Here is a 72,089-nt window from a genome sequence, read left to right on the forward strand (position 1 = left end):
GAATGTGTTCAAAACAGACTGATTCTGAAAAGTGCCTGGATCATAGGAAAGGCTCAGTAAATAGCTGAGTGAAGGAATACCTGAAGGATAAATCTGTAAATTCCCCACTGTCTTCACACCACTCTGTGGCCAGTTTCCAGATTTAGGGAAAGAAGGAGAAGAAACCCTTGCACAATAGGGGCAGCCTAGCTCTCAAGAGGACAGTGAGCCCCGATTATGGGGCTCTCTCCCCTCCGCTCCAAACCAGGATCAGTTCAGTCTTTCAAAGACCCTGAAACACCCACATTTGGTAAAAGAGAAGTCTATTAGGCAACTACTTAATTTTACTAAACCACATTAAACCTAAGGCATCTCAAGCTGTAGCAAGTTTTAAAATCTGTAGCAGTCACATTGAAAATGAATACAAAAACAGAATACTTTTCTCCAACATTTTGGCTAATTTCTCCAAGTGAACCCAACTCCTACAATTAATATATGGTGGGAGGGGCATGTATGCCTTCATGTCTTGACAACAGCATTGAAAAGTCAACAGTTAAGATGATAAGAGGAATATGCTGTACTTAAGTGAAGGGGTAAGATTAAAGGAAAACTATACTTTTTATTTGCCTTCAATAGGGCTTCATTTTATTCACATACTGAGAAAAATAAAATAAAAACAAAGGTTCCAGCTTCCAAGGCAAAACAATATTCTACCTAAGTAATTAAAAAATGGTTTCTGCATTCTACCAACTGAATCTGAATCTGACATCTTGTGCCTCCCTAAACCACTTAATGCCTGCAGGACAGACTACAGAAGCTCTCATTCATTCTTGGCATACAGATGCTCGGCCATTCTCTGCCTAAATGTAAAATAAAACTGTAAACTGTGATGGACTATTCCCTCAGTCCTAGAAGGGAAACAGTACCTCTAAGAGGTTTGACCTGATAATAATGACATGTTATTATTATGACATATACTCTATCTTATAATATAAGCCATACCAAACCCATTAGCAGTCCAATCAGTGTAAAACTGACTCCTTTACCAGTTACTATGGTAAGATTTTGTTCTCAGGTAGTAACTCTTTGAGAATCTCAAATAACTTCACAAAACCAAATGCTATTACCAGCTTATTTTCAATAGGTTGAATGCCACCAAAGGCTTAGTACAGTGGTTATAAGGAATATAGTATTCTCTCCTCCTTCAACACGTGGGCTAACCCTCCACCTTTTCTTGATGCTGATGATGTCATTGAATCATATAGGCTGCACTATGCCCTCCCTATGAGCACTGTGTTTTCCAAAGCTTTGCAGTTTGTTGTATCTGATTGCATTGGCAGCATGACTCAAGCAGAAATTAAAGTCAGCTTGCTCCTTGGTAGAATAAAGTTTTATTTCTTTTCTTTTTTTTTTATTAAAAAAATACTTTTATAGTATTAGATCTGATTTCACACTTTTCCCTTCTAACATCTATATTACACTGATATGAAAGAGACCAAGGGAGATTACCAGGTCTATCAGACCGCATTAAAGTAATAATTTCTAAAAATAAAGCATCAAAGTTGTAAACAGACTCCATTGATGAGTTTCATTAATTCATGTCACTTGATATTTCTATTTTTCAAATACAGATATTCAAATTTCATTTCAAAGAAAGTTTCATGTCTTTATAATTAGAATTACCAATTTTTATGGATCTGACTTTTTTTTCATAGATCATAAGAAGAGAAAAGTTATAGGGAACACTGTTTAAGCTTAACATAAAAACAGAACTGCTATATTTTAGTTGTGTTTTTTTGTTTGCTTTTGTTTTGTTTTACTGCCAGTAGGATAAGTCTGTATATTGATAGACTAGTGCAGGAAAATGCTGACTCAGTTTAATGCAGTTAAGTTTAATTTGAATTGGTTGATTCAATTAAGTTCAATAATGTTTATTGGGGGCTATTATATGAGGCTGTTGTATGAAAGGTCCTGTGCCTGGTGGGTGCTGAAGACATACAAATAGGAGCAAGATGCAGCACTGGCTGCTTCAGGCAGCATGTAATGTACTCTGGAACACTGAAATGTACACACAGAACATAATACAGGGAAGCATGACCTAGGTACTGCTCCCACCCTCCTCATTTTAGGTCCTAGAAGTTGAGTGATGAAAGGAAGAGGAGAAGAGAGGAAGATGAATCTCTCCTTTGGTTCTGTAAACTTTAAATAAACAAGAAAGTACATAGTTTGCTGTTAAGAATAAATTGCATAATAATGAATTTATTCATTTAACTGTTAATCATACCACTGAAGAAGGGAACTGTTTGAAAAATAAAAATGAAAAAAGTGTTTGGATTTTATCATTGTATTAAATGATATATAGTTTGTTTGCTTTGTTGGAAACAAACAAATTTACCATGCAGTTAAACACTCCTTTTTCTTTAATTAAAATTTTTACTTTTAGATCTGTAGAATTATTTGTACTTGTAAGAGTGCAATACAGAGAGATCCTGGGTGCCCTTCACTGATCTTTCCCCAAAGGTAACATTTTGCAAAACTACAATGCAGTGCAATATCACAACCAGGATACTGACACTGATACATCTACTAATGCTACTCAGATTTCTCCAGTCTCATATGTACTCATTTGTGTGTATATGCATGTGCGTGTGTGTGTGTGTGTGTGTGTGTGTACAAGAGAGAGAGAGAGATTTAGTTCTGTGGTATTTTATCACGTTTATGTTCATATATCCACCACCACAGCCAAGACACAGAATAGTTCCATCACCACAGATGTCTCTTGAATTGCCCTTTTATAACCACACACACCTACCCTATTCTATCCCTAAGCCCTGCTGCTGCTGCTGCTAAGTTGCTTCAGTCGTGTCCGACTCTGCATACACGGCAGCCCACCATACTCCCCCGTCCCTGGGATTCTCCAGGCAAGAATACTGGAGTGGGTTGCCATTTCCTTCTCCAATGCATGAAAGTGAAAAGCCAAAGTGAAGTCACTCAGTCGTGTCCGACTCTTTAGCGACCTCATGGACTGCAGCCCACCAGGCTCCTCTGTCCATGGGATTTTCCAGGCAAGAGTACTGGAGTGGGGTGCCATTGCCTTCTCCTCCCTAAGCCCTAGCAACTAATAAAATGTTCTTAATCTATAATCTTGTCATCTCAAGAAGCTTATATAAATGGAATCATACAGGTAAGTAACCAGTTGAGATTGGCTATTTTTACTCATCATAACTCCTCTGAGATTCATCCAAGTTGCTGTGTCTATCAATAATTTTTATTAAATTATTATTGAGTAGAAATGCATGGTGTAGATGTACCTCAATGCATTTAACTTTGAGCTGTTGAAGACATCTGGGTTGTTTCCACTTGTTTTCCAGTTTTTGCCGATTATTAATAAAGCTGCTAGGAACATACTTATACAGGTTTTTGTGTGAACATAAGTTTTCATTTCCCTGAGATGAATGTCCAGTAGTGCAATTGCTGGGTTGTATGGGAATTAACTGTATACTACTCAGATTTATAAGAAACTGCCAAACTGTTTTCCAACGTGACTGTACCATTTTATATCCCCCAGCAAAGTTTGGGTGATCCAGTTTTTCCACCTTCTTTGTTTTGTTTTGGTATGGTTTTTAGATTACATTAGGCTGTGTGGATGGTAAAATTAGTAGATAAATACATGGCCCATATAAGAACAGCCTGTAAAAAGTCAGTCCAAAGAGTCCAAAGGGTAAAAAGGCAGGAGTCGTATTAAAAAAGTCATCTCAAATCAAGCAACAGGCTCTCAGACTGAGGTCATAGGGCTTCCAGGTATGCAGGAAATGCTTCATATTCTTGGAAAGTAACCAGTATGCCCTAAAGCTCTGTTCAGTCTAAATTAAAATAAATAAATCTTTTGTTTCCAAAACAGGATCATGGCCTGTAAAATGCTTCAAGCTGCCCTGTGTTCAACATTGCTTATAGGTAAGAACCTATTTCTTTTTTTTCTTTATCATGTCTTTTACAACTGTTAGATTGATAGATAACCTCTTTTGACTTTTTAAAGAAATGGACAAGCATGTTTTATTCATAGGCCGACTTAAAGCATTAGGGAAGCTAAGCTATTGTGTTATGCTGTGGTTTTGAACATGTCAGTGTTAATTGTATGTGTGATCATTTTATTCCTAATTATGTATTAACATGTTACTATTGCCAGTCTATTTAACTGCTGCCTCTAAAGAAGTGCTCTGGTGTCCTTGAACAAAGAAAAATTTTAAATGTCTTTTAGAAAATGTAATATGTACATGATACAGTTATGTGGAAACCTCAAGGTACTTTGAGAGTGTGAATTCATTAACCTTTTAGGAAAACTGTAGCTCAGAGAGGTGCTGAAGGCACCAAAGGCCAGACGATTTGCTGCCAGATTGACCCAGTAACTCAGTGGCTTATATCTGAATTGAACTGGGAGGTCATTTCATATACAAAACTGAAAATACTTAGAAAGGTATAAATTATTTTCATGCTTAAATCTTTATAATTTATAAACACTTCTGATGAAGATGTTTAAATCAGAATTTCTATGTTTATAAACTTGAGACCTAACCAAAAGAAATGTGTATTTCTCTTGAGATACACAGAGATGAATAGTTATAGATACATATCTATATCTAGAGTATGAATCTAGATATGTGTGTTTACATATATATGTGTGCATAATTAACCCTTTATTCCTAAGTATATAAATAATTTTGACGAAGAGTTTTAATAATCTATATTGAACTTTGCATTTAGGACATGTTTAAACAAATGATTAAGCAAATTTTAGTGAAGTTCTTATTAAACCATTGTCCGCAAGGCATATACAGCCATACCCAGTTACAGCCCCCACCTCCAGATGAAGAAAGTGAGGTTGGTTCCATTTAAGAGGTTGATTATAATCCAGTGGTACAATGCTTTTCCTGGGCTGCTCACGCACACAGTTGACTTCATCGTGGGTGACAGTGGATGACTGCAAGGCTGAAAGAACTACTATTGGTCCACATCCCCTCTGTGAACACAGCAGGGTCAAAAATACCAGCCAAGAAGGGAAATGGTCTGTAAATGGACTTTTATAGACTTTCTTTAAAAACAAGTTGGAATTAACTTTAAGTCCAGCTGAAAAGAAAGTATGTTTACCTATAAAGACAATTGGTTTGACTAACTGTACTTGATAGATAAATAAGTAAAATTAAGTAGTCAAAGTTCATGAAAGAACAAATTGAGGATCAGAATCCAAGGATGAAGGGATGCTGACACTGCTGGATTAACCCTTCAGATCTCAGGAAAGAAGCCTTTACTGCTTGCAAGTGGAGGAGACTGCAGTCATTAGAACCAGATTCATTTGTTCCACTAAAAACTAGTTCAACTGACATTTTTTAAATCATATAGCTCTAAAGTAGGAAATAATAGCTTGATTCAACTTTCTTTATTTTTTCCCCACCCACCCATGCCCCCTTTTTCATTTAAGAATATAGCCTATTCATCTGCACTTCCCTGGAGCCCTTTTTCTTGCCGTAAGAAAACAACGATTTTTTAAAGTTTGTTTTTATTATTTAAAAAAGTTTTCTCTGTTACAGATTAGTTGTCTAATAAATTACTTTTGTCTAGAACTTAATTTGAAGTAAGTAGGGAAGAGATCTCATTATCTTTTTCCCTAGTGGGAATGCTGAAGAGCCTACTAAGTAATTAAATTTATGAGCAGAGTCCCCAAATTGTTTTACTGATTTTCTCAAAATAGTAACTTATACACCTTGGGGCTGATTCCCTGGTCAGAGAATTAGAAGTCCAACTGTCACAATTTCATTAAAAAACAAAACAAAATCGTCTCTTTAGCATTTAGGTCAAGAATTGCTTTCTTCTATAATAAGACAGCAAGTATTAACACTACTATTTAAAATATTTATTGTGTGTCAGGGGCTTTCCATATGTTGCTGCTGCTGCTAAGTCGCTTCAGTTGTGTCGGACTCTGTGGGACCCCATATGTTACCTTAGTTCAACTCTCATAATCACTCTGAAAATAGATGTTATGAGTCTTGTCGTACAAAGAGGAAACTGAGGCTTAGAGAAGTTAAATGACCAAGATACACAGTCAGTCAATGGTCAATGCCAGATTCATAGGGGCATCATGTAGGCAGCACAGCACAACTCCTCCCAAAAACGTGATAGAGCCAAGATCATAGCCACTGGTTCCACAAGAAAAGGTCAGAAGTTAGGGAGCTGGGGGATTTTATCTGAGAAAATAGAGCCAAACAAGGACACAACTAAGAACTGTTCCTAGTTGTACCGATTTAAAGAAAAATCCCAAAGTCAACATGTTCCTCCTCAACAGGGCACACTACAATGTGAATCAGCCATAAGTATACATATATTCCTCCCTCTTCAGATTCCACAAAGAAAGTGATGTCATATGATATTTATCTTTCTCTATCTTATTTACTTAGTATGATAATCTGTAAGTCCAACCATGTTGTTCCAAATGGCATTATTTCATTCTGTTATGGCTGAGTAATACTCCATTACATACGTGTATATGTATGTACCACCTCTTCTTTGTTCATTCGTTTATTGATGGAAACAGGCTGCTTCCATGTCTCAGCTATCGTAAATAGTGCTGCTATAACACTGGGGTGTATGTATCTTTTCGAATTAGAGTTTTCCTGGAAGTCCAGGAGTGGAATTGCTGAATCACATGGTAATTCTATTGTTTTTTAAGAGACTGTTCTCCATAGTGGCTACACCAAGTTACACTCCTGCCAATGGTCTAGGAGGGTTCCCTTTCTCCACACCTTCTCTGCTGCTGCTGCTGCTGCTAAGTCACTTCAGTCGTGTCCGACTCTGTGCGACCCCATAGATGGCAGCCCAAAAGGCTCCCCTGTCCCTGGGATTCTCCAGGCAAGAACACTGGAGTGGGTTGCCATTTCCTTCTCCAATGCGTGAAAGTGAAAAGTGAAAGTGAAGTCGCTCAGTCATGTCCAACTCTTAGCGACCCCATGGACTGCAGCCTACCAGGCTCCTCCGCCCATGGGCTTTTCCAGGCAAGAGGACTGGAGTGGGGTGCCATTGCCTTCTCCGACACCTTCTCTAGTGTTGGTTATTTGTAGACTTCCTGATCACGGCTCTTCTAACTGGTGTGAGGTGATTTGGATTTGCATTTCTCTAATAATTAGCAATGCTGAACACCTTTCCATGTGCCTATTGGCCATCTGTATATCTTCTTCAGAGAAATATCTAAGTAGGTCTTCTGCCCATTTTTTGACTGTTTATTTTTTTTTTTTTTTTATTGAGTTGTATGAATTTGTATATTTGGGAAATTAAGCCCTTGTTAGTCACACTGTTTGCAAATGTTTTTCTCCCAATCCATAGCTTGACTTTTCTTCTGGTTTATGGCTTCCTTTGCTGTGCAAAAGTTTTCAAGTTTCATTAGGTCTCTTTTGTTTGTTTCTGCTTTTATTTCCTTTGCCTTGGGAGACTGACCAAGAAATCGCTGCTACAATTTATGTCAGAATGTTTTGCCTAGGTTCCCTTCTAGGAGTTTATGGTGTCATGTCTTATATTTAAGTCTTTAAAACATTTTGGGTTTTATTTTTGTATATGGTGTGAGGGAGTGTTCTCACTTCACCGATTTACACGTGGCAGTCCAGCTCTCCCGACACCACTTGCTAAAGAGACTGTACTGTTTTCCCACTGTATGCGCTTACCTCTTTTGTCAAAGATTAATTGACTGTAAGTGGGTGGGTTTATTTCTGGGTTCTTTATTCTGTTCCATTGATCCATATGTCTGTTTTTGTGCTAATAATACGCTGTTTTGATTATTATAGCTTTGCAGTATTGTAACAGGGCACTTTAAAAACTGAAACAGAAAAAAAAAACAAAAAACTGAAACAGCCCCACTCACATTAAGAGGAAATATGGAAAGAGCACATATTTGGAAAGTGCTTCACTAAGTAAACCAATCCTTGGGGCCGACCCATCCATTAAAGAATTTGGGGGTTCATGCCCATATTGTTGGCTATGGTCAAATCTATCCATAAAATGCAAGCATGCCTTCTGGTTTTAGACAGTGTAAAAAATAAATGGCCTATGATCTGTTTCTCTAGCATAGTTCCAGCTCTTGTTTTTCAATCCAGAGTTAGTAACCAAGGGCAATTTGTCTTGAAAGGTTTTTTGTTTGCTTTTGTTTTGACAGGAGCCTTTAAGCTCACAGTTCTTCCTCCTAACCCTGTCAGTATCTCCAATCCTCACCTTTGCCTTCTCGGCGTAGAAGGAATGGACCTTCTCCGTCATCACTGCAAGTGCTCCACTTCCTCGGAGAGCCTATATTCCCTGATATAGTTTTAGTTTATTATATAAGATTTTGTTCTTAATTTTACCTACTCACTTTGGCTTAAGATTGACTGGTGCTCTCAAGAAAGTGAGCAGTGAGAATAAACTCACCGCCTATGACTAGATTCAATCAGCACTCTGTGTGTTGTAGAAATTTGTTAACCTGCCCACACGCCAACATCAGTTATGGCTCTAGGATTGGGAATCCCATCCACGTATGTAGGCAGTGACCGTGGAGTCGTCACTGATTGAATCACATAAAAAGGTGCCTTTCGTGAGTCACAGATGTCTCTGTCCACAAGATTAAAAACTAATAAAAGACCTGCCAGCTTCAGAAATACTCCCCAGGAAATTACATAGTCATGCGTGGGAACACGTATATGGGTATATGTTACTGTGTTGAGAGCGGGTTAAAACAGATTGAAGTTAAACTCAAGTAATACCAGTTTCTGTTTGCTTTTCAAAGTACTCGATACATCAGCAACGGTAATGTCAATAAAGCCAAAGTTCCCGAGTTAAAAGTTCAGTTTCGAAAGCGTTTTATTAACAGACAGGTTAATCATGAGGACCTGTAAGCTGGTCCTAGAGTTTAGCACCTCTTTCTTTTCTCCAGTTCACTCCCATTGGCCCTCTTTGCTTTCCTGCCTTTACTTCCCCTATTTGCCTTGCCCCTTGCCCCATGACTTTTCACCTTTTGTAACCTTTGTAACTCCCCTTCTTCTGTCTCTCCTTCCTTTGACTTCCTTTCTTGATTTCTCTCTTCTCCTTCTTCCTTCTTTTCTCTCCTTCACCATTTTCCCCTCACAATCCAAATTTCTCATCTCTTTCTCTCTTCCCCTTCCCTTCTCTTTCTCAATTTTATGTGAACTGCAGCAAAGTGAGAGAATACATTATACTAAAATACAACTCTTCAATCTTCTATCATGAAGTTTTGGGTTAGTGACCAAAGTTTAGAGTGGGAAATAAAAAATAAGAATTTCACTATTTGTAAAGAAAATTCTTTACTTACAGAATTTTCAAATCCAAAAATATGAATGTAAACTTGGGTATTTTAATCTCTCACAAAATTATAAAGTTTGTCCTACAGTTAGAGAGCTCTTTGAAAATTTTATCATATTGCCAAGACATCTGTGTATTCTTTTCTCCTCATCTTCTTTGGTACTTAATTCTTAATGATCATTTATACTTTATTTTAGTACTTTATTTACAAGTGCACATAATGGCCTGGGCACCTATTTCATCTTTTTTTTTTTTTTGAAGACATAAACATTTAAAGGACAAGAGTTGAGACTCAGTCTAAGAAAATAGTAAATAATAAATATTCTTAATACTGGGGTCAGTTGCCATTCCCTTTTCCAGGGAATCTTTGCAACCCAGGGATCAAACCCAGGTCTCCCACACTGCAGGCAGATTCTTTACCATCTAAGCCACCAGGGAAACCCTTAATTCCTCATACTGAGTTCTAAGTGCTCTACTTCCAGAATCCCGTTCCTAAGTATTTTTGAGCTTGTGGAAGGACTGTAGTGCTTATCTCCATGTTCAGCATGAACATCAGTATCCCCTACACCTGAGGGAAATAGCTCACTGAGGGCTTATCCTATGAAACTGGCAGTCTTTCTGTCCCCACTGAATCCCTTCACGTTTACTTAATAGACAGTGAATCAGGAATGATAAGCTACCACTGGTTGGAGTGCCCTTGTCTGTGCTCCTTTTTTTGTTTCCTGTTTCTTAGTGAGGCTCTGAGACAACTCACCTGTTGGGTTCTCTGACACCTTCTAACACATAGCATTCCACTTCTTGGTCCTGGTTTTGATCAAGTTGAGAAATAAATCAGAGTTGATTATGGAAGGCAGCCCATTTATTACTGAGAAAGGCTAATGAGGCAAATGGAATATAGTTGGATCACAGAGTTTGGAAAATTTAATATACAGTTTCAGCTTGTAGAACCAGAACAAAAAGTGTGCCCTCTGAGGGTGGCTCACTCTCAAGAGGAAAAAGGATGAATGAGCTGGACATGCCAACTTATGCCTCTTGGATGTACCAAGAGGGAGCTCTCAGTGAGCCCCCTCTGCACAAAAAGAAAGGGAGTCTGCCATCAGACTCTGCCCTTCCATTCTGCATCTTACATTTCACATCAGGCTTTCTGATCTTTTTAGTGTATGTGCTGTGCTTAGTTGTTCAGTCATGTCCGAGTCTTTGTGACCCCATGGACTGTAGCCTGCCAGCCTCCTCTGTCCATGGGGATTCTCCAGGCAAGAATACTGGAGTGGGTTGCCATGCCCTCCTTCAGCGGATCTTCCCAACCCAGAGATTGAACCCAGGTCTCCCGCATTGCAGGCAGATTCTTTACCATCTGAGCCACCAAGGAAACCCTTCTTATTACAAGTACCATTTTTCATAATCATAAGCATATTATATAGACTATTTAGTAATTTCCCCATTATCAAATTTAAAGACTCTTTTTCAACCTCTCCTGGGTAATAGCAATATGGGCAGTCTTTCCACTTCTGACTATACAGCTTCCCTGTTTAATATTTATTTTATTTATTATTTATTTATTTGGATGCACCACATCTTAGTTGCAACTCATGGGATCTTTAGTTGAGACATGCGAACTGTTGGCTGCAGTACATAGAATCTATTTCCCTGATCAGGGATGGAACCTGGGCCCCAAGCATTGGGAGCAGGGAATCCTAGTCACTGGACCACCAGGGAGGTACTATATTAGTTCAGTTCAGTTCAGTTCAATCGCTCAGTTGTGTCCGACTCTTTGCAACCCCATGAATTGCAGCATGCCAGGCCTCCCTGTCCATCACCAACTCCCGGAGTTCACTCAAACTCACGTCCTTCGAGTTGGTGATGACATCCAGCTATCTCATCCTCTGCCATCCCCTTCTCCTCCTGCCCTCAATCCCTCCCAGCATCAGAGTCTTTTCCAATGAGTCAACTCTTCGCATCAGGTGGCCAAAGTACTGGAGTTTCAGCTTTAGCATCATTCCGTCCAAAGAAATCCCAGGGCTGATCTCCTTCAGAATGGACTAGTTGGATCTCCTTGCAGTCCAAGGGACTCTCAAGAGTCTTCTCCAACACCATAGTTCAAAAGCATCAATTCTTTGGCGCTCAGCTTTCTTCATAGTCCAACTCTCACATCCATACAAGACTACTGAAAAACCATAGCCTTGACTAGACGGACCTTTGTTGGTGAAGTAATTTCTCTGCTTTCGAATATGCTATCTAGGTTGGACATAACTGTCCTTCCAAGGAATAAGTGTCTTTCAATTTCATGGCTGCAGTCACCATCTGCAGTGATTTTGGAGCCCAAAAAAATAACGTTTGACACTGTTTCCACTGTTTCCCCATCTATTTCACATGAAGTGATGGGACCAGATGCCATGATCTTCGTTTTCTGAATGTTGAGCTTTAAGCCAACTTTTTCCCTCTCCTCTTTCACTTTCATCAAGAGGCTTTTTAGTTCCTCTTCACTTTCTGCCATAAGGGTGGTGTCATCTGCATAACTGAGGTTGTTGATATTTCTCCCGGCAATCTTGATTCCAGCTTGTGCTTCTTCCAGCCCAGCGTTTCTCATGATGTACTCTGCATAGAAGATAAATTAGCAGGGTGACAATATACAGCCTTGATGTACCCCTTTTCCTATTTGGAACCAGTCTGTTGTTCCACGTCCAGTTGTAACTGTTGCTTCCTGACCTGCATATAGGTTTCTCAAGAGGCAGGTCAGGTGGTCTGGTATTCCCATCTCTTTCAGAATTTTCCACAGTTTATTGTGATCCACACAGTCAAAGGCTTTGGCATAGTCAATAAAGCAGAAATAGATGTTTTTCTGGAACTCTCTTGCTTTTTCAATGATCCAGCAGATGTTGGCAATTTTCCCTTACTTCCACACTGCCTATCAAGCCATGATGGGCACTCATCTGTTGTGTGCATAATGTGAATATATTTTTATTTGTATTGCTTTAACTGGCCAGGTCTATTTTGATTTCCCTTTCACTTATTTCCATCTGTCTCAGTTTGAACAGAACTAAGTCTCAGTAAATTCCTTGACAATAGTAGGGGCTGTGCCCACTTAGTATATTCTATACACTTTCAATATAATACCATAGAGAGGAAGTAATTTTCAGTTAATGACCTATTTGTTATGAATGTATTCCAGTTCAGAATGTTAGAACTGAAAAAGACCTTAGAGACCATATGACTCAGGCTTGTTTTGCAGAGCAGAAAATGGAGACACAGGAGAAAGAAGTGGCTTAGCGATCTAAGTTATTGCAGGGCCAGAGTAAGATTCCAGGTCTCTGACCCTTCTTGGCCTGCGTGGGGAAAGCTGTGATCTCAAATATCTCCACATTCTGTAGTGTCTGCCTTATTTCTACCATACAGGCTTTTCTGCATAAGATATTCCACAAATGTTTAGATGATAGGTTGAGCTTGACAGGTCCTATTAAAACTGACTATAATACAGGATGAAAGCAAGGAGGGTATGTCGGGAGTCGGAAAGAAAGAGAGGAAGATTTTTTTTCATAGCTTATGATTATAAAGTTTAAAACCAACCTGGTTGATACTGCCTACATTAAAACACACACACACACACACACATATTTTAAAACCAAAAGAGTAATAGAACTCAGGGTTCAGTTTTCAATCCCCAGCAGTATTCTATAGGTTTGCAAACACAAAAGTCTGATCTTGCTCTCACTAACTTTCAAGGTTGATCAGACAGAATGAAAAAGGGAGGGGAAACTTCTCAAGCAGAGAAGATAATAGCATGCCCTTCTACATTACTTGCATTTTATTTCCAGCCCTGCCACTGACTTACTATGTGACCTTGAGTGAGTCATTTCATCTCCAGATGTCAATTTTCTCATTTGTAAAGTAGGATAATAAATACTGCTTTCTGTCTTTCTCATGGGTGATGTTATTATCACCACCAATTAATATTTATTGGGTGCCTGTTGGGTGCATACTACTGAGGTAGGAGTTTTGTTCTGGAAGGTGGGAAGAAGAGGAGATGAAACATTTTCCATAAGCATAGAGATTTACAAAAGACAGAATTATTAGAGCTTAAAATAGTTATGGCTTATATTTTAAAGCATGCCTCTCTGCCAAGGTTTATGTAACAGCATTTTTTCTTATTGTACAATACACCAGGATAATTATGGTACAGAATATTGGTTTTACTTTTGGATGTTATGTTCCATATAACATTATTTTAAACAATTACTATACTTTCTTATGTAGCTGTAATTTTATTCTAAACATAATTTATTTCAAAATATTTATTAGTATGGATGTCATTAGATCTATTTGCCTAGCCACTACTTCTGTTTCTCTTTTTTTTTTTTTAAGAAAAAATCTACATTAAACATGTAACACTATAATTACCACCTTTTCAAAGAGAATGAAGAGAAATCTGAAAAGTCACTTGTTAACACATCCCAGCTAAAACCAAAGTTTTAATGCTGGTTCATCCACAGAAATCATTCCGAATGACTGATTGTCCTGTTCTCTACAAATCAATCCTGTCTTTTCATTCCTGCTGTCACTTACCTGAATCAAGTCCTACTAATCTCTCATCTGGACTGTTTGATGAGCTGCCTACTTTGTGCCTCTCACTCTGCTCTCTTCCTTTTACCACCTGTTCTCCACACCCCCAACAAAGGAATTTTCCAAGGTTAATCTGTGAATAAACAAAATGTTGGCATATACATATACAGTATTATTCAGCCTTAAAAAGGAATGAAATGCTGACATATGCTACAACATGGATAAAGCCTGAACACTAAGTGAAGTCCGTCAGATACAAAAGGACAAATTTTGCATGGCTCCTCTTAAGGTACCCAGAATAAGCAAATTCATAAAGACAGAAGGTAAATGGTGGTTACCAGGGGTTGGGGGAGAGGGTAATGGGAGTTATTGCTCAAAGAGTAAAGAATCTATTGGGAATGATGAAAAAGTCTGGAGATGGGGTGGTTGCATGACATTGCAAATATATTTGATGCCACTGTATCATACAATAAAAGATGATTCAAATGATATCACAATAAAAAGATTTCAAAAGTACATCTAGTCTTATCGTTTTCCCTGTTCAGAAAAGATAATTATTTACAGAGTAAAGTCCAAATTCCTTGGTATGATGGTAGGATCTTCCTGATTGTAGCTCCAGCTTATCTTTCCAACATTAACTCTGACACATCTATACCACAAACAACCCTACCTTTCAATCACGTTGGCAAAGTGAGGGTCACTGAGTCACATAACATCAAGCAGAGCAGTTCCCTGTGCCTTACTCTGCTCCTCTGATCCTGGGCTCTCCAAGTTTCTTCAGCCTGGAATGTGTGTTCTTTTCTTCCCCTCCCTTCCTCCTAACTGTGGAAACCTCATCCTTTGAAGCTTAATTCAGAATCAACTTCTCTGTGAGACCTTCCTTCCAGTATCGGAATTAATCACTGCCCCTTCAGATAATCTAGTCAAAATATGCTGCTGTTGCTGCTAAGTCGCTTCAGTCGTGTCCAACTCTGTGCAACCCCAGAGACGGCAGCCCACCAGGCTCCCCCGTCCCTGGGATTCTCCAGGCAAGAACACTGGAGTGGGTTGCCATTTCCTTCTCCAATGCATGAAAGTGAAAAGGGAAAGTGAAGTTGTGTCCGACTCCTAGCGACCCCATGGACTGCAGCCTACCAGGCTCCTCTGTCCATGGGATTTTCCAGGCAAGAGTCCAGAGTGGGGTGCCATTGCCTTCTCCAGTCAAAATATATCTTCTTATAATTATTTTTCAATTCTGAATATAATATGTGTTTCCTAGTGGCAAGACTTATTTACTGATTATCTTCCATGCAGTAGGAATTAGGGTGAGGCAAGTAGAGGTCTTATGGCACAAAATTTGTATAACCCTAAGAGAGAATTCCTTCTTTTTTTGTACTTTTTAAATTGAGGTATAGTTCATTTACAATGCTGTATTAGTTTCAAATGGGGCTTCCTTGGTGGCTCAGATGATAAAGAATCTGCCTGCAATATGGGAGACCCAGGTCCAATCCCTGGGTCTAGAAGATCCCCTGGAGAAGAGAACGGCAACCCACTTCAGTATTCTTGCCTGGAGAATTCCATGGACAGAGGAGCCTGGTGGGTTCCCATCCACTGGGTTGCAACTTATCAAATAACACAAAAATGGATTCATTTTGATATTTGGCAAAAGTAATACAATTATGTAAAGTTTAAAAATAAAATAAAATTAAAAAAAATGAATTCTTTACTTTTTTGAATATTTTAAATTGAGATATAGTTCATTTACAAGGTTGTGTTAGTTTCAAGCATACAACAAAGTGATTCATTTACACATATATATCGGAGAAGGCAATGGCACCCCACTCCAGTACTCTTGCCTGGAAAATCCCATGGGCGGAGGAGCCTGGTAGGCTGCAGTCCATGGGGTCGCTAAGAGTCGGACACGACTGAGCGACTTCACTTTCACTTTTCACTTGCATTTTCATGCACTGGAGAAGGAAATGGCAACCCACTCCAGTGTTCTTGCCTTGAAAATCCCTGGGACAGAGGAGCCTGGTTGACTGCCGTCTATGTGGTCGCACAGAGTCAGACAGGACGGAAGCGACTTAGCAGCAGCAGCATACATTCATATGTATATATATACACATTTTTTCAGATTCTTTCCCATTATATGTTTTTATAAAATATTGAATATAGTTCCCTGGGCTATACAGTCGGTCCTTGTTTTATCTCTCTGCCCCTCACTCTCGCACTATCCTCTTTGGTAATGGTAAGTTTGTTTTCTATGTCAGTTAATTCCTTCTTATATTTTATGCCCTACTGACTTCACTTGCCTCATCTAATCTCAACTCTGGTATTAAGCAGTTTATATTGATAATAGTTAGTGCTTATCATGCATTGTTTTAGTTATCTACTACAGCATAACTAATTTCCCCAAACTTTAGCAGCTTAAAACATTAAATACTTATTATTTCATGATTTCTAAGTGTCAGCAATTTGGGGGTGTCTCGGGTTCTGACTGAGGATCTCTCGTGAGGTTGCAGTAAAGATACTAATGGGAGCTGTGGTCCTCTTAAGGTTTGACTGGAGCAAAGGCATCAGGTTCACAGGTGGTTCACTTACATGACTGTTGGTGGAACACTTCAGTTTCTTGATGTGCTGGCCTCTCCTTTAGGGCTGCTTGAGTGTCCTTCCAACACGGCAGGTGACTGGCCTTAGTGTAAGCCATCCGAGAGCAGGGCACAGCAGGACCTGTAATGTCTTTTATGTCATAGCCACAGGAATCACACACTGTCATTGCCTCAGGAGTCTGTGATTACACAGGTCAGCCCTACTAAGAGAAAGAGGGGACCACATGAATACTAGCAGCTAGGGAATCTTTGGGGATCATCTTAGAGGATGGCTTCCATAGACATGTTACTTTGATTGTACTGATTAGATTACCTAGCAGCAGGTTAGTAACTATTATCTTCTGAAGTCAACATTTGCTTTTTACTTTTAAATCATTGAATAAATAAAACTGCTAATTTTTTATAAATAGAGAATATGTCTGAGTCATTTTTCGATCCTCTGTTAGTAGTACTGAGTTTTGCACCCAGAGGCATCTTGACTGATGTTTAATATCCAGAGAGGCTGTTGTTTTCTTTTTTTAAAACTATTATATTGAAGTATTGCTGACTAGCAATGTTGTGATAGTTTCAGGTGGACAGCAAATGGACTCAACCATATATATACATGTATCCATTCTCCCCTAAACATCCCTCCCATTCAGGCTGTACATAACATCAAGCAGAGTTTCCTGTGCTATACAGTAGGCCCTTGCTGGTTATCCATTTCAAACAAAGCAGTGTGTGCATGTTGATCCCAAACTCCCTAACTATACCATCCTCCCACTCTTCCCCACTGGTAACCATAGTTTGTTCTCTAAGTCTCTCAGTCTTTTTGTTTTCTAAATAAGTTCATTTGTATCATTTCTTTTTAGTTTCCTCACATAAGGGATATCATATAATGCTTAAGGGATATTATATGATACTTGAGGGATATCATATGATACTTCTCTTTCTTTTTGACTTACTTCACTCCCTATGACAATCTCTAGTTCCATCCATGTTGCTGCACATGGCATTATTTCACTCTTTTTAATGACTGAGTAGTATTCTATTGTGTATATGTACCACATCCTCCTTATCCATTCAACAGACTATCATTTTCAATATCTGTTTGGAACTAGAGCTTACTAGATTGACAAACTAAACTAGAAATAATAGAGCTGATAACTAGAATCCTGCTTAGAACTCAAGGCCAATCTTGGGAAAGCATGAGATCATAAGGAATATGTAAATAATGGTTATTTCCTTTTTTTTTCATAAACATAAAATATTTTTATAATCTGACCCCTAGCAACCCTCCCTCTTAGTAATAATATAGTGCAATGGCTCTGAAGGGAGAATTCTATTTCCCTCTCCCACTAGCTCTGTGGCCTTAGACCTATTATTTAACTTTTTTTGTGCTTTAGTTCCCTTGTATACAAAATAAAGTGATTAACAGTACCATTTCTTAGGTTTGTTGTGAGTATTAAATAAGGGATTCCCTGATAGCTCAGTTGGTAAAGAATCTGCTTAGACCCCAGTTCAATTCCTGGGTCAGGAAGATCTGCTGGAGAAGGGAAAGGCTCAGTAAATAAGGTAATTCAGGTATAATATTTAGCACAATGCTCAATAATTGTTAACTAAATTTATATAAAACTCTAATCCAGCCACCTCTAACCACTGTTTTCAGACATTGGTCTTGTAGATTTCCTAATGTCATACCTTTGTTCACATCACTTTTTAAGTTTCAGATTAAAAGACTTTTCCCTTCTTTCATTATGCTAGACATAATCTTTCCTTATGCTAGACAAATCTTCCCTTCACAGAATAGGTTAAGCAGTTTCCCTGACCATGAAAATATCTGCTTGTGCTCTGATACTCCAATCTTTCCCAAGCTACCTTGAAAGTAAGTGAAAGTAGTGAAAGTTTTAGTTGCTCAGTCGTGTCCGACTCTTTGCAACCTAATAGACCATAGCCTGCCAGGTTCCTCTGTTCATGGGATTCTGCAGGAAAGAATACTGGAGTGGGTTGCCAGGGGATCTTCCCAACCCAGGGAATCTTCCCAACCCAGGGATCAAACCTGGGTCTCCTGCATTACAGGCAGATTCTTTACCATCTGAGTCACCAGGGAAGCTCCCTTAGCACAGTCAAATCCTGTGTATCCTTATTTTGTTTTGTATCTTGACCCTTTATCCCCTCTCCTATAGAAGGGAGGTTTCATATTTATAGATCACTATAACCCTAACCTATACAGATTATTGGACAATGAAGGCTTGTTAATGATGAAGATATAAAGTGTCTAATGTAACATTACTTACAGTTTGATTCATAATAAATGCTTCTTTATCACAAGCAATGAACAGATTTATATTGTTACCATGAATAAGTCAGGAGTATGTTCTTCCTTTATAACATGGTTGTGTTTTATTCAAGAATGAAAGCATAATATAGACTGTTAAAATTTCAAGATCCTAAAGAAGTATGGGTTTTTTAAATTACTTTTTTCTTAATTTTAGAGTGAGAAGAAGATAGAAAATGCAAGCCTGCTTGCATTTAAAGAAGGCTCTCTCAATGTTAACAATGTTAACTACAGTTTCAGATTTGGGATCAGTCTACTTCAAAATGAAAGATATGTTCTATTTTAACAGGATGAGAAAGCAAAAATAAGATTGTAGACTTACAGGTTTGAACCAAGTGATTTACATCTGTTAATTTATCCAATCTTTATAGTAAGCCTGTTATTGTCTGTGTTATTATTGTTTTTATTATTGTTATATCTCTTTACAGACAGGAAAACTAGAGCTCAGAGAAACTAAGCAACTTGCCTAAAAAAGGGATAGAGCTGAAATTTGAATTTCAGTCTGCAGTCTCCCATACATGAACAGAAACTCTGAAACTCTTCTCCATCCACCACACAGCGTTGGCTGCATGCTGTGTGATACGCAGGTCACATAGGGTGATGAGAGGACAAAGATGCCAAAGGACTGAGGAGCAGCCATTGGCCCCAGGGCATAGATTTTCCAGAGTATCCTTCTTAGGTGCCCTTCCTCTCAAACACCATGGATGCTTTAAGAGGACACAATTTCTTTAAGAGGAAACACTCAGATGTAAACTATTGCCTTAAAAGATGCTGTGCTGTTGGACTCAATTACAGGAGTACTGGGAGCACCATTTTTATTGGAGGACCCAGCAAACCAGTTCCTACGTCTCAAAAGACACATATATTTGCAGGATTACTGGAACCCAGATCACAGCCCGAATACGTGGGGAAACACACTGGTTGATCAGGTATTTGCATTACAAACAAAAGGCCCTTCACTATCTCCCTTTTTAATAAAAATGAAATTTTTATTTTATATTGGCATACAGTTGATTAACAATGTTGTGTTCGTTTCAGGTGTACAACAAAGTGATTCAGTTATACATATGCACAATCTCTATTTTTAAATAAGCATGGTAGCAACTGGCATTACACACCACCAGCCCAATTCCTATTTTCCTCTCTCTAGCTGTCCTGAGCTATACCTGCTCTTTCCTCCCCATGAAGAGGCTTTCATCTAGTAAATCCACCTCCTCCTTCAACACTAAGATCTAATGTTCCCTTCTTTCTGAAGCCTTTTCTTTCTTTCCAGGAAGGCATCTGTCCTTCCTTCTTCTCTCATCTTTGCAAGCTGTTCACATGTGAATAGTTCTCAAATGTCACCCTGGAATTATTTGTTGCATGCACCTGATCTCCCTACCTAGACTAAAAATGTAAGGTGCTTGTCTTATCCATCAAGGTCATTATTCTCAAGTTTCAGTGAATTAATTATTATATGGTTGGGCAGATGGATGGAGGTATCATGGTCATATTTTAGTTCCCTCTTAGCAGTTGACTAGCTAGTTTTTCTCTGTGATAATTATCCAAGCCTTTACTGTCATTCCTTCATTTGCTTGCTTTTTGTTCATTATCCTATTTATTTGTATTCTTACCCCAAGAGAAATGAAGAAATTTTCATTACCCAGTTTTATTTCATTCTTACTTTTTTGATGGAAGACAACATTGAAACTCCAGGCCAAATGAAATTGCTGGCTTATTTGAGGATCTCAATTATTCATGACTTTCCACTATAATTTTGCAATTTAGGGAAAAATGTACAATTAATTGATTAATTAATTAATTCCTTCAATTATTTATTCTTTCTTTTCACTGTATCAGGCTCTGATTAGCACCAGTCATAAGGGTATATAAATAATATATTTATATAACATAAAGTCAGAAAGAAATGAATGTCCTTGTTTTGCTGGGGCCTGGGTCTCATCCTTACTCTGCTTGGCTGGATTTTAACTTGTCAACTAGGACCAGCTTGTTTTTGCTTAGCATTTGTTCCTGAAAAACACCAGCTTGAATAATGCATTTCATTTTATGCCTGTTTTTATCCAACAGGCATCATTTAGAAGTATTAAAACAAGACATTTGTTTATATGGCAAATGAAATAATTACATAAGCTGGTAGACTGGGTCTTCATTATGGAATATTGAAATTTTCAAGCACATTCTTGCCTATAATTGTATAATGAACTGACAGTTACCATAATGTAACAAGACTCTACTGCATTGGTTCACCCTATGGCCCCATATGTACTGCAAAATATTTGAGCATTTAAGTAAACAGATCACTGAGAGTGTGAATACCAAACCTTACTCTTCCATAGTATTTCTCTCAGTCTTTCAGGAATATCTGCATGATAATCAGAATAATTGACGAGACATGTTCTAAATACTGAGAGATCATGACTTAAGTTTATTTTGTTGCAGGCTCATGAAACATGGACTGCTTTGAAAACGACAGCACAGTATTATCTGAATCTGAATACTTTCACCCTTGACACGTATACTGCCCAGTAAATGTACCTTGCTGGTTAAACCAGGATAACAAGAATAGTGGGACCCAAAAAGTGGCGATGTACCCCAACCACCAGCTTTGGGGACCTGAGGGCAAATCCGCACCACTTACTATATTATTTATGTCTGCCTCATGGAGCCATTGAAAGGAGTAAATATGGAAATCCACACTGATACCTCGAATTAGAAGTTCTCAATAAATGGTAGCTCTTAAAATGATAACTGAAATAAAGACTGCAGTAATAACATTTACCAAAAAGGAGCTTTTATGGGAACAGAAAATATAAAGCAAAACGTAGTGTCATTAAAACTCTCTGTCCAGGGACTTCCTCAGTGGTCCAGTGGTTAAGAATCTGCCTTCCAATGCAGGGGAGGAGAGGTCAGTCCCTGGTCGGAGAACTAATATCTCACATGCCGCGGGGAAGTCTGGGCACCACAACTACAGAGCCTGAGTGCTATAGAGCCCAAGAGCTGCAACTGGAGAAAAGCCTGTGCACCTTAACGAAAGATGCCACATTCCACAGTAAAGATCCTGCGTGCTGCAACTAAGTCTAGATGCAGCCAAATTTTTAAAAAATAATTAAAATTAAAAAAAAAAAACTGTCCAAAAAGGAAACAAAACAAAACAAACCTCCTGTTGGTAACTCCTGCTTTCTACTGCCTTTTCTTTGAAAGAGTTAGTTCACTTTCCATTCAAGGAAGGAAATGGAATCTCTCAAGTGGAGCTGGTCCTCACCTCTTTTCTTCAATATTTGTCACTTCCTGAACAACAACAAAGCCAGTCTATTCCAAGACCATACTTCTGTTAAATCACAGCTGTACTGCTGTGGGCAATAGAGAACAAAATCTTAACTCATTTTGGGAAATAGATGATGACTAGGAGTCCAGTGGAACCCATAAATCTGTAAGCTTTCCTTAGAAATTTTGTAAAATTTGTGCAATTTTTGTATTCTGGTTTATAATATATTTATGATTGTTTCAATATGAAACAACAATTTTAAAGAAGCCTCACATCCATTATCAGTCACTCCCCATCCCCACCACACCCCAGCCCCTAATAACCACTAATAAATTTTCTGAAGCTATTTTTTTAAAAAAAGGAAGAAATAATATTTTAAACTTACCAGTCATGTGCTTTTATTCATCTTTCCAATAAAGCTTTAAAATTGACTCTACAGAAAAGTGGGCTACATTTATCCTATAGTTTTCCATATATCCATGGAATACTTCAGTAGTCTAGTTTAAGAAGTACTGAGAAATGATATAACCAATCATCAAGACACTCCCCCAAATCACAGATAAGTGGATTTGCCTTCGAAAGTCCATTTCTTTGTACACCTGCATCAATTGTTCTCTGCAGGGATTTCTTTTGGTAAATAAAAGCATCCCCTGCAGACCATAGTTGATCTAATGGTCTTAAAACAGTCTTGAACACTTTTTCAGCAGCAAAAATCAGATGCCAAGAGCTGCACTGTAAAGACGCTGCCCAGCACTTTATTCTCCAAAAGGGCACTGGTGGCTACTCAGTATTCCATATTTCTTATCCCATCCCTTACAGATATTTTCAGTGAGAAATTTGAAGCTAATGCATAATTTATTATGTTAACTGTTACCCTTTTCTAATACAGATAAACAGATTTTTTAATCAAAGCACAACCAAATGAAAGAAAAGAAATCATTTAGTTTTATACTAAGAAATAAATTTGACAACAATAACATACATTTTGATACCACAAAGTTCTACACTTTCATTGTTTAATAAAAAAAAGTAGGGAATGTCTATGTATTGCTCAGGGATCCTCTGAGTCAGAATCAATAGAATGTGTATATAAACAGAAAGAGATTAAGGAATCCACTCATGTTTACAAATGCTGCAGAGTCTAAAACTACAGGATAGGTTGGCAGACTGGGGACCAGACAAGAATCAATGTTACAATTCAAATCTAAAGAACACTGGGCTAGAAAACCAGGGAAGAGCTAATCTTAAAGTCCTAGTCCTAAGGCCATCTGCTGGCAGAATTCCCTCTTGCTCAGGAGAGGTCGGCCTGTTGTCAGGCCTTTAACTGATTGGATGAGTTACAGAGGGCAATCTGCTTTACTCAAAGTCAGCTAATTTAAGTGTTAATCTCATCCAAAAGCACCCTCACTGAAACACGCAGAATAGTTTGAAGACATATCTGAGCAGAGTGACCCAGTCAAGTTGACACATAAAATTAACCATTACAACCTATTTTAAGTGATTAAATTGTCTACACACACACACATACACACTCAGTTGTGACTGGAGCAATATATGGTAGGGAAAAAAGAAAAGACTTTGATTCATTTTATTCAGTATACTATCAGAGAGAATCTTGGTGGATTGTGAGGCACTAATAATGGGAAGTTATAAGTTAGCTACCATGTTGATTTTGAAGTAGGTTAACATTAAGAAGGCCATGGCAACCCACTCCAGTACTCTTGCCTGGCGAATCCCATTGATGGAGGAGCCTGGTAGGCTGCAGTCCACGGGGTCACTAGGAGTCCGACACGACTGAGCGACTTCACTTTCACTTTCCACTTTCATGCATTGGAGAAGGAAATGGCAACCCACTCCAGTGCTCTTGCCTGGAGAATCCCAGGGACGGGGGACCCTGGTGGGCTGCCGTCTCTAGGGTTGCACAGAGTTGGACACGATTGAAGCGACTTAGCAGCAGCAGCAGCAACATTAAGAAACAATTCTACAATTAGATTGCTATCTGATCAAACAAGCATGGAAAGAAGGTTTCTTATTTAAAGATAACTTTACGAAAATCATTGCAAATTAATATATCAGAAAATGAACAACAAAGAAAACCTAGGTCTACCTAAAATAATTCATCTAGAAATCTAGTGGTTAACTTCCACATAACTGAACAGGAAGTGAGTAGTCAGTTGTATAGACAGGTTTTAAGAAAACCCAGATACCACATATTTAGCATCAACATACAAAATTGGCTTGGAATACAACTATGAATTCAGTGTTTAAAGAAATTGCTTATATTGAGATACCAATTATCTGGTTGACTCCATTTAACTGATTATTTTCCCAATGGTATGTGAATTGACATAGTGATTTTTTTTTTTTTTTTGGTGGGGGAAAGGGGATATTTTTTAAGTCTGTATCTAATTTATAAACCTTAAGTAAAAGTCTGCCTATTTAAAGACTGAAGATTCTATAAAAATTTTTAAGAATCCAGAACAACCTAAAGCAATCTGGACAATATTAGGAAAAATAGAGAGGATCAGAGACTACCCTTCTGCTCCCTTACTTCCTGAGACTCTACACTCTTCCTGAGACCTCTGTGGCTGGGGTGTTCACATGTTCTATTGCAGCATAAAGAACTGACTTCCCTTAATAAAAGATGTTCCACAAAGTTAAAAAAAAAGAAAGAAAAAAAAAGAACATACATGCTGTGGTGACTCTGAATTCTTCTAACTAGAAAATTTTCATTTTAGGGCTTAAAGGGAACCATGTTGATTTACTCTCTTTGTCTAATTGATTAAAAAGGCCAGTATTTAAGTGGAAGTGATTGGTAATTATATTACCACTAAATTCAGACTCCACTGAGAGTTTGGTGCAAATTTGAGGCTCACCAACTTCACTCTCATTACATAAACATTATCTGCTAGGTTTTCAGCATTTTTTAAATAGAACCAGTTAACCAATATGCTCAAAATCAGATTGATCCTTTTGGTGGTCTCTTGGATACTCGGCCCTCTAGAATTCCTAAAATACTGTTTCATATGGTTTCCCATTAGATGTTCCAGTGCTAAACTAGTCCATGGAAACAATTCTAAGTCTTCCTCAATGCAATTAAGAAGCATGGCTCTAATATTGTTATATATCAAAAAAACCTGCCATTGTTTTAAAACTTTTGGCTGATTAAGAGGGGAGAAAATAATTTTTTTACTGACATAGTCTTTCTTGTGTACTATACTGGACAGTTTATATACTTTATTGTATTAAATTAAGATAGCATTCTGGTAAGGAAGGTCCTGCAGATCTTACCTTAAAGAAAAAATTTAAGGCTTAGATATATTCTGCTGATACAGCTAACTTAGAGGTAGCTCTAAAATGGTAGAATGTCTACACTTAAATACTGGCTTCACCATTGCTAGCTATGCCATCTTGTGCAAGTAACTTACTTCTCTGGGCCTCAGTTTTCTCTTCTGTAATGTGGGAATAACTGAACATACTTAATGTGAGGAATACTTAAAATGGTATGCATAAAGCTCTTAGAACTCTGCCTGGCATGTATACAAACACTCAATAAAAACTAGCTATTACCCTTAAGAAAAAAAGTGAGCTATTCTTACCTTGCCAAAGGTTACATAAAAGTTCATGCTCTTTTCACTTACCACAGTTTTGCTCTAGAATTCTGTTGCCCAGAACTCAAAATTCCCCATGGTCTGTCTGGCCTCTCTCCTATTTATTTCTACTCTCCTGAAATACTCTTGCTACTTTGCATCATTTATTGATTCATTTATTTACTTATCTAACAAACACTATGACCATCTGTCTCTGGCCTAGTCAAGGCAGAAATACAAAGAGGACTGAGACGTAGTCCCTTCTCCATAGAGCGTTACATTCAGGAAAAGTGATAAATATCCACTGTATTTATTCAAATGAATTGTGCTGTGCTCAGTCATTCAGTCATGGCGACCCCATGGACTGCAGTCTGCCAGGCTGTCTGTCCATGGAATTCTCCAGGCAAGAATACTAGAGTGGGTTGCCATTTCCTCCTCTAGGGGATCTTCCTGACCCAGAGATCAAACCCGAGTCTCCTGTGTCTCCTGCATTGGCAGGCAGATTCTTTACCACGGAGCCACCTGGGAAGCCTCATACAGAAGCCCCATGAGGCTAAGTCACTTCAGTCGTGTCCGACTCTGTGCAACCCCATAGCCGGCAGCCCACCAGGCTTCCCCATCCCTGGGATTCTCCAGACAAGAACACTGGAGTGGGTTGCTATTTCCTTCGCATGAAAGTGAAAAGTGAAAGTGAAGTCACTCAGTCATGTCTGACTCTTAGTGACCCCATGGACTGAAGCCTTCCAGGCTCCTCTGTCCATGGGATTTTCCAGGCAAGAGTACTGGAGTGGGGTGCCATTGCCTTCTCCTACAGAAGCCCCAACGTAAGCTCAAATGAAAAACCATATGTACACAAAGGACAGAGAGCTTACTCAGCCTAGGGGAATCAAGCAAATGTTCACTGAGGAGATAGCATTAGATTCAGGTTTTAAAGCATGTATAAAAATAGTATGTTTATGCCATCTCTATAAGAACAGCTTTTCTATGATACTGTATTTTATACTTACAGTATATACTTATACTATTATAGTATAAATTTATACTATTACACTATTGTAGTATAAGCTTTTTAAGATCAAGATTTACAAGAGATTTATATTTGTAATTCCACCAATATCCAGGATGGTGATGTCCATGCAGTGAGAATTTGATGAGTAAATTGGTACTATCTAGGAAGATGCTTATCAAGGAGGTAAGTGGTATACACAAGATTTTCCTGCTACCCTTTACTATAGACAAAATGTTTGTAACTCCCCCAAAATACATATATTGCACTCTAATCTCCAGTGTAATGGGTTTGGAAGGAGGAACTTTGGGGTGATTAGGTCAGAGAGTGGAACTTTCATGAATGGGATTAGTGCCTTTATAAAAAAGACCCTAGAGAGCTCCTTTGCCCTTTCTGCCATGTGAGGACATAGCAAGAAGATATTCCTAGAGGACACATCTAGGAACCAGGAGGCAGGCCCTCACCAGACACCAAAGCTACTGGCATCTTGATTTTGAACTTCCCAGCCTCCAGAATTACGGGAAATAAATCTCTGTTCTTTATGATATTCTGTTATAGCAGCACAAACGGATTAAGGCACATTCTTATATCAGTGGTCAGACAAACTAATAAGATGCAGTATAATTTATCCACATGCTGTCCAGTGAATCAATAAAAGAACTAAGAACTCAATAATATTTTTTTTTCATTTCTGGCCTTTAGTTTCATCTACACAGCAGATCCAATCTCAAAAGACATCCATCCTCCTGTGCCAATTCATTACAATTTAAATAGACTAACTAATGGATGGGAGTACTGTACATATAGAACAAATTAAAAATGAAGTTATTTATTTTCATGTGTTGATTTTACTTATTCCATTTATTTTCTTCAAATCGATCTAAAACATCTTAAGCAACAGAACCAGCAGAAAATATATATATATATATATATATATATATATATATATATATATCACACTATTATCTTCAATGATAGAGGCAGCCTGAATGAATTTTATTTAAAGTAATTTAACATTGACTGGTTAAACATATACACTACCCATCTGAAGCAAAGATACTGCCAGACTCCTTCAAATTAGAGACAAAAAATAAATGTCTGGAGATTACATCACAAATTGGAACTGTCTTAGATGGCAGTTCATATGTAAAAATAAAATAAATTCAAAATATTTTATATCATCCATCACAGTGACAAAAGCAGCTGCATTTTCTCCTTCTGATCATAATGTTTTTTTAACAGACAATTTCAGGAAAGGTGTGTCTTCTTAGCTCTACCCTCTTTTACTCCATCAAAAGTACATTTTTAAAAGAAATTCCTTGATGATCTTTAATCCAGGCAATAACTACAGAGAAAAAAAATGACTTGTGTTATCACTGAAATTTTAAAAATCTTTAAGTTTACCATACACAGACTCTCTGACATTTTTCTTGAGAGGCCTAAAGTTTAAATCCTGGTTCTGCCCCTTTGTTGGAGGATGAGGAGGATGCAGTCTGGTATTGAAGAATGTGGGCTTCCCTGGTGGCTCAGATAGTAAAGAAATTTCCTGCAATGCAGGAGACCTGGGTTCAATCCCTGGGTCGGGAAGATCCCTTGGAGAAGTGAATGACTTCCCACTCCAATATTCTTGCGTAGAGAATTCCATGGACAGAGGAGCCTGGTGGGCTACAGTCCATGAGGTTGCAAAGGGTCAGACACAAGTGAGCGACTAACACACACACACACACACACACACACACACACACACACACTGAAGAATGCAGTTTCTGGAGCCAGAGGCCTAGGCCGTAGTTCCCTTCCTAGCATTTTCTCCTTGGTTGCATTACTTGGCCCCACTGTGGCTAAGTTTGCCATTGTGAAACAGCAATGATAAGTGCCCGGACTTCAGTGGGGTGGAGTGGGGCTTGCAGGAGATAAGCTTCTGGCACATAATAGGCTCTACAAATACATGCTTGCAATATTCGAATGCACATATCTCCACTTTGGTTTCCAAAACAGGTTTAACTATAAGGAAAATTCTTCATCTTATAAGCACACAAGGGTACCTTTTTTAAGATAGAAATATACCTGATTATGATAACAGTGTTGAAGAAACGTCCCCTAGGGGCCCCAGTCAACAATTTTGTTTTATTACCTGAATTTCTGCTTTTTAGTTCACATACCAGCACAAATCATTTTCCCTTAATGTACCATAAAATGGTTACCCAAATGATGACTAGCAGGAAGAAATTAAACTTAGGGAGCTCCCAAGTGTGGATATTTCCAAAACAACAGAGATGAATCTTACTAATGCTCTGTTTTTCTGAAGAATCTCAAACACTGACCCCACAGTCATAAATTTGTGACTTGTTATGTTTGAGCCCACTCCAGGACTCCTGCCTGGAAAATTCCAAGGACAGATAAGCCTGGTGGGCTACAGTCCATGGGGTTGCAAAGAGTTGGACATGACTGAGCAACTTCACTTCATGTTTGAGCCACCACGATACTTTGTGCTGAGGGTCAAAGATGAATGGGAGCAGTCCCCGCTCTAAAGGATCTTGAGGGCCTCAAGTGTAGTGAGGGGGTTTCCTTGTGTGTCCATTATGCTAATGAAAGTACCACATTGGAAGTTACAGCGGCAAAAGGCATCTGTTGGCCTGCACCTGCCTTTAGCTCAGACCTCATCCTGGGCTCCCTCCCATGACATGTTCCAGTCACATTGGCTTTCACCATGACTTAAAACATGCCAAGTCTGCCCCATCCTCAGGGACTTACATTTCCCCCTACCTGAACTCTTCTTCCCAGGAGGTTCACAATGTTGATTTCTTCTTCCCACTTAGATCTCAGTTCAAGTGTTCCTCCTCAGTGAAAGCATCCCAGGCCAATGGGTGTTAAGTAGCTTACTGCATTATTTTACTCCTGCCATTGTCACAAATTACCATAAACAGAGAGGATTCAACAATATGAATTTATAACCTTACAGCTCAGCAGGTCAGAAGTCCAACACCCATCTCACAGGAATCAAATGTCAGCAGGGTTGTGTTTCTTTCACAATCACAGAGAATCTGTTGCCTTGTCTTTCCCAGATTCAGGAAATCTTTGGTTCATAGTCTCTTTCCTCCATCGTCAAAACCAGCAATGTTGCATCTTTTGCCCCTTTAGCTATCACCATTCATTCTCTTTCCCTCTTTCTCTTTCTCTCTCTCTTCCTGTCCCCCATCACTTCTCTCTCTTTCCTACCCACCCCCCCCCGCCCCCGCCATCACTTCTCTCTCTCCCTCTGTCTGACCAGAGCTAGGAAAGGTTCTCCTTTTGTAAGGACTTGTGATTAGATTCAACCCACCTGACTAACCCAGCATTGTCGTTGATGCTGTTCAGTTACTCAGTCATGTCTGACTCTTTGTGACCCCATGGACTGCAGCATGCCAGACTTCCCTGTCCTTCACCATCTCCTGGAGCTTGCTCAAACTCAAATCCATTGAGTCAGTGATGCCATCCAACCAACTCATTCCCTATCGTCCCCTTCTCCTCCTGCCTTCAATCTTTCCTAGCATCAGAGTCTTTTCTAAGGAGTCAGTTCTTTGCATCAGGTGGCCAAAGTATTGGAGCTTCAGCATCAGTCCTTCCAATGAATACTCAGGACTGATTTCCTTTAGGATTGACTGGTTTGATCTTGCAGTCCAAGGGACTCTCAAGAGTCTTCTCCAACACCACAGTTCAGAAGCATCAATTCTTCAGCATTCAGCTTTCTTTATGTTCCAAATCTCACATGCATACATGACCACTGGAAAAACCACAGCTTTGACTAGATGAACCTTTGTTGGCAAAGTAATGTTTCTGCTTTTTAATATGCTGTCTAGGTTGGTCATACCTTTTCTTCCAAGGAGGAAGCATCTTTTAATTTCATGGCTGCAGTCACTATCTGCAGTGATTTTGGAGCCCAAGAAAATAAAGTCTGTCACTGTTTCCATTGTTTTCCCATCTATTTGCCATGAAGTGATGGGACCAAATGCCATAATCTTAGTTTTTTGAATGATGAGTTTTAAGCCAGCCAGTATAATCTCCCCATATCAAGGTTCTTAATCTTAACACACCTGCAACATCCCTTTTGCCATGGAAGATAATATACTCACAGATCTCAAGGATTACCATGGGAACATCTTAGTGTCTCATAGTTCTGCCTACCACAGTACTACACTTTACTTTCTCTTAATCCCTTGCCTTTTTAAAATATTTTTTGTAGCACCATATGAAATCCTCTTAATTATTTATTTACTTAAATTTATTCATTTTTATATGTTTCTTTATCATATGAAAATCCTTCCACCCATTTCCCTGACACTATTCTGTAATACTGAGAAAAGAATTTGATCTACCTGGTGACAGCACCAACCCCAACCCCAAAGCAGCATAACAGAGGCACTGAATGAATTATTTTTAAATGAATAAATTCAGCTTTGGTAATTGAGGTAAGTTTTAGAGAAAAATGCTCCCTAGATTAAGTCTTGAAGATATTGTAAGGAGATTAGGAGGTGAAAATCAGGGGTTGGACTTTCTGACCTGTGCAAGAGACAGCAGAGTTACTGCAGAGTCACTGCAGAAAGACAACAGTGCTCTTGGAGAACTGGCCAAGGATGAGAGAGGCTGGAAAAAAATGAGTCATCGACAAATCACCAGAAACTTTTCAGATTTCATCTTGCGTGTAATGAGAGCCATTGAAGGGTTTTATATGGAGGCTAACTTGATTAGCTCTGCATTCAGGAAGACACTGCCACTGGTGTCATTGTCAAAGGAGATTATTTGCAGGAGGGCCAAATGGGAGGCTGAGAAGTGAGTTTTGTCCTTTCTTCCAAGGTTTTAGCTGATTAATCTGATAAATGAAAGAATGCAAAAGTGTTAGTAGGAAATCTCTTTATTCCACCAAGTAAGGCATATTATAATAATTGACCATTGGAGATAATTTTCTTCTTTCCCTTAGCAACTGTGAAAGATTTCGAAAGCATACTGGACTGCCTTCTTAATATTTTCTTGAAATCTTAAAGAAGATAGGTTATGTAAACACTAACTGCTATAATAATTTTTTAAAAACCTTTAAAGATGCAGTTTTGTATGTTCCAGTCTATCAGTGTCATGTAAAGTTACACGTGGTGTGGTAGTCCAGCTGTCTTTTTCTCATTTGCTCCAAGTGTACAATGGTAGAAACAAAACAAAACACTGCTAAGTGATGATGGCTTACAACTAAGTGGTGAGAAGCAGGAAGGAGCCAAGGATGACTCCCAAGTTTCAAATGTGGGTGACATGGGTAATGAAGCCTTCAGAAAAGGTTGATGACATGAGGAAAATCTCATAGGTTCATGAGGTCAGGAGAAAAAGCAAAACAGACATCAAATAAGTAAATAGTCAAAAAACCCATGGTATTTGCTAAATTGCAAAATGCTTCCCTCACCTCTCATTTTGTCTCTCATTTCTTCACTGATTGCTTTTGAATACAAGGCAATTTAAATATTAATAGTCATAGATTATATTACTTTCCACTTAAAAAAATTTTTAAATAATAGTTTAATAGAAAATGCTTTTATGTAAATTCTTTATCTGACCCAAAATAATCATGACCTTCTTCCTTATTGTTGATGGTTAAGACTGTCTCTTTAGATTAACCATATTTGATGCATTTTAGGGGACCAAAATTGGAAAAAATGATTCAATTACTTTAACATATGCACAAAATAACTTACATAATTAAGGAAATTCTGTTTATATATGGAGGCCTACATGAATTACTGATGAGTCGAGAGAAACAAAAAGAATTTCAAAACTGCCCATATCTAATGTGGCAATAATGCAGAGCAATGGAAAGTCATTCATTGCTGGTAATACAAAATGGTACAACCACTTTGAAGAAAGTTGGACAGTTTCTTACAAAGCTTACACGCAGTCTTAGCATAGGATCCAGTAATCACATTCCTAGGCATTTACCAATTAGGTTGGGAACTTAAATTCATACAAAAGCCTGCATATAAACATTTATAGCATCATTATTCATAATGGCCCCAAATAGGAAGCAACCAAGATAACCTTCAACAGGTGAATAAATAAACTGTGGTACATCCGTACAGTGCAATATTATTTAGCAATAAAAAGATATAAGCTGTCTAGCCATGAAAAGACATGGAGAAACCTTACAGGGATACAACTAAGTTAAAGAAGCCAGTGTGAAAACAGTACATATTGTATGACTCAACTATACCATCTTTCAGAAAATGCAAAACTAGTGAGAATAAATAGATTGATGGTTGCCAAAGGATTGGCGTGATAAACAGGGAGGGATAAATGGGTAAAGTACAGGGGATTTTTAGAAGGTGAAACAATCCGGTATGTGAGAGTGATGGTAGATTCACGACACTGTCAAAACTCATAGAATACTCACTATAGATTAAACTTTAGTGTAAACCATGTACTTTAATTAATCAGATCAGATCAGATCGGTTGCTCAGTCGTGTCCGATTCTTTGGGACCCCATGAATCGCAGCAACCCAGGCCTCCCTGTCCATCACCAACTCTCGGAGTTCACTGAGACTCACGTCCATTGAGTCAGTGATGCCATCCAGCCATCTCATCCTCTGTCGTCCCCTTCTCCTCCTGCCCCGAATCCTCCCCAGCATCAGAGTCTTTTCCAATGAGTCAACTCTTCGCATCAGGTGGCCAAAGTACTGGAGTTTCAGCTTTAGTATCATTCCTTCCAAAGAAATCCCAGGGCTGATCTCCTTCAGAATGGACTGGTTGGATCTCCTTGCAGTCCAAGAGACTCTCAGGAGTCTTCTCCAACACCAGAGTTCAAAAGCATCAATTCTTTGGTGCTCAGCCTTCTTCACAGTCCAACTCTCACATCCATACATGACCACAGGAAAAACCATAGCCTTGACTAGACGAACCTTTGTTGGCGAAGTAATGTCTCTGCTTTTGAATATGCTATCTAGGTTGGTCATAACTTTCCTTTCAAGGAATAAGCGTCTTTTAATTTCATGGCTACAGTCACCATCTGTAGTGATTTTGCAGCCCAGAAAAAATAAAGTCTGACACTGTTTCCACTGTTTCCCCATCTATTTCCCATGAAGTGGTGGGACCGGATGCCATGATCTTCGTTTTCTGAATGTTGAGCTTTAAGCCAACTTTTTCCCTCTCCTCTTTCACTTTCATCAAGAGGCTTTTTAATTCCTCTTCACTTTCTGCCATAAGGGTGGTGTCATCTGCATATCTGAAGTTATTGATATTTCTCCCAGCAATCTTGATGCCAGCTTGTGTTTCTTCCAGTCCAGTGTTTCTCATGATGTACTCTGCATAGAAGTTAAATAAACACGGTGACAATATACAGCCTTGATGTACTCCTTTTCCTATTTGGAACCAGTCTGTTGTTCCATGTTCAGTTCTAACTGTTGCTTCCTGACCTGCATACAAATTTCTCAAGAGGCAGATCAGGTGGTCTGGTATTCCCATCTCTTGAAGAATTTTCCACAGTTTATTGTGATCCACACAGTCAAAGGCTTTGGCATAGTCGATAAAGCAGAAATAGTTTTTCTGGAACTCTCTTGCTTTTTCCATGATCCAGCGGATGCTGGCAATTTGATCTCTGGTTCCTCTGCCTTTTCTAAAACCAGCTTGAACATCTGGAAGTTCACGGTTCATGTATTGCTGAAGCCTGGCTTGGAGAATTTTGAGCATTACTTTACTAGAGTGTGAGATGAGTGCAACCAATGAAAAAGTTCAGTTTTCATTCCAATCCCAAAGAAAGGCAATGCCAAAGAATGCTCAAACTACCGCACAATTGCACCATACTAATGCCAGTATGTGTAGGGGTGCAGTACATGGAAACTCTATATACTTCTCCTCAATTTTCTGTAAATCTAAAACTATACTAAAATAAAGCTTATTAATGAAGAAGAAAAAAGCACTATACTGACATCTTATAAACTATTTAAGTGCCAACAAGCACACCTACCTTCCAGAAGATTTTACTTGGAGGAAGAGTGATCATGCATCTGATTTGCCTGGGATAGTCCCAGTTTATGTCAGTTATTCAGTTATAATTATTAACTGAGCCTGTCTTTGTTCCCAAAAGTGCTTCATTTGGGATGATAAATTACATGATCACTGTACTTAGGAAAAAGGGAAGTAACATCTTTCTAACATCTGTCTTTGAATGCAAAGAACTGGACCATGCCTTTTCCTTAGTGTCTCATTCAAGACTCACAATGTTCCTATGAGGATGACTTTGTCCTCTGCAATTTGCAGATGGAAAAATTGGAGCTTAGAAACTCACTTACTTAACCATACACATAGTCACTGGAAAATCCTGCAGTTAAACCTTCATCTCTAGGACTCCAAAGATTTTACTCTTTCTACTGCACTATCTGAATGTTGAAGAAAAGCCAGGTCATCTTTGGACTTCTTTCCAGACCTTGTAATTCTTTATGTATTTATTTTTTTTAATTAATTTTATTTTATTTTTAAACTTTACATAATTGTATTAGTTTTGCCAAATATCAAAATGAATCCGCCACAGGTATACATGTGTTCAGTATTCTTGCCTGGAGAATCCCAGGGACGGGGGAGCCTATTGGGCTGCCGTCTGTGGGGTTGCACAGAGTCGGACACGACTGAAGTGACTTAGCAGTTAGCAGTATAGTAGTTATACCTAAGAAGCTCATATGCATACTACTGAGCTAGTATAAAGTAGAGATTTTTAGAGTTTCATTTATAAAACTCTTTAGGAGTTTTTTCAATAAATGATGATGACGTTACATGTTATTTCTGTTTATCCCTGGGTATCTGACAATGACTCATAAGTACAATGCTAGGTTGCACCCAGATATACTGTCTGATCTGAGTAGAGAAAAGCTATGGGCCTGTGCCACCATATGTCTGCAGCAGGAATGAATTTTGGGGGAAGCAGAGAATCCTGTGGATCACGGCAGCTCACTCTTCTGACTGGCTGGAAAGAACAAACCAACCTTTCTTTTTTTTACTCTCAGTACATCTGGGCTCAGTTCAAAGACTGCAGTTTCTTGGTAGGTCTTCCAGACAGATTCTTCTCTGTCACTTCCATATTCTTCTCAGAGTATATCAGCCATCTTGGGCACTTGCTATCTTTCCAAAAAAGAAAGGCCTGCCTTGGGATATCATTTTCAGTTGTAATAGAATACACTGGAGTGGAAGCTGTTTCATAAAGGATCTCTTCAAAAGATGATTAAACTTTCCTACCTAGGTGAAACTTTTGAAAAGTGGGTAAGAACTTCACTCTGTGTCATGCTTTAGGAAGCAGGTTGTGTAGTAGATACGAGTATCAGCTCTAGATGGGGTATGAGGTCTGCCATTTGGAGTCCTGCCAGTAGTACCTCTTCTCTGGTCCTCAGTTTTCTCGGGTGAAACATGGAAGCAATAAAGCAGACGTTTCATAGGGATGAGCTTGTTATGAGCTTAAACAGGCGTATAAGAGACGTAGCCTTGCAATATAAGTTCTGTGAGGGTAGGAGAGGTTTGACTCCATTCTTACAGTTCCAGAAGTTTTTAAAGTATGATCTAAGGACTCGGGAAGGGGGCAGTCCTGAGGTCAAAACTATTTTATTAAAAACACGAAGACATAGACTTATGGACATGGGGAGAGGGGAAGAGAGGGTTAGATGGAAACAAAAATACTAAGACATTATTTGCCTTTTTAACTCTCATTCTCAAATGAGTGCAGAATTGAATTTTCCAGAGTCTACATGGTGAGAGATATTGTAATAGATAGAATGCAGAAGCAGATATGAGAAAATCCAGCTGCCTTTTACTGAAGAGATTTGCAAAATTACAAAACAATAAACTCTTCTCACTAACATTTTTTCCCTTGTAAAAATAGTTGTTCACATAAAAACATGTTTTATGTTAATATATAATGGATTTATATTATTATTGGTAAGAGAATAAATAAATACAAATTTTTAAATATTCCAGTTTAACTTTCTAATATAGTAAATATCAATGGCTATACCTCACATAATCAAAGTTTCTTTGAGGCCTAAAACAATTTCTAAGAGTGTGAGGGGGTCGGGAGACCAAGAAAACCAACAGCCACTAATTTAGCATAAGCATGGCACATGGTAACCACTTAATAAAACAATGATCAAATCACTAGGGCCTGGCTTAGTGTAACTGCTCAATAAATGAGATTGCTATTGCTGCTGCTGATGTGTTGATGGTGGTGATGAAAATCATGATGTGAAGTTTGTTGGGAGCCTTCTATATGACTGGAGTAAATATAACAGTAATTTTTAATGGAAATCTTATGTTGCCTTAGGCATAGCAGATGTTAAAGTTTAAAGTAATACAAAATTATTTTCAGTGTTTAGACTCCTTTTTTTGCTCATTCTCTTCCTAATGGGGTTGCTCATTCTCATTCTACCAGAAGCATTTTGGAATTGAGCCAAGGTCTGAAAAAATCAAAATACTATGTTTGGCACCAGACTGAATGATATGAAGGTCAGGATCTTTGTGTTTCACAAATTAAGGAGTCATGGGCATGTACTTAATACATACTGTGAAAACTAGAGGGAGAACAATGCCTCTAAAATTTCTCAACAAACAGGGTGATGGAGGGTTCCATGCCCCCAATCCTCCTCTCAATTTCCCCTTCCTAGGATAAATTGTCTAGTCCAGCTACTAGAACACACACTTATATTTTGTCAAGATACACTGCTACACTGGTTCACCAGGAAGAAAAACATTTCTGGGTAGTGTTTGCTGATTTCCATGGTATAAATATGGGGCCTCCCAGGTGGCTCAGTGGTAAAGAATCTGTCTGCCAATGCTAGGAGTCATTGAGTCGTGCTCTAGAGCCCAGGAGCCACAACTACCGAGCCCACGTGTCACAACTGCTGAAGCCTTCATACCCTAGAGCTCCACAAGAGAAGTCACAGCAATGAGAAGCCAGTGCATTGCAACTGGAGAGTAGTCCCCACTCATCACAACTAAAGAAAAGTCCAAGAAGTGATGAAGAACAAGCACAGCCAAAAATATATAAAATTATTTTTTAAAAAGTTTGTGACTCTTAAATATTTTTAACATACTGCAAATTAAATATTTTGTATATGATCTCAAGGTCTAAAAGGAACCATTAGGGAAAAATGATTTGAGAAAAAATTTTTTTCACATGTAGTTTCATGGGAATTATATGATGATGCAGTCTCAAAATTCAGAAAACTAAGATCATGGCATCTGGTCCCATCACTTCATGGCAAATAGATAGAGAAACAGTGGAAACAGGGGCTGACTTTATATTTTTGGGCTCCAAAATCACTGCAGATGGAGATTGCAGCCATGAAATTAAAAGATGCTTGCTCCTTGAAAGAAAAGTTATGACCAACCTATACAGCATATCAAAAAGCAGAGATATTACTTTGCCAAAAAAGGTCCATCTAGTCAAGGCTATGGTTTTTCCAGTAGTCATGTATAGATGTGAGAGTTGGACTATAAAGAAAGCTGAGTGCTGAAAAATTGATGCTTTTGAACTGTGGTGTTGGAGAAGACTCTTGAGGGTCCCTTGGACTGCAAGGAGATCCAATCAGTCCATCCTAAGGGAGATCAGTCCTAAATATTCATTGGAAGGACTGATGCTGAAGCTGAAACTCTAATACTTTATTTATTTATTTTTTTTGGTATGGGGAGGGAGGAGGGAGGAGGGTTCAGGATGGGGAACACATGTATAATTTTTTTTAAATTAAAATTGAATAAAAAAAAAAATGAAACTCTAATACTTTAGCCACCTGATGTGAAGAACTGTCTCATTTGAAAAGACCCTGATGCTAGGAAAGATTGAAGGTGGGAGGGGAAGGGAATGGCAGAGCATGAAATGGTCGGATGGCATCACTGACTCAGTGGACATAAGTTTGAGTAGACTCCGGGAGCTGGTGATGAACAGGGAGTCCTGGTGTGCTGCAGTCCATGGGGTCGCAAAGAGTAGGACGTGACTGAGTGACTGAACTGAACTGAACTGAACAGTGGGATTAATTTTCATATTGACTGGTAATACTAAATGATTTATTTTTAAATTTCAGCTTTATTGAGGTATAACTGACATACAAACTGCATGATTTTTAAAGTGTACATGCATGCCACAACTAGAGAGCCCACATGGCACGACTTCTGAGTGCACATGCCCTAGAGCCCGTGCTCCCCAACAAGAGAAGCCTGCCAGCCACAACTTGAGAACATTCATGCATCACAACCAAGAGCCCTCACACCACTGCGGAGACCCAGAACAACCAAATAAAAATAAAACAAATAAGTGTACATTGTGGTGATTTGATATAGGTATACATTGTGAAAGAATCCCCGCATTCAGTTAATAAACATATCCATCACTTCACACAGTTTGGTTTTGTGTGTGTGAACATTTAAGTTCTACCCTCTTAGCAAGTACCAATTGTGCAAAACAGTTTTACCAACTATAGCCATCACTTTATACATTAGATGCTTAGAACTTATTTATCCTATAGCTATATAATAAAAGTTCGTACCTGCTTATCACCCTTTCCCTGTTTCCCCATCCTCCAGCCCCTGGTAACCATTTTTTCTGCTCTCTGTTTTTATGTTTGGTTTTTGTTTTAGATTCCACATAGCTAAACTATATTCTTTTTTTTTTTTAAACTGTATTCTTAAACAAAACAAAACTAATCTAGGGTTAAATCCCACAGTTCTTTCTTTCCTATCTTTCATCACTAAACTCAAGTCTAGCTCCAATCTTTTCAGAATCGTGTGCTTATTTTCTCCTTGCTCTTGTTAACTCACAGTGTGTGGTGAGGTAATTGGAAGGCAAGGAGCTGTGTTTAATCCTTTTTTGCATGGTTTGACTTGGCATTCCAGAATGCACAATTTCATGAAGAGGGACAAGCAGAATGACTCAAGCTAATATCAAATGCAAATTTCCAGCCTGTTTCTCAGCATGCTAAGTAGTAAAATCAAGGAACTATAGGTTGTAAATGAATTTATAGGTCATTCATTTCCTTGCAACTTACAATATAGTTAGGAACCAGCAGCATCAGCAGCATCACTTTGTTCAAAATGTAGAACCTCAGATCTCATCTCAGACCTGCTGAATCAGACTCTATTTTAACAAGACCCCAGGTAATTTGCTCACCTGCAATATACCAATTCTGAAGTGGCAAATCAGCCTCTTTTGAATGTGTGCAGTCACAGGAACTCATTCCAATTTCTTTTTCCTCCAAAGCATTTTAGCCAGTACTTAAGATTAATTTGGAACTATTGGTTTTTTTAAATTTATTTTTAATTAAAGGATAATTGCTTTACAAAATTTTGTTTTCTGTCAAACCTCAGCATGAATCAGCCTTAGGTATACATATATCTCCTCCCTTTTGAACCTCCCTCCCATCTTCCTCCCCATCCGACCCTTCTAGGTTGATACACAGACCCTCTTTGGGTTTCCTGAGACATACAGAAAATTCCCATTGGCTATCTATTTTACATATGGTAATGTAAGTTTCCATGCTACTGTCTCCATACACCTCATACTCTCCTCTCCTCTCCCCATGTCCATAAGTCTATTCTTTGTGTCTGTTTCTCCATTGCTTCTCTGCAAATAAATTCTTTAGTACCATTGTTCTAGATTTCATATATATGCATTAGTATACAATATTTCTCTTTCTCTTTCTGACTTATTTCACTCTGTATAATAGGCTCTAGGTTCATCCATCTCATTAGAACTGACTCAGATGTGTTCCTTTTTATGGCTGAGTAATATTCCATTGCACATATGTACCACGGCTTCTTTATCCATTCATCTGTCGATGAACATCTAGGTTGCTTCCATGTTCTAGCTATTGTAAATAGTGCTGCAATGAATAATGGGATACGTATCTTTTTCAATTTTTGTTTCCTCAGGGTATATGCCTAGAAGTGGGATTGCTGGGTCATATGGTGGTTTTATTCCTAGTTTTTTAAAGAATCTCCATATCATCTTCCATAGTGGCTGTATCAATTTACATTCCCACCAACAGTGCAAGAGTGTTCCCTCTTCTCCACACCCTCTCCAGCATTTATTGTTTGTAGACTTTTTGATGATGGCCATTCTGACCAGTGTGAGGTGATATCTCATTGTAGTTTTGATTTGCATTTGTCTAATAATGAGAGATGTTGAGCATCTTTTCTTGTGTTTGTTTGTCATCTGTATGTCTTCTTTGGAGAAATGTCTGTTTAGGTCTTTTCCCCACATTTTGATTGGGTTGTTTGTTTTTCTGGTATGGAGTTGTATGAGCTGCTTGTATATTTTGGAAATTAATCCTTTGTCAGTTGTTTCATTTGCTATTATTTTCTCCCATTCTAAGGGTTGTCTTTTCAAGGAAACCTTGCTAGAGTTTCCTTTGCTGTGCAAAAGCTTTTAAGTTTAATCAGGTCCCCCTTGTTTACTTTTGTTTTTATTTCCATTAGTCTAGGAGGTGTGTCATAGAGGATCTTGCTTTGATTTATGTCATCACATGTTCTGCCTATGTTTTCCTCTAAGAGTTTTATAGTTTCTGGTCTTACATTTAGGTCTTTAATCCATTTTGAGTTTATCTTTGTGTATGGTGTTAGGAAGTGTTCTCTAACTTCATTCTTTTACATGTAGCTGTCCAGTTTCCCCCACATCATTTATTGAAGAGGCTGTCTTTGCCCCATTGTGTATTCTTGCCACCTTTGTCAAAAATAAGGTACCAATAGTTTCGTGAGTTTATTTCTGGACTTTCCATCTTATAATTTGGAACTACTGTTTTAGTGGTAGCTTTCACTTGCTGAAATGAATCACTTGATGTCCACAGGTATTACTCCAGAATTTGTAGCCAAACACAATCTAGACCTTTCCATTCTTATTTTCCAGTTTAGTTTATATGGTGCTTCTACTCCAGCAAGATGGACTATCTTAAAAGTACCCTGAAAAATTGATCTACCTGTGTCACATAATAAACCTAGCAGTCAGTTCTGTAGGTACGATGTTCTGTATCACTCTTCCTCTCTGGAACTCTCTGGAACCATCTTTCCTCATTGATTTGCTTGCGTAGATTCTATTCACCCACAAAAGCCCACCTCAGGGCTCTCCAGAGGACAATCCGACTCACCTGTACTTCCAAAGACATTCACTGGAGCAGGGCCGAAGGCCCAGTGCCTTATCATTGTATGTATCCCTTAACCCGTATGGGGGCTTTAGAAAATTAGAATTTCAGTGCCTTTAAACAGGACATGCACTGTCTGGTTTGACCACAGTTCTCACTTTCTGTATCATCCTTGAACAGATTCGTACATTTAAAATACCAACTTTTCATTTAGCATACTCTGACCTGGTAATTCTTCCCTAAACAGAGGGCTCCTCCAATACTCTGAGCCAATTCTCAAATTATACACAATTTTTCTTTCTGCATTTAATCTCTTGACCATGCTCTTTCATCTGTGTTAGTTTGCATAGGCAACAATAACAAAATACTACAGACTGGCTGGCTTAAATAACATACATTTATTTTCTCACATTTCTGAAAACTAGAAGTCCAAGATGAGGTGCTGTCAGGGTTGGTATCTGGTAAGACCCCTCTTCTCAGCTTACAGGCAGTCATGTCCTCATTGTGACCTCAGGGGCTCTTCTCTGTGCATGCTCATAGAGATCTCTGGTGTCTCTCTCCATAAGGACATCAGTTCTATCAAATTAGGATCCCACCTTTATGACCTCATTTACTTTAGTTACCTCCTTAAAGGTACTATTTCCTACTACAGTCACATTGGCAGGGGTTAGAGTGTCAAAATATAAATTTGGTGGTTGTGGGGTGCATAATTCAGTTCATAACATTATCAAAACACATTTTTATCCTGAAGAACCACACATGATATTGTACAAATTTCCTCTGTCTTTATCATCTAAGGACTTTATAATCAGAGACATTCACCCAGACTTGCCAGCTGAACTGAATGCAGTATCAGAACTGCTTTCTGCTCCAGCAGCAATTCACAGGAAACAGAACCCAGCTGATTTCAGCTTAGTTGCCACTGACATAGAGGCAGCAACATAACACTTGCTCACAGGGAGCTTGCTATGTACTAGACACTGGTGTAAGCATTTTCACGTATACATGTAGACTTTTGGACTCATGACACTGTATGATAAAAATATTGCTTATATTGTTCCCATTTTCCTGATGAGAAAGCCAACACACACTAAGTAAATGGCTTGCCAAAGGTTACACATTAGAATGTGCTCAGCTGGGATTCAAGACCAGGCTGTTTGGTTCCTATGGCTGTGCTCTCGGCCACTGTACCATACTCTGCTTCTTGGCGATGAAGACAAAGGGATGAGGTGGATCTTACTAGAAAGGATTATAGCACAGCCCAAATATAATTGTATATTCATTCATAAATATGTATTCATTCACATATATTGAGTAGTAGTAGTCAATAGTAAAAGTTTAAAAATACATTCATTGATAGGACTATTTACTGTCCAAACTTGGAACACTGGGTAAAAGTTGGGGGGTGCTGTTAATAATTGTGTTAGAACAATAGGAGTAAGCAGAGTATCCCAGGCAAAGCAAGATGTAGAATCATACTACTTATTTGGCATCTCCCATTATGCCAGTACTATGCTAAGAACTTTACATATGTGATCCTTATAAAATCCCTCAAAGACAGGTATTATTCTCCCTATTTTACAGGTGAAGAAACTGAGGATCAAAAAAGTCAAGGAACTTGCCCAAAGATACAACTAACTTAAATAGTATAAATAGTATTTAAAGTAGGTCTGTCTGAATGCAAAACAGAGCTCCTAAATAGCACCCAGTGTCATTTTCCTCTTCCTACAGATGACAAGCAAGTTATGGATGCTTAAGACAATCAAATGGGATGATAAGTTCAGGGAAATAGTTAGGTATTTATTAGGCTTATAAATTTATTTGTCAGAAGAAAACACTTAGCAATTTTGTAACTGGGGCTCATCATATAAAGTTACCTGCAACAAGAAAGCTCAGAAAGGACAAAAAAAAGTAAGATCTTTGTGAGTTTAGGATCAAGTTTAACAAGTTACATCTGTGCACTCATTTATTAAATCATCAGTTATTGTTGAAGATGCTAAGAATTATATATACTCTGAGGAAATTTATATTTTAGTTGGAAGAACAAGATATACACATTAAATTTAAAAGACATACACTATCAGGAAGGAACATGTTTAACTGTCTAATGAGAGTCATAGGTGATAATGCTGGCTGTTCATAGAAGAGTAAGTTCATTTAAGTTGATAAGGTCAGGGAAAGTCTCATGGAAGAACTATACCTCAGGGATGGCCTCTTGAGATTTGCCACTCAGTATACCATGCTTTCCATGTTTTAGTTGTTTTATTATTATTGATGTATGGGAAGGCCAACAGACCAGGAGACTATTGACACTGAAATTATAGTTTGTTACTCATAGGTTATTACAGGGAAAAGCACGAGGGTCAGTCAAGAGACACAGGGCTAACATGCACCAGTCTTTATTCTGGTTTCTGTGGGGAGAAATGAGAGAGACAGAGTGAGCAGGTTTAGGACTGGCTAGATTAAATAATTTCAGTGGGTTCTGGGGCAGAGGGGCTGTCCCCAGTTGTAGAACCTGATAAAGGAGGTGACCAGGAATATGAGCCCTGGATTGATTGGTTTCTATTTGAAAGGTATCCTAATGGGTCCATTGTTAACCATGTCTTAGAATTGGCTAGTCCTGAAAGGATCAGCAAGACCTCAAATGTCAAAGCATCAAAATACAGAAAATTAAAGAAACTCAGAAGTGGTTTTGTCTTAGTCTTCAGCAGAAACATTTGTCTTTGTACTTTCCATAGGAGGTTAAGAGAAGGAAATTTGAACAATTCCATCATCCTGCAATAGTACCTTCAGTTTACACTCTTAAAGATAACAGTGCATAAGGGCATCGTGGGCACAAAGGAAGATTAATGAGAAATCCAAAGATGCTGATAAGAAAGTCCTTCCCCAAGCATTTGTCTCTCTTTCCCCCCACCTCTCTCTCCCTGCCCACTTCCTATAGGGAAGCTAGAGGCACTCTCTAGAGATTGTATACAGGTTTTAATTCATCAACCAAGATGCTCACTGGTGACAAAACTGGTTGATTTCTGCTGAACGGTCACATGGATAGCTCTGAGTTCAGCAAGAAGGGTATCTCCTCTGGGGTTCTGACTGCTTTGCTAAATTCTTGATTTCTCAAGAAGAAAAGTCAAAGCGTACCAGTAGTCTGGTGCATTTCCTGTCAGGAAGCTTGACAAACACTGGTTTGCAGTGGAGCCTGAGTAATGAGTGCATGCATAAAAGAACGTAGGTACACACGTGCATACACATGCACACAAGCATGTACACTTGACACATTTGTACACCCATGGCTGATTCATGTCAATGTATGTGAAAAACCACTACAATATTGTAAAGTAATTAGCCTCCAATTAAGAAAAAAAAAAAAAAAAACAGCAGATAACAGAATACTCTGATTTAGATACCAGTCAATATGTATCTGAACCAAAAGCAATTTTCTCCTCTTTCAGTCTGAATAGAAGCCTCAGATTATTACAGGAGGTCAGGAAATGCAACAAAGATTTACATAGGTCCTTGTTCATTTAAGGATCATAGGCAAAACTGTAATCAAGGGAAAAAACAAGGGTGTGGATAATTTAAAACAGGAAATAATTCAGAATCTATTTTATAATGCAAAATTACATTTCAAAACTGATTTTTGGTTTCAGGCTATCTTCGACTGCCCATGCAGTCAAAAAAATGAGCTGCCAAGAAGTTAACTGAAAGTTCTGTGTTTCTCAATAAAGCTGGCTTGCTTACTAGAGGTGGAGGGAAGGATTTGCACCATTTAACTGAGAGATCCCCAGTTACAGAGGAAGTCTTTTCTCTTGGTGTGTCAGATTGTCCAGTGTCCTAACTGGAGAGGTAGACATAGTATAAACCGAGCTCCTGGGGTTCTGGGGTGAAAGAGGGAAAGATGAGCTGCTGCTGCTGCTGCTGCTAAATTGCTTCAGTCATGTCCGACTCTGTGTGACCCCATAGACGGCAGCCCACAAGGCTCCCCCGTCCTTGGGATTCTCCAGGCAAGAACACTGGAGTGGGTTGCCATTGCCTTCTCCAATGCAGGAAAGTGAAAAGTGAAAGTGAAGTCGCTGAGTCTTGTCTGACTCTTAGTGACCCCATGGACTGCAGCCCACCAGGCTCCTCCATCCATGGGATTTTCCAGGCAAGAGTGCTGGAGTGGGGTGCCATTGCCTTCTCCGAAAGATGAGCTGAAGAGACACAATTCAGTATAGATTAGCTTTATTTATTCTCCAGTTTTCAGATGGGTTTCCTTCTACTCCAACCATGTAATCAATCAATCATTCTCCACTCTAGAAAGCAAACTTCTCAGCTTCCTTGACATTGAGGAGGGGAAGTGACCTGGCTGCTTAGATTGGAGGAAGGGACCCAGGGTATTATCAGTAACTGTTCCTTGAGCAGAATTTCAATCAATCCCATTTCTGATTGCATTTGCACCCCTACCTCCATATATACCTGGTTATCTCCTGCTGCTAAGTCTTTTGAACCTCTGTAGCAAGAATCAGCTTGCTTCTTGTTAGCTCCTCCCACTGCAAGCACTGATATCTGTTAAGACACATTGATACATTACTGTCCCAGCTGTAAAATTTTCTTGTCCTCCCTTGAATGTTGTCATAACCTCTCTTGTTTTCTAGGTTCATGATGTTTTGGAGAAGGAGGGAGAGCAATATCTATTAAAGAAAGAAAAGTTAATCACACTTCTCAGTTCATTACACATCGTTATTTTCCAATACAAGGGTCTTCTGCAATGGGGGAGACCCCAGTTCGATCCCTGGGTCGGGAAGATCCCCTGGAGAAGGAAATGGCAACCCACGCCAGTATTCTTGCCTGGAGAATCCCATGGATGGAGGAGCTTGGTAGGCTACAGTCCACGGGGTCGCAAAGAGTCAGACACAACTGAGTGACTTCACTTTCTGTATTTTTAAATGTATATTTATTCTCATCTATCCTCCCACTCCCATCTCTTTCCTTCTTCAAAGGCAGTCATATCTTGTAGGTTTAATGCATATGTTCTAAAGTCTTTACTGAATTTGTTAAAATATTGCTTCTGTTTGATGTTTTTTTTTTTTTTTTTTTTACTTGAGGGGCATCTGGGATCTTAGTTCCCTGATCAGGGATCAAACCCTCACCCCCTGCACTGGAAGGAGGATTCTTAACCACTGGACCACCAGGGGAATCCCCATGCATATGTTTTTATCTGACTTCTTAGAAATGTATATTTTTGTTTCATGTATATGGATTTAAGACCAGGAGATGACTGTGGCTCAGATCATGAGCTCTTTATTGCCAAATTCAGACTTAAATTGAAGAAAGTAGGGAAAACCACTAGACCATTCAGGTATGACCTAAATCAAATCCCTTATGATTATACAGTGGAAGTGAGAAATAGATTTAAGGGACTAGATCTGATAGATAGAGTGCCTGATCAACTATGGACTGAGGTTCGTGACATTGTACAGGAGACAGGGATCAAGACCATCCCCAAGAAAAAGAAATACAAAAAAGCAAAATGGCTGTCTGAGGAGGCATTACAAATAGCTGTGAAAAGAAGAGAAGTGAAAAGCAAAGGAGAAAAGGAAAGATATAAGCATTTGAATGCAGAGTTCCAAAGAATAGTAAGGAGAGATAAGAAAGCCTTCCTTAGCAATCAATGCAAAGAAATAGAGGGAAAAAATAGAATGGGAAAGAGATCTCTTCAAGAAAATTAGAGACACCAAGGGAACATTTCATGCAAAGATGGGCTCAATAAAGCACAGAAATGGTATGGACCTAACAGAAGCAGAAGATATTAAGAGGTGGCAAGAATACACAGAAGAACTGTACAAAAAAGAGCTTCACAACCCAGATAATCATGATGGTGTGATCACTGACCTAGAGCCAGATATCCTGGAATGTGAAGTCAAGTGGACCTTAGGAAGCATCACTACGAACAAAGCTAGTGGAGGTGATGGAATTCCAGTTGAGCTATTTCAAATCCTGAAAGATGATGCTGTGAAAGTGCTGCACTCAATATGTCAGCAAATTTGGAAAACCCAGCAGTGGCCACAGGACTGGAAAAGGTCAGTTTTCATTCCAATCCCAAAGAAAGGCAATGCCAAAGACTGCTCAAACTACCACACAATTGCACTCATCTCACACGCTAGTAAAGTAATGCTCAAAATTCTCCAAGCCAGGCTTCAGCAATACGTGAACTGTGAACTTCCAGATATTCAAGCTGGTTTTAGAAAAGGCAGAGAACTCAGAGATCAAATTGACAACATCTGCCAAATCATGGAAAAAGCAAGAGAGTTCCAGAAAAACATCTATTTCTGCTTTATTGACTATGCCAAAGCCTTTGACTGTGTGCATCACAATAAACTGTGGAAAATTCTGAAAGAGATGGGAATACCAGACCACCTGACCTGCCTCTTGAGAAACCTGTATGCAGGTCAGGAAGCAGAAGTTAGAACTGGACATGGAACAACAGACTGGTTCCAAATAGGAAAAGGAGTACATCAAGGCTGTATATTGTCACCTTCCTTATTTAACTTAAATATTGAGTACATCATGAGAAACTCTGGGCTGGAAGAAGCACAAGCTGGAATCAAGATTGCTGGGAGAAATATCAATAACCTCAGATATGCAGGTGACACCACCCTTATGGCAGAAAGTGAAGAACTAAAGAGCCTCTTGATGAAAGAGGAGGGTGAATAAATTGACTTCAAGCTTAACTTTCACAAAACTAAGATCATGGCATCTGGTCCCATCACTTCATGGCAAATAGATGGGGAAACAGTGGAAACGGTGGCTGACTTTATTTTGGGGGGCTCCAAAATTACTGCAGATGGTGATTACAGTCATGAAATTAAAAGATGCTTACTCCTTGGAGGAAAAGATATGACCAGTCTAGACAGCATATTGAAAAGCAGAGACATTACTTTGCCAACAAAGATCCATCTAGTCAAGGCTATGGTTTTTCCAGTAGTCATGTATGGCTGTGAGAGTTGGACTATAAAGAAAGCTGAGCTCCGAAGAATTGATGCTTCTGAACTGTGGTGTTGGAGAAGACTCTTGAGAGTCCCTTGGACTGCAAGGAGATCCAACCAGTCCATCCTAAAGGAGATCAGTCCTGGGTGTTCATTGGAAGGACTGATGTTGAAGCTGAAACTCCAATACTTTGGCCACCTGATGTGAAGAAGTGACTCATTTGAAAAGACCCTGATGCTGGGAAAGATTGAAGGCAGGAGGAGAAGGGTACAACAGAGGATGAGATGGTTGGATGGCATCACCAATTCAATGGACATTATGTTTGAGTAAACTCCGGGAGTTGGTGATGGACAGGGAGGCCTGGCATGCTGCAGTTCATGGGGCCACAAAGAGTTGGACGCGACTGAGCAACTGAACTGAACTGATTTGAATTTAAACTCATACATATGGTATTGTCCTATAGTTCTTATTCAATTTCTTGCCTTTTTTCCTGCATAATGCTTTTAAGATCCAACCATTACTGTGTTTATATCTAATGATTTATACCTCTTCTTATTTATTTTTTGGTAATTCCTTTAATCATAGTTCTACCAATTAGAGTCCATATTATTCTTATTTCTTAAAACATCTATATTTCACTCTACAATTTCCAATTTTAGTCTTTTTCTTAATGGAACAAGAACTTGAAAATATTTTTCAAACAATTCAAGTGAGAGATTATCTGATTTTCTCACTTGCTCACATCTAATCCAAGACTAATTATTTTTGAGATTCCTTTTAAAAATTACTTTCCTGAATAGTCTTAGTTCTTATTGAGAAAATAATTTTCTTTCAAATTCATATTTTATTAAGTATTGGCAAAATGTAATCAAATTAGATCATTGAAGTATTGAACACAACTAGCCTAAACCAGTTTGAGTATAAACACACAGAATCTTGATAAATATACTACTCAGCTGAAGGGATCTGTATGTCAGCATAGTAGAGAACATGGAGTATTCATTCAACAGGCTGCTGGCATCAGGTGGGATATTTTACAGTGAACATAAACACTCATTAACAGAGAGTGGTCTAAGAAAACTTCTAATACTATAGGTCCTGTTGGTCTGCTTGTTTTTGAAAACACCATATATTTAATTCCTTATTGTTTTATTTATTTAGGTTCTATTGTGCTTAAGTAAGAGTAGCTTCATAACAGGACAAAATGCAAACAACTTAAACGCAGATGTCTCAAAAGCTGAAAGGCAGCTATGGGTATTGTTGTGAGATTATTTATTCCAAATAAGCAGTATCAAAGTTCCAACAAATCAAATCTCATCTTTTACCCAGGATTTAAAATGGGATCATGGGTGACTTCCTTGGCAGTCCATTGGTGAAGTCTCTGCACAGTTCCATTACAGGGGGTACAGGTTTGATCCCTGGTTGGGAAACTTTAAGATCCTATATGCCATATACGCAGCCCAAAACAAAACAAAAAAGAAATAAATAAAATGAGAGCATGGTTGAAGACCAACCGAAGAGATGTCTGAGCTGAAAAGCAATACAAGGCTTTGGGTTATTTCTGATCATCAGCCACCCAGGCACATTCATTTCCCCAACCTGTTCTCAGTGTCAGTCCCAATATTACCTCAGTTGTTGTTGTTCAGTTCCCAGTTATGTCCAGTTCAATACCCCAGAGACTGCAGCACTCTAGGCCTCCTTGTCCCTCACCATCACCTGGAGTTTCCCCAAGTTCACGTCTACTGCATCAGTGATGCCATCCAGCCATCTCACCCTCTGATGCCCTCTTCTCCTTCTGCCCTCAAGCTTTCCCAGCCTCAGGGACTTTTTTGCAATGAGTCAGCTTCTTGCTTCAGATGACAAAATACTGGAGATTCAGCTTCAGCATCAGTTATCTCAGGTGAATATTGATGTTCTTCCAGAAAACTTGTCCTTAAAATGCTACAGAGAATCTCTCCTCTAAGAAATATAAAAGATTCTATGGACATTATCTTATTCTCTCTTCCAATGTCTTCCACAAGGGATAGATAAATGACAAACTGATGCTCTGTTTTACTTTAGAGGAAACTGAGGCTCAGGTAATGGTATTCAGAGATCCCACCCCAAAGGTGACAGCAGTTGACTGACAATAGCCCAGGGCCACTTTTTGTGGAAACTCCTCTGCTCATTCCAAGTAACAAAAAGCAAAGGAAAACAGACACATGGATAAAGTCAACCATGTTTGTGACACTGGTATTATAATCCTTATTGTTTTAATCTAACATGACTGATCTAAGTAGTTTTTATTGAATTAATATTGAAACCTCTTTTTCTCCTAAACTAAAAGACATCACTTTGGTGCTGTTTTTAATTGACACTTGGGAAACAGAAATAGAGTGATGAAGTGAAAATGAGTAAATAAACCAGTAGCACATGGCCAATGGCAAGGTTTTTATTTTTCTTATGTTTGAGCACCCTAGGATATTTCTTGGCACATGGAGCCTTTATTAACCAATGACAAGGTAGCAAACAACCAGCCAGAAAGGACACAGGAATTTAAATTTCAAAGGCAGAGGAAACAGAAATGAAAAATAATCATCCTGCCATTTCTAATATGTTTTTATTAAATTTTACACTTAGGTCAGGTCTTGAAGGAAATCTGCAGCAAGGAGGAAGCAAATATTTATACTTGTGGTCTATTCAAAACCAAATTGAGATAAAATTAAACAGAAATCAAATCTATTTTCATGTGTAGCAGGAGTCTCAGCATGAATCTAAATTGTATCTGTCTTCAGATTCACTTCTCTTGGCAGAACTGAAGACTGTGGTTCAAGAATCCCAAGAGTCTCCCCACAGACAAGCCTGAAGACCTCTGTCCTGGGAGGAAGGGGCTTCTTATCCTAAGGAAGGGCCCATATAAAGTTCTTCCTTTTGAGTCAAGAATAATGGGACAGGATGTGAGAGGATGGTGTCTCCCTCCGACGGCAAGTCAGGCACTAAGACCAGAGGCAGCACAGGGTCACAATGGCTAGAAGCAGAGCCACCATCAGCTGTGGCAGTGATGAATCACCACCCGATGAAACACATTTCTCTATGCTTTTGGTTCCCATCATGATGAAAAATGCAAGATTTTAATAAGGTTGCAGAACAAATGGAATTGATTTATAGTTTACAATTACGTAGTTCATACTGCATATTGCTTTATTTCCCATTTCTAATTGGTACATTTTGTTTTCCCTCCAGGACAAGAGTACACAAAACTTTTTCTGTAAAGGGACAGGCAGTAAATATTTCAGGCTTTCTGTGTCACATGTGTCTGTAGCATATGCTGCTTGGTTTTTTGTGTTTACAATCTTTTAAAAGAATTGAAATCGTTCTTAGCTCACTTATCAAATAAGAACAGGCCATGGACTGGCCCTTGCTCTAGGAAAGTGGACACTTGTGGAGCATGTTGTGATAGCCTGGGCATTTGGTGTGCCTGTGTTCCACCTTACCCCCTCCCTCTTCCACAATTAGGACTCCTGGTCAAGTCATTCAGGTGCATTTCACCAATCCCGCAGAGCCATATCTGAAACACTGAGCTGTGGATAAGGACTAAACAGATAATTCTGCTTTACTGGAGACTTAGGAGGCGATGCCCTGCTCTCCAAGGTCCAGAACGTGGTGCTAAATTTGAGGAGGTGCAGGAGATTCTCTCCATTTCAGGGGAATATGGACACATGGACACCACACAGGGGCTCTTAACAGTGAGCTGACTGACAACCAGAATCCTGCAGAAGAAAGGAAGAGACGGCTGGGTTTCGGCAGGTGTGCCAAGCCTGTAGACATGCACCTGGCAAGCCCTGGCTATAGATCTCATGCTAGTAATTAAAATAAGAAAGCAATGCAAAGATGGGTGTCACGTGGGAGCTGGCAAAACTGTGTCTGCAATCACATACAAGACACCACCTGGCAACATCCAGGAAAAATGGCAGCAGGAACTTCATAGGAGGGTGGAGTCAAACCTAAAGAAACACTCTTTCCTATGGTTAGTGTTAACCAATTTTATATTTTAATTGGCCTGGAGAAACACGAGTTTGTCAGAATGGTCCTGGTATTGTTTCCTCTCACAGAAATGGAAGCAGTCATTTTTAAATAGGAATAGCGTTGTGTGCGGAGAAGCCAATGGCACCCCACTCCAGTACTCTTGCCTGGAAAATCCCAGGGACAGAGGAGCCTGGTGGGTTGCTGTCTATGGGGTCGCACAGAGTCAGACACGACTGAAGCGACTTAGCATAGCAGCAGCAGCAGCAGCAGTGTTGTGTGAGCGATAAACCAATGTGCTAATCCAGTCGTGCTACTCAATAGCTACATAACTTTGGGAAAAGCCCTTTACTTCTCTTGGCCCTGTGTTTGTTCCTCCATACAGTAAGAGGTTAAAACAAAAATGTCTAAGGAATCTTCTCGTTTTCAGTGTGTTATGTAATAGCTTAATATTAAGTTGTTAGTATTAATTAAGGGCTTCCCAGGTGGCGCTAATGGTAAAGAACCTGCCTGCCAATTCAGGAGACACAAGAGACGTGGGTTAGATTCCTAGGTTGGGAAGATGCCCTTGAGAAGGAAATGGCAACCCACTCCAGTATTCTTGCTTGGAGAATCCCGTGGACAGAAGAGCCTGGTGGGTGACAGTCCATAGAGTCGAAGAGAGTCGGACATGACTGATGCAACTTAGCACAGCACAAGCCATTAATTAATTAGCCATTGTTTATCAAATCACCCACCATGTTCTAAACATGATGCTAAGTAATGAAGCTGCCGAAAGACAGTCTCTTAAGAATCTCTCTAAAAGTAAACTAATAATTATGACACAGCTTATTTAAAGTTAGGATAGAGATTGCCACAGGATTTTGGAGGACAGATCCTTCCATAGACGTCAGAACCTAGGCCAGAGTTCCTGAGCTAGCATTTTATTGAGGAGCAAGAAGGAGAAAAGAAAGGAAAACAAAGGTTTGAAGAAACAGCTAAAATCTTGATCACACTAGAATTCTCCAAGGCTGTATGGATACCTCTGTGCTTTGGAACTGAATGGGGTTAGGGCACAGGGAGGAAGAGACAGGAATAAGCCTGTCTCTCATTGTTTGAAGTTCATACTATAAAAGGAATGCCCTTCTTTGCATTTCTGGATTATATGACCTCACCTCAGGGCTGGTCAGAACTCAGACCCCATTGCAAGGTGTTTCATTTGGCCCTGAAGTGGTTGGGGTAGATGAAATAAACGGGGCACAGTGGGTCAGCCTCAGGAACCAGGGTCTCTGCAGTGCCACTGTGGCGGGTACGATGGAGCCATGCCACAGCCAGTCCTCACCCGAGAAAGCCTGAGAAAGGAGAGGAGGTAGGTGATGTTTGAATTGCTGCTGGAAAGAAAGAAGGAATTTCCTGTATACAAGTTAGAGGTGAGTCAGAGGTGGAGGGGCTTGGCAACAAGCAATTTTCAGACTGAGAGAATCGTATCTGCAAAAACATTAGGTGTAATAGAAGATTGTAACGAGCTACAAGCATCACCTGGTTGGGGAATGGTGGTGCATAAACAAACAGAAGCTTCTTCAACCTGAAGAGCCAGTCTACCATCACTAATTACCAACCAGAAACTGAACCTACATGGGGCTGGTGAAATAGGAAAGATTTTATCACATACAAATGTAGTGTTCAAGAAATGACTCCTCGTTATTTGTTTATTTAGTCAATACATTTAACAAATATTTGTTTTATGCATACTGTGTAGAAACCATTTTATTGTACTCAGGATTTAGACAACAGAAGGAAAGTCTGCATTCCACGTAAGCTGCCTTCTTTAGGTATTCTGACACAAGGATATTTCCAGTGACTACTTTTCAGTCTTTTAAATTTCCTCTATGGTTTTAATTATAATGTGAGATATATATATATATATATATATATATATATGTATATATTTAACGTCCATATTTACCTGACAGGAATTCATTAATTCTTTATTGTATAACTAATACTCTCATATTGTACCATCTGTGAAATGAGCACAACAATTTATTAATTAAATATTGACTCTTGGAATATTTTTAAACACCAACACATTCAGTCATGAACAGATTATTGCTTTTTTCTTGCCTCTGTGCAATGATAATACACATTCAATTGTTGTTCCCTCTAAGAAAATGAATAAAGGGATTTTTATTCACAACTTTGTATATCGTCACCTGAATTCACATGAAGAATATTTCAGTGAGCCTTGAGCTCTTAGTAGGCCACTTATGCTGCTGGTTTCAGATGTCTGGGGATGAAGCAGAGTTAGTGTGCCTTCTGCTCATGTCCTTCCCTTCTTTACTGGGCTTAAAGGTCATGGCTCATTATTGTAACATTTTTGTATATACCCATAACTCTTTACATATTTTCCTGGTCTATTCATCTAGAAAAAAAAAAATCCAAACCTGATTAATCCAACTTTGCTTACTCAATACCTGTTCTTATTTTGTAGGTAAAAAAAAAAAGTGCACAGAACTGTGGTGACATATCTCACTTTAAATTTTGTAACCAGTAATCTCTCACATGGGCCTTTGGCTTTGCCAAGGTCAACTATATTTCTCTAATCCTTTCCTTCCATCACTCTTCTAGAGAGGCATTTAGTACTCTCCCCTTTCACAAACCTCACATAGCTCCTACTCTATCCTCACTCTTGGCCTGCCTTGGTTTCTATTTCTCTAAGACAACAGAATTGGTGAGGAGAAAACTACATACTCCTAACCACATCTACCAGCCTACTTGCACCTGTGCCCTGTACATCCACACTCCTCCTGTTAAACAAGGTATACATTGTCTGGACTCCTACTTAAGGATAATCCTCCACTTGTCACTAGACTCCATCCTCCTCATGTCCATTCAAGGATATCACTACAACCATTCTCTTTTCTTTTCCCTGAATTATCAATTTTTGCTCCTTCTGTGGTTATTTGCCATCAGCCTATAAACCTGACTTATTTCTCCCACTTTATTTTCATTCTTCTAGGCAAAAAAGAACATGCTACAACTAGAAACAAGAAAATTATGAAATGAAAAAGTTCACTAATAAAGGCAAACATACAGTAAAAGTAGGAAATCATCCACACATAAAGATAGGGAAGTTAGAAAACAAAAGTAGTGAAATCATTTATAGTCGATATAAGCTACTAATGGGTACACAAAATAATTAGATATAAAATATGATATAGAAAACAGTTATCACGAAGCAAGGAGAATACAAAGACAGGGTATCAGAAATGCATTTGAAATTAAGAGATCAGCAACTTGAAATAATATATATATATACTAATATATACATATATATATACATATACAGACACATATACATATATATATATACTAAAACCTCATGGAAACTGCAAACCAAAAATCTATAATACATCTACACACAAAAAAGAAAAAGGAATCCAAACATAACACTAAAGATAGTCATCAGATCACAATAGAAGAGTAAAAGAAAAAGAGTAAAAAGACCTATAAAAACAAATCCAAAACAATAAAATGGCAACAAGAACATATATATTGATAATTAGCTTACATGTAATTACCTCTCACCTTTTCCTATCACAATGCTGAGACTAGAAATCAACTTCAAGAAAAAAGAGAGAAAAAAAAAAAAAAAACTGCAGGGACTTTCTTGGCACTCCACTGATTAAAAGTCCATGCTTTCACTGCAGGGGACACAAGTTCTATCTCTGGTTAGAGAATTAAGATCCTTCATGCCACACAGTGTGGCCAAAAGAGGAAGAAAGAAAAAAAAAAAAAAAAAAAACAACCACCAACAACCCATAAACACATGGGACCTAATTGATATACTACTAAACAACCAGTGGATCACTGAAGAAATCAGAGGAAGTAAAAAGTACCTAGAGTAGTCATGTATGGCTGTAAAAGTTGGACCATAAAGAAAGCTGAGCACAGAAGAATTGATGCTTTTGAACTGTGGCATTGGAGAAGACTCTTGAGAGTCCCTTGGACTGCAAGGAGATCCAACCAGTCCATCCTAAAGGAATTAAGTCCAATATTCATTGGAAGGTCTGATGTTGAAGCTGAAACTCCAATACTTTGGCCACCTGATGTGAAGACTGACTCATTGGAAAAGACTCTGATGCTGGGAAAGATTGAGGGCAGGAGGAGAAGGGGACGACAGAAGATGAGGTGGTTGGATGGTATCACTGACTTGATGGACATGAGTTTGAGTAAGCTCTGGGAGTTGGTGATGGAAGCCTGGTGTGCTGCAGTCTGTGGGATCTCAAAGAGTCAGACACGACTGTGCAACTGAACTGAACTGAGACTGAGAGACAAATGAAACTGAAAACATGATGATCCAAAGCCTATGGGATTTGAACAACAGGAAAAGCAGTTCCAAGAAGGAAATTTATAGCAATAAAAGCTTACCTCAGGAAACAATAAAAATCTCAAATAAACAATCTAACCTAACAACTAAAGGAACTAAAGAAAAAAGAATGAACAAATCATAAAGAGTAGAGCAATAATAATTGAAATAAACACTAAAAGAACAATAGAAAATATCAATGAAACCAAGAGCTGGTTATTTAAAAAGATAAACAAAATTGATAAACCTTTAACCAGCCTCATCAATAAAAAAAAGGAAGCAGGCCCAAATCATTAAAATCAGAAATGAAACACTAAAGAAATACAGAGGGTTATAAGACACTACTATGAACAACTACATGCCAACATAATGGACAAACTAGAAGAAATGGAAAAATTCTTAGAAAGGTACCATCTCCCAAGACTGAACCAGGAAGAAATAGAAAATATGAACAGGCTGGTTACTAGTAATGAAATTGAGTCAGTAATGTTAAGACTCCCAACAAATGTTCAGGACCATGTGGCTTCAAAGGTGAATTATACTGAACATTTAGAGAAGACTTAACACCTATCCTTCTCAAACTATTTTGAAAAATTGCAGAGGAAGGAACACTTCTAGACTCATTCTATGAGGCCAGATTCACCCCAAAACCCAAACCAGAGATCTCACTTACAGGTCAATATCACTGAGGAACATAAATGTAAACATCTTCAACATTCTCAACAAAATATTAGCAAACCAAATCCAACAACACATAAAAAGGATCATACACCATGAACAGGCTGGATTTATCCATGGCTCACTGATGGCTCAACATACGTAAAATCAATCAATGTGATACACCACATCAATAAAAGAAAAGACAAAAACCGCATGATTATCTCAATAGATACAGAAAAAGGTTTTGATACAATTCAATATCCATTCATGATTAAAAAAAAAAACTCTCACCAAAGTAAGTATAGAGGGAATATACCTCAGCATAATAGAAGCTATTTGTAACAAACCCAAGCCAACGTAACACTCAATGGTGAAAAGCTGAAAGCCTTCCCACTAAAATCTGAAACAAAAATATCCCTTCTCACCACTGTCATTCAACATAACACTGGAACTCCTAGATACAGAAATCGGACAAGAAAAAGAAATACAAGGTATCCAAATTGGAAGGGAACAGAGAAAATGTCATTATACGTCAAGGACATGACATTGTGTGTGTGTGTGTGTGTGTGTGTGTGTGTTTGGGTGTGTGTATGAAAACCCTAATAAGACTCCACATAAAACTATTGGAACGGATAAATTCAGCAAGGTACCAGGATACAAGATTAACAAACAGAAACTTGTTGCATTTATTCATACTAACAATGAAATATTAGACAGGGAAAGTAAAAAACTAATCCCTTTTAAAATCACATCAAACAAAAAATAAAAACTTCTGCATAAACCTGACCAGAGAAGTGACAAATGTATATGATGAGAATTATTAAACACTGATAAAGGAAACTGAAGGTGATTTAAAGAAATGGAAAGATATTTTATATTCTTGAACTGGAAGAATGAATATTGACATACAGATCAATGGAACAGAATAGAGACCCTAGAAATAAACCCACATAGTTATGATAAATTAATCTATAAAAAAGGGGGCAAGAATACACAACAGAGAAAAGACAGTCTCTTCAAAAATTAGCGCTGGGGCTTGGAAGATTCAAACTGTTTCATAAAAGTCCATTACTAAAACAATTCATTTTAGTTTTTTTTTATTGAAGTAAGATTACTTAAAATAATATATTCGTTTCAAGTATACAACATAATGGTTTGATATTTCTATAATTACATGCCACATAAAGTTACTTTTTTAAACTGAAATAAAGAAAAAATAGCACTGGGAAAACTGGATAGCTACATATAAAACAATGAAATTAGAACATTACATAACATCATACACAAAAATAATTTCAAAATGGATTAAAGATCTAAATATAAGACCAGAAACTTTAAAACTCTTAGAGGATAACACAGGCAGAGACTTTTTGAAATAATTTAAAGCAAAAATTTTTTTGGCCCTGTCTCCTAAAGCAAAGGAAATTAAAGTAGAAAATAAATAAATAGAACCTAATTAAACTTAAAGCCTTTTGCACAGCAAAGGAAACCATCAGCAAAACAAAAAGACAACTTACTGGATTGGAGAAAATATTTTCAAATGATAAGACCAATAAGTGGTTAATATGTGGTGTTGGAGAAGACTCTTGAGAGTCCCTTGGACTGCAAGGAGATCCAACCAGTCCATTCTGAAAGAGATCAGCCCTGGGATTTCTTTGGAAGGAATGCTAAAGCTGAAACTCCAGTACTTTGGCCACCTCATGAGAAGAGTTGACTCATTGGAAAAGACTCTGATGCTGGGAGGGATTGGGGGCAGGAGGAGAAGGGGACGACAGAGGATGAGATGGCTGGATGGCATCACTGACTCAATGGACGTGAGTCTGAGCGAACTCCAGGAGTTGGTGATGGACAGGGAGGCCTGGCATGCTGCGATTCATGGGGTTGCAAAGAGTCGGACACAACTGAGCTACTGAACTGAACTGAACTGAACTGATACAACATATACAAGCAGTTCATACAACACATCAAAAAATAAACAACTCAATTAAAAATGGGCAGAAGAACTAACTAGACATTTTCCAAAGAGGAAATGCAGATGGCTAACAGACATATGAAAAGATGCTAATTACTAATCATCAGAGAAATGCATATCAAAACTACACAAGATATAACCTCACATCTGTCAGAATGGCTATCATCTAAAAGAACACAACATATATTGGCAAGATGTGGAGGAAATGGAACCTTTGTATACTGTTGATGAAAATGTAAATTGGTGCAACCACTGTTGAAAGCAAAATAGAGGTTTCTCAAAAAGCTAAAAATATAATTGCCACAGTTCAGTTCAGTTCAGTCACCAAGTCATGTCCGATTCTTTGCAACCCCATGGACTGGAGCACGCCATGCCTCCCTGTCCATCACCAACACCCCGAGTTTACTCAAACTGATGTCCATTGAGCCGCTGTGATGCCATCCAACCATCTATCCTCTGTTGTCCACTTCTTCTCCTGCCTTCAATCTTTCCCAAAATCAGGGTCTTTTCAAATGAGTCATCTCTTTACATCAGGTGGCCAAAGTATTGGTGTTTCATCTTCAACATCAGTCCTTCCAATGAATATTCAGGACTATTCTCCTTTAGGATGGACTGGTTGGATCTCCTTGCAGTCCAAGGGACTCTCAAGAGTCTTCTCCAACACCACAGTTCAAAAGCATCAATTCTTCGGCGCTCAGCCTTCTTCACAGTCCAACTCTCACATCCATACATGACTACTGGAAAAATCATAGCCTTGAGAGACGGACCTTTGTTGGTAAAGTAATGTCTCTGCTTTTCAATATGCTGTCTAGGCTGGTCATAATTTTCCTTTCAAGGTATAAGCGTCTTTTAATTTCATGGCTGCAATCACCATCTGCAGTAATTTTGGAGCCTCCCACCCAAAAAAAGTCAGCCACTGTTTCCACTGTTTCCCCATCTATTTCCCATGAAGTGATGGGACTGGATGCAATGATCCTAGCTTTCTGAATGTTGAGCTTTAAGCCAACCTTTTCACTCTCCTCTTTCACTTTCATCAAGAGGCTCTTTAGTTCTTCTTGGCTTTCTGCCATAAGGGTGGTGTCACCTACATATCTGAGGTTATTGATATTTCTCCCGGCAATCTTGATTCCAGCTTGTGCTTCCTCCAGCCCAGCGTTTCTCATGATGTACTCTGCATAGAAGTTAAATAAGCAGGGTGACAATATACAGCCTTGACATACTCCTTTTCCTATTTGGAACCAGTCTGTTGTTCTATGTCCAGTTCTAACTGTTGCTTCCTGACCTGCATACAGATTTCTCAAGAGGCAGATCAGGTGGTCTGGTATTCCCATCTCTTTCAGAATTTTCCACAGTTTACTGTGATGCACACAGTCAAAGGCTTTGGCATAGTCAATAAAGCAGAAATAGATGTTTTTCTGGAACTCTCTTGCTTTTTCAATGATCCAAAAGATGTTGGCAATAGAATCTCTGGCTCCTCTGCCTTTTCTAAAACCAGCTTGAACATTTGGAAGTTCATGGTTCAGGTATTGCTGAAGCCTGGCTTGGAGAATTTTGAGCATTACTTTACTAGCATGTGAGATGAGTGCAATTGTGTGATATTTTGAGCATTCTTTGGCATTGCCTTTATTTGGGATTGGAATGAACTGACCTTTTCCAGTCTTGTGGCCACTGCTGAGTTTTCCAAATTTGCTGGCATATGGAGTTTAGCACTCTCACAGCATCATCTTTCAGGAATTGAAATAGCTCAACTGGAATTCCATCACCTCCCCAGCTTTGTTCATAGTGATGCTTTCTAAGGCCCACTTGACTTCACATTCCAGGATATCTGACTCTGGTGAGTGATCACACTATTGTGATTATCTGGGTCGTAAAGATCTTTTTTGTACAGTTCTTTTGTGTATTCTTGCCACCTCTTCTTAATATCTTCTGGTTCTCTTAGGTCCATACCATTTCTGTCCTTGATTGAGCCCATCTTTGCATGAAATGTTCCCTTGGTATTCCTAATTTTCCTGAAGAGATCTCTAGTCTTTCCCATTCTATTGTTTTCCTTTATTCCTTTGCACTGATCCCTGAGGAAGGCTTTCTTATCTCTCCTTGCTATTCTTAGGAACTCTGCATCCGAATGGGTGTATCTTTCCTTTTCTCCTTTGCTTTTCGCTTCTCTTCTTTTCACAGCTATTTGTAATGCCTCCCCAGACAGCCATTTTGCTTTTTTGTATTTCTTTTTCTTGGGGATGGTCTTGATCCTTGTCTCCTGTACAATGTCATGAACCTTCGTCCATAGTTCATCAGGAATTCTATCAGATCTAGTCCCTTAAATCTATTTCTCACTTCCACTGTATAATCATAAGGGATTTGATTTAGGTCATACCTGAATGGTCTAGTGATTTTCCCTACTTCCTTCAATTTAAGTGTGAATTTGGCAATAAGGAGTTCATGATCTGAGCCACAGTCAGCTTCTGGTCTTGTTTTTGCTGACTGTATAGAGCCTCTCCATCTTTGGCTGCAAAGAATATAATCAATCTGATTTCAGTGTTGACCATCTGGTGATGTCCATGTGTAGAGTCTTTTCTTGTGTTGTGGAAAAAGGTGTTTGCTGTGACCAGTGCATTTTCTTGGAAAAACTCTATTAGCCTTTGCCCTGCTTCATTCTGTACTCCGAGGCCAAATTTGTTTGTTACTCCGGGTATTTCTTGACTTCCTACTTTTGCATTTCAGTCCCCTATAATGAAAAGGACATCTTTTTTGGGTGTTATTTCTAAAAGGTCTTGTAGGTATTCATAGAACCGTTCAACTTCAGGTTCTTCAGCATTACTGGTTGGGGCATAGACTTGGATCACCCTGATATTGAATTGTTTGCTTTGGAAACAAACAGAGATCATTCTGTTGTTTTTGTGATTGTATCCAAGTACTGCATTTTGGACTCTTTTGTTGACTATGATGGCTACTGCATTTCTTCTAAGGGATTCTTGCCCACAATAGTAGTTATAATGGTCATCTGAGTTAAATTCACCCATTCTGGTCCATTTTAGTACCTGATTCCTAAAATGTTGACGGTGACTCTTGCCATCTCCTATTTGACCACTTCCAATTTGCCTTGATTCATGGACCTGACGTTCCAGGTTCCTATGCAATATTGCTCTTTACAGCATCAGACCTTGCTTCTATCACCAGTCATATCCTCAACTGGGTGTTGTTTTTGCTTTGGCTCCATCCCTTCATTCTTTCTGGAGTTATTTCTCCACTGATCTCCAATAGTATATTGGGCACCTACTGACCTGGGAAATTCATCTTTCAGTGTTCTATCTTTTTGCCTTTTCATACTGTTCATGGGGTTCTCAAGGCAAGAATACTGAAGTAGTTTGCCATTCCCTTCTCCAGTGGACCACGTTTTGTCAGAACTCTCAGCCATGACCCTCCGTCTTGGGTGGCTCTACATGGCATGGCTCATCGTTTCATTGAGTTAGACAAGACTGTGGTCCATGTGATTAGATTGGTTATCACTGTTTGGTCACTAAGTCATGTCTAAGTCTTTTGTGACCCCATAGACTGTAGCTCACCAAGCTCATCTGTCCATGGGATTTCCCAGGCAAGAATACTGGAGTGGGTTGCCACTTCTTTTTCCAGGGGATCTTCCCAACCCAAGGATCAAGCACACATCTCCTGCAGTGAGACACAGATTCTTTACCACTGAACCCCCCAAGGAAGCCCCACAAATGGAGTATAATTTTTAAAAATTGTGAATCACTAAGTTCATTATATACCTGTAACTTACATAATAATTGTACATTAAGTATAGTACAAAAAACCAAAAGCACATGGATTCCTGAAGAAGTTCAACATCTGATTAACATATAACCAAGCAATTCCATTCCTAGGCATATACCCCCACAAAATGAAAATATCAATACATGTCCCCACAAAAACTTGTACATAAATGTTCACAGCAGTGTTACTCATGATAGACAAGAACAGAAATAACTCGGTTGTCCTTCAACTGATACAGTAAGAAGCCACACAGGTGTAAGGACTCTAAAGAAAAGAGAGAGCTAGGAGAGCAGAAGGTGCTGGAGATGAGACCAGAGGAACAAGATCACACAGAGACTTACAGGCTTGGTTAAGATATTTATTTTTCAATATTAAATAAGAGGAAGCAAAACATTTGAAAACAGGGACTCGGTTATATGTGAATGTTCACATTAGCATTATTCACAATAGTCAGAATGTGGAAATGAATCAAATGTCCTTTAAGAGACGAATGAATAAGCAATTTGTGATATATTATTTTTTCCACCCATCCATGTTATTTATTTATTTATATTTTTAAAAATTGGAGTATAATTGCTTTAAATGCTGTTAGTTTCTACTGTTTCTAATGCTGTTAGTTTCCAGTTTCTAATGACGTGACTCAGCTATATGTATATATATATATCCCCTCCCTCTTGTGCCTCCCCCTTTCCCCTCCCCATCCCACCATTCTAGGTTATCACAGGGCATGTGACATATTCTTACAAGGGAATATTATTCAGTCACAAAAAGAAATGAAATTCTGATATATAGACATCAACAACAGATAAACCTTGGAAATATGAAAAAAAGCCAGACCAGAAAAGGACAAATATTGTATGATTCCATTTGTATGAAACATCTAGAGTAGATAAATTCATAAAGAAAGAAGGTAGATGAAATGTTATTGGGCCCTGTGGGGAGGGGAAATGAGAATTGAAGTGAAGTGAAGTGAAAGTTGCTCGGTCATGTCCAACTCTTTGCAACCGCATGGGCTGTCCATGGAATTCTCCAGGCCAGAATACCAGAGTGGGTAGCCTTTCCCTTCTCCAGGGGATCTTCCCAAGTCAGGGATCAAACCCAGGTCTCCTGCATTTCAGGCAGATTTTCTTACCAGCTGAGTCACAAGGAGAAATGAGAAGTTATTGCTTAATGATTACAGAGTTTCTATTGGGGATGATGAAGTTTTAGAAGCAGATAGTGATGATAGCTGCACAGTAGGAATGTACTTAATTTCACATAACTGTACACTTAACATGGTTAAAATGGCAAATTTTATGTTATGTATATTTTTACTATATTAACATATTTCAAAAAAATGAAGAGAAGCCATTAACAGGTTTAAAGTAGACTGTAGGAGTGTGAGGCATGACTTGATCAAATTTAGGTTTTGCAAGGATCACTTTGGCTTTAGCACAGAAGAAGGATGGAATGAGTTCCAAGATGTATGTGAGGACATCAGCTGGATTTGCAATGACGGTGGATAGAATTGAGATATACAAATTTTATTTTCTATCTGTATAAATTTTGGCTTGGTGATTAACTGAGAGGTAGGGAGATAATAAAGATGTCAGTCTAGAGACTACTGGAGTAAGTCCAACTTTGAGTATGATAGGTTGTGTGATGTCCATGGAGTGATATCAGGTAGACAGCTTGCCATATGAGTCTGGAATTCAACGGAAATGTGTACACTAGAGATATAAAACAAAGATTTGAATCTCTCTTCTAAAAACTATCAAAATGTTTGATATCCAATAATATTTTTTAAAACTTTGGAGATACAGAAAAGAGAGAGATAAATGCAATCCAGAATTAGTAGAATATATTGCTTGAGGGATAAAATTATTGGTACCCTGGGAAGAGACACAAGATTTAGTTTATCAGAGAGAAGGTAGAAATTTCAACACAACCAGTGGTGTAAAAGTTATACTAATTAGTAAGAGACTTAAAAGGCTTAGCAAAGATAGAGCTAAAGAAACAACTGGGACTATGACAGATGGTATAACAGTTATACATCACCATTCACTGGGCACTTCAGACCATGGACTTAAGTCCAGAGAAGGCCAGGTGCCTTTGAGAAGGCTGGCCTCTCACCCTAGTGCCTTTGAAGCAGCCTGGCCTCCTAGCAGGACTCCCGCTTTCCTGCTGTATCTCTGTGCTGGAAGCCAACCATCATGCCCAACTTGGCGCTAAGAGCCTCACCACTCCGCAGAGCATTCTTGCTGTTTCCTGTAGGTATGGCCACCTGGCCTTGGGAAGGGGCCATTAAAGACCCAGGTCTATCGATGACTGCCATAGAGTCAGCTAAGGGAGATGAGACAATGAGGAAGCAATATTCAAAGAGGAGCATCACACTGGGGCTCGGAGCACAGTGACTCCCTTTCAAACACAGTGATTCATAATACACCCCCACTTCAGAATCAGTGTTCAGGTTATAGTCTCATATTCGTCGCATAGAACCTGGCATAAAGAAAGTCTGGTGCAGTGTAACAGGTTTAAGGCCTCTATCCACACCTACCTATTAAGACACGGTTTTGAGGTGGGAAAAAGCACCAAATCATCTGAAATTTCACAAAGGAAGAAAACACCTATTGTTGAAGAAACTTTATATAAAGAGGGCTGGTTTCATGGTTTCGTATATTTTTATATTTATATTTATATATATATATATATATATGTAAGAAATGTGTGTGTGTATATATATGTGTGTGTGTATATATATATATATATATATATATATATATGTAAGCAATTTGACAGTATAGTAAATTTTCCTTAAAATTAGCACAGTCATTCTATTTCAAGAAATGATCCTCAAGAAATGATCTAAAATACAAATATTTTATCAATTGAATCAAAAAATACATCATTTTATTGATTGCTGTTTAAAAATTGAATCTTGTGATTGACCTATTAAGTGTACAAAATAAAAAATATTAAAAATACAAAAAAAAAAAAAAATAAAATACAAATATAAGTTTTAGGCACAATGATGTTCTATTATACAATTATTTAAAATAGTAAAATGTTGGAAAAATCACAATGTTCAGCAATTAGGGAGCAGTTAAGTGAATTAAAACATTACCATGCATTATAATACTAGTCACCAAAAATATTTTTATTTGTTAAAAATGTTTATATGTAGCATTAAGCCACAAAACAAAAACATAAAAAACTATATAGAATGTGACTTCAAAGATACTAAAAAGGAAAAAAAAAAAAGACAGTGATTAAACAGCAAAATAAATTTAGTTATCTCTGTAGTTCACAGAATTATGAGTGACTTTCTAAATCTCCAACAGCACTTTACAGATTTTCTGCAATGAGCAGATGTTTATTTTGTCATTGTAAACAATAAACATTAGAAAAAATAGAAACAAAAGGATAAATTGGAAATTATGACTGAATTATTTTACTTATACGGGATTCAGAATTATATTAAATTTTGTCCTATGAGTTGACCATAAACACTGCCTTTCTTCTACCCACAGTCATCCCTTTTTATCCCATATTAAGTCAGCAGAATACCACTGTCAGAGGAAGTCCCAGGGCAGGCAATCTTGTTATGTTTATCATCAGGGAAGCTGGCCGGCCTGGGTTTGGAAGGAAGCTTTCCCGCCTCATGAGTGTCAAACACTGATTTCAGCATGGCCCCTGCTCTATCACACCTAGTGTGGCAAGGTGCAGGGCCAGCAGGGCAGCCTAGACTGACAGCTGGTGCCTTGGGTTTTGTCAGCTTTGCTGAGTGGCTAGCCAGCTTGAAAAGGCAACAGGAAGCAGATGGCCAGCAGTCCCTTCTTTTTCTGGCCAGTGAGCCATCTGGAAAACAGGAAATTGATCCGCCGCCTGGAGAGGAAGGCACTGGTAATAAATATCTCTGATCCTCACATTTTACAGTGTACAATGTCCAAGGAAGAATGCAAGTATCTGCTTCAGGAGCAGATGGGAAAACAATCCCAAGCATCACAGCTCATAGGATATATGTGTGTGTGCTTAGTCATTCAGTCATGTCCAACTCTTTGTGACCCTATGAACCATAGTCTGCCAGGCTCCTCTGTCCATGGGGATTCTCCAGGCAAAAATAATGGAGTGGGTTGCCATGCCCTCCTCCAGGGGATCTTCCCAACCCAGGGATTGAACCCAGATCTCCCACATTGCAGGTGGATTCTTTACCATCTGAGTCACCAGGGAAGCTGAATAATACTGGAATGGGTAGCCTATCCCTTCTCCAGTGGATCTTCGCTACCCAGGAATTGAACCAGGGTCTCCTGCATTGCAGGCAGATTCTTTACCAGCTGAGCTACCAGGGAAACTCCACAGGATATATATGGCAACCTTATTGGAGGGGGCAGCTTTCTGTGGGCCAAGAGCCCACAAGGCTCCACAACCCTACTAATACAGTGGCTCACAGTGTCACTGTGAATGCCAGCGAAGCAGACATGGAGAATGCAGAAAGTTCTTTCTTCTTCTGGAAATGCAGGCTGGACAACAACCACACTATGTGGGATCCTCCAACACCCTGCATTTGCCTCTCAGTCTGCAGGTTCTCCAAATGCCCTCCATGCTGCTGACGTAGAATAGGTTTGCAGCTTCAGAACACTCCAAGTATCTTCAGATGCTTTCCCTTTGATTTAAATGTCTGTCTCCCCACATGGAGGCTATAATTCACAGTATTTTTAATGGTGGGAATACCTATGTTCCGGAAGTTGAAATGTAAATAAAGGGATGCTCAAGTAAGGGCCAGAGGAAAAAAGAGAAACAGGTGAGATAGTCTCCTGCTTCTGAGGGTCATCATGCTGTTCCTTCCTTGTGCTTTCCTGCACCTCTGTAGTCCACAGATGGTCAGGTAGACACCACTCCCTGGTTAAAGGCCTCCCCAGCCTCTTAGACACCACCATGGACAGCTAGGTGTAAGTTCATATAGAGACTCTGGGCAAATAGAAAAAGTACTCTCTCCAGGATGACTGTATTAATGCAGTGACCAATCAGCACAACCATACGCAGAAACCCTGCCTGTGGGGGTTAGCCAGCCTGTATTCATCACCAACAGAAAAACAGAGCCTAAATTTTATCATCAGCATAAACTGAAATTCACTCAAGGACCTCAAAAACCATGATTTAATTGTGCATGCATGCAGGCATGTATTCACTTATTCAACAAACAGTTATCAAAGACTTACTGTGTACTAGACATCAAGATAAAATGTTGAGTGAGCTATGATCTCTACCTACAGTCTTCTTTATGGTAAGGGAAATAGAAGTAAAAAAATTTAAATACATAGACACATATATGTATAATCATATACATATATCTCACACATATGAGATACATAACAAATGTTTGATAAGCATGGGAGAAAAAACTTCTGCGAGTGGAAGTTAGGGGGAAAAATAAAGGCATTTTAGGTGATTTGTAAAGCTATGGGTTAGACTTTGCCTTTCTATCAGAAATCTTACATTTACAAGGGGTTGGGAACAAATCCAGTTCAAAATCTACATTTTGCAGCTTCTCAAGTAACTCTGCACGGTTATGTGACAAAGTTCTATACAATGAGATATAAGAATATGATGTGAGATGTCCAAGAAGTTACCTTACAGGGAAAGCAATGAATATTTCTTCCTGATGTCAGTTTGGAACTCAAATGTGCTCATTAGAGCTCTGAAAGCCACCTCGGGTTATGAGCATATTTAAGAAGTACAGAAGGAAGTGCTGACAACGGAAGACAGAAAGAGAGGAATCTAGGGCTAAGACAACTGTGGGGGTGCCACACCATCCTCGGGCTGCCTATCTTGTGACTTAATTTATGTGAAAGAAATTCAAATTTATTTCTTATGTGAACCACTTATAACCTTTTTTTTTCCTGTCTTCTGAGTCCAAATTTAACCCTAATGATGTAGAGACTTAAAGGGCATGTTGTGTTTTTTGAAATGACATAATTTCAAAAAACCAGAGTGAATAAGTAGTAAATATATATATATATGTATACACACACACACACACACATATGTATTCTGGAAGCAGCTTGATTAGATTTAGGGTGTCATTTGAAGGAATAATTTGGATGTCTCTGCATACAGAAGGGACATAATCACACCTGTTTCTTTGGCAAGTGTACGAAATGACAGAGAATTAAAAAGATTAAAGAAATTTGTGGCAAGAAAATTACTTCGAAAACTGTTGCTAGAGTTCAGGTGAGAGATGAAAAAGGGTAGGGGAAGGTAGAAGAATAAGGATGCAAAAAATGTGATCAGTTCAAAAGTCAGTTCTGAGATAGAATTAAGAGACATGCCCTCCTTAAAAGTGGATAAGGAGGATGGAGTTCACGATTCCATCCTGGAGAATGGTCATGGCATTAGCTGGAACAGTAGGAGAAACAGATCAGGGGCAGGCTGTAGTCAAGCTCCCCTATTAACTATTTGCCTTGTGATATTGGGTAAGTCACTTAACCTCCAGGCGTTAAAGCCAAAGAGGTAACAAAATGGGAACTGTGGTGAGATAAAGATGGGAAGTGAAGCCTCAGGGTTTTCCCTGGACTTGTTAAGGTAACAGGTAAGGTGACTTGTTAAGTGTCTTTTCTGAGGGCTCACTGGGTTACAAAAGCAGAGGACGAGGTATCATGAGAGCTGCACAAACATGAGCAAGCTAAATTTTATGTGTTAAAGAAACATCACTTTCTACCAGGTCTTTTTGTCTCCTCCTGGTTTGAAATTTAGCTTATGTGCATAGAACAGAAGAGAACTGACTTCAGGGACTGCTAGGAATTCAGTTCTGTTGAACTGTCTCCCAAAGAAAATGTACTGTTTTCATTTTTATTTAGAATAAACTAGATACCCTTGTCCACAGATGAATTATGACCTCCAAGAGTCACTCCCCACGTGTGGTCCTGCAAGAGATATACCTGTCTAGTGTTTCCCCAATGTGCTTCTGCCTTTTTTCAAATAAACCCATTCTATCATCCTTTCTATCATCCCACTCACCCTGATTCCTACTGTTGGTTGTGTTCTGCAATCAGTTTTCAACTCACAATGAAATTTTCATAAGCTGAGCCACTGCAGTTGAATGGAGATAGTTGTGTCTCCAGGAAGTGGACCAGATGACCTTCATTTCCATCTCCAGTGATAGCATGAATACAATGCAGCAGGCAGAGTGCCCAGCACTATGAAACAACTGAACTTTTATATCTTTAAAATAATCAGTGCTCATTAGAAGCAGAACAGTGTAAATTAGTGACCCTATCACTGGAAGTTAGAACATGAACATTTTATTCCTAGCTTTATTACTGATTTACCACAAGACCTTAACTGACATGTACACTTTGTTTGGTCTTATTTTCTGTAGTTGGAGAGTCTGAGACTACTTTCATTCTGAGCTTCTGATTATCGGCACTATCAGAAATGAATGGGAGTACAGATAATCAAAAGTCATTTTCATTTGGGTTGAGAATTATTAATTTATGTTTGCAAAACTGACTTCTGGGGAAGTCACAGTTCTTGAAATCAGAAAACAAACCACACTGTAAAAACTGATTTAAGAAAAATTGAAAAAATATATATATACATATTTTGTATCTTTTTAAAAAATATTTCATCTCCTTTCTTTCCTTTCTTCACTATCTGAAGTAAATTTGTCCTTCCTCTTTCTTTCCAAACAAGCATTCTAAATCTCACCTTGTTTAGAGGCTGGAAAACAAATGAGTTAGTTTTTAAGAAGGGAAATTGAAATCTCTTGGACTTTAAACATTTATGTTTATAATACCTGTTGCCAAGTAAAACAGCCTGTAAAACAAACTGGATCAGATTACAAGTGCCAAGGTCAGAAAAATCCATGTACACTGATTTCAGTGGCTTCCTGCTTTGAATGCCTTTAGGTAAGGAGCCAGAATGGCTTTCCATGACTGCCTGGTCCCAGGCTTTCAACCTGTAATCCCTGAAAAGTTGGAGGAAAAAAAACATGGCCATATGGCCACATGCTGTGTGCCCTGTGACCTTCCTTGCCTTGAACCTCTCTTGATAGGGTAATCTGTCAAATTGTTAATGGTTTAGCAATTAGGGAAAACTCTTCACAGTGTCCTCTGGTTATCACTAACCTCAAAGAAGGTTTTTAATTTGATGTTACTGAGGCTATCAGGTATTTTTTTCAGGAGCAGTGTACTTTATGCTGTGTCTTTACTTGCCTATCATAATTAATAAAGGTTTGTCAGCATGAATACATATCGGGGAACATCAAAAGCCTTGCCCTTCCTAACTTTAAGAAGTCTTTGCTCTAGCTTTTCCAGAATCCTGCCAAAAATGATTATGTCATCTAAATAGATAAATGCCTCTAGGTAATTTATATCCCTCAATTACCTCCTCCATTAAACACTGAAAACTGGCAGAGGACCTGGAAACATTTTTGGGCACCCTTTCAAATTGATACTCTATTCCCATTCGACACACAGGGCAGATGAAGTAGGTTTTTTTCTTGGTCCTCCCTAGATCAAATGGGTATTTGATCTTTCTTACTCTTCAAGTACAGGTACGTCCTCCAGTGTCTCCCAAGCAGATGGTACAAGGCGTCTCAAACTCCAGGGACAGGACATTAGTTGATTTTAGTGCACAATTACTTAG

General features: G+C 38.7%; 1 protein-coding gene across 2 annotated transcripts; it reads left to right on the forward strand.

Annotated features, from left to right (window-relative positions):
* Positions 1–3,685: 3,685 nt before the first annotated feature.
* C1H3orf85 (chromosome 1 C3orf85 homolog) lies at positions 3,686–22,467 on the forward strand. Of its 2 annotated transcripts, XM_070787532.1 has the most exons (4): positions 3,686–3,780; positions 3,881–3,933; positions 19,567–19,700; positions 21,211–22,467. In XM_070787532.1, the coding sequence occupies exons 2-4, from the start codon at positions 3,885–3,887 to the stop codon at positions 21,298–21,300; spliced, it is 273 nt and encodes a 90-aa protein (XP_070643633.1). In that variant the 5' UTR covers positions 3,686–3,780; positions 3,881–3,884; the 3' UTR covers positions 21,301–22,467. The 2 variants fall into 2 exon arrangements, with proteins under 2 accessions (XP_070643633.1, XP_070643627.1); XM_070787526.1 differs by lacking the exon at positions 3,686–3,780 and having other exon boundaries at positions 3,801–3,933.
* Positions 22,468–72,089: the final 49,622 nt, after the last annotated feature.

Source organism: Bos indicus, chromosome 1 (assembly GCF_029378745.1).
Source record: "Bos indicus isolate NIAB-ARS_2022 breed Sahiwal x Tharparkar chromosome 1, NIAB-ARS_B.indTharparkar_mat_pri_1.0, whole genome shotgun sequence".
NCBI lineage: Eukaryota > Metazoa > Chordata > Mammalia > Artiodactyla > Bovidae > Bos > Bos indicus.

Coding starts and splice junctions, on each gene's coding strand:
- C1H3orf85 (XM_070787532.1), top strand. CDS start 3,885: ATGGCCTGTAAAATGCTTCAAGCTGCCCTGTGTTCAACATTGCTTATA. Junction 3,934..19,566: donor GTGTTCAACATTGCTTATAG/GTAAGAACCTAT, acceptor ACTCAATTACAG/GAGTACTGGGAGCACCATTT. Junction 19,701..21,210: donor GAAACACACTGGTTGATCAG/GTATTTGCATTA, acceptor ATTTTGTTGCAG/GCTCATGAAACATGGACTGC.